Raw genomic sequence first — 72,089 nt, forward strand, 5'->3', positions numbered from 1 at the left:
TACAGCACACTGTCAGCACCTCAGGTAGGGCCCGGGAGCTGACAGATTTCCTTTAGGTATACACTTGAAAAAATTACCTGAACATAGTCACTAACTATGTTAGGGCCATTGAAATCAATGGGGCTTGTACCTGTCGGTATCTAATTTAGACAAGTTGCTGACATACAGTATAGAATATTGGATATGGGAGTATAAGTATAAACTCTGCCTTATATGCAGTAACATTACCAGGATATATGCAGCTTTGTGGTGTGGCACACGGGACCAGAGGCACAGTTATTGCAGATATCTTAAACAAACTAAGGTTATACTAATATTAAAATGCTGCGGCCAATTCAACTACAATTGAGTCTGTGCTTTATGTTTGGCATAGAACTTAATTCATTTTGGATCACATAAATTAACATAGGCAAATTACCAGAACTAGGCTGCCAAACTAAGAATCCATGTCCGCCCTGCCTTAACAGGGCAACTAACCCCCACAAGCTGAGTTTCAAAAGTGACTCCCCCCCCCCCCCCCAAAAAAAAAACAGTGCAGGCCATCCTCAATACAATTTTGCATATCGACATTAAAAATGTTGATACTGATGTCCAACAAATGAACAAATCAGACCAAGAGTCCGTACTTTCCCAATATCATTAACTCCCACATGTATTATTAGAATGTCGGAAGGGGAGGATCTTATAATAAAGTATAGCCATTCACCAAAGGCCACTGCAGCCACCCCAGTACATGTCTATAAGAGAAGTGTCAAAAGATATAGTCTCAGAGAAAGTATGATCTGAAGTCCGCTTCTGATCCCAGTAAACCAAAGAATGACCGCAAATCTAGGCATTCCTTCTGCTGAGACCTAAAAAGACAAAACAAAATAAACTAAATGCGGTCTTTTATATAACTGAAAACAGAAAGACTCCCATCTGCCTAATCTCTTAATGAACTCCTTGCTCAATCCTACCCTAGCAGCCTCCATGGCAGCCCCTATGCTAAAGGAGTGAGAGAAAAGGCAGAATCCGATGAACCCAAATAGGCGAGGCATTTCTTAAGGACACTATTAAACAGAAATTGTGAAAGACATGAACCATCCTGATGTACAAGGAAAGCAACACCAGTCTCCAGGCCTCAGCTGGCACGAATTCATGCCATCATAATGTATGGCCATTGAAGTAAGAAACGCATGCGCAAAAGGAAACTAGAGACCTTTAGCAGCTGCATACAAACGTCTAGAGAACACGTCCCATCGGAAATACTCTAGTAGCAAAATTCAACATCTTAGCAGGGATTGGAATTCCTTCAATGTGGCTTTGTCCTTAACTAAAAAATGTAACAATGAAGACTTCATTCTGACAATCTTCTCGAGGTAGATGGTATTCTCTTCTAACGGTATCAATTGTGATACCCAGGAACTCCAGAGAATCGCATGGGCAAAAGTTTTTTTCTGCAGCCAGCGAGATAGTAGAGTAATAACATCCATTAATAAAACAGTTAAGAGCCATTAAACAATTCTGGGAATCAGCAGCACAAATAAACAAAATATTGTCTAAATAATGGACGATACAAGCTTCAGGCTGCTCCCTGTTCACCACCCAATCAAAAAAGTAGAGGTGGTTTCAAAATAAAAACAAGATAACATAAAGCCCATTGGTAGACATTTGTCAAAATAAAAGTCATGAGCAAATTGAAAGCCAAGGGAGTTAAAGCCATCGGGGTGAACTGGGAGCAGCCTGAAGGCAGACTTGAGGTCAGCTTTGGCATATAGCGAACAGGAGCCAACAGAACTAGGGCATATTAACCATATGTGCCCTGGTCCCGTGTGTTCTCCAAGCTTAGGCAGCATGAGGGCCCCTTTGCAGTATGTCATCTTTCATGACATGATGGTAAGAAAGACAACACACTGTGGAACCAGGATGCAAGAAGTGGTTATTTGCAGACTGATTAGCAGCTTCTCCTTTAAGCCCTATAACAGTGCGATTACCAGCCAACCAGGCAGATATCGTTTGGTGTAATAGGGACAGTGAATAGTCAATGAATGAACAGATGCTCATCCTTCTGCTGACCAGGTTGTCCGCCAGTCATTTTGCCATGTTATAGGGGGATGTGCGGCAAAAGACTGATTGCAGCTAAAGGCATTATATGCAAACGGTGAGGCAAAAACTGGTGTTAAATACACCTTGTACCTCAGGCTTGTAGCTCTCTTTGATACTTGATCCTCAATTGAAGAACTCCACGAACTTTGAACTTCGTCAATGCAAGAAGGTTTATTCCACAGTACTTATACATAAATCTAGCTCACAGGCTGCTACATTCACCCAAGCGTCCAAACTGGTGTCCTGTGTAAACTTTCTTGCATTGACGAAGTTCAGAGTTCGTGGATTTCTTCATTTGAGGATCCAGTATCAAAGAGAGCTACAAGCCTGAGGTACGGAGGTACAAGGTGTATTTAACCAGTTTTTGTTTCACTGTTTGCATATAATGTTGAACTGAAAGGGATTTGGTGGAGATCCTATGGTAAGATGAACTGTTCTGATATATTTGGTGCGGTTGTTACCTTATGTATTGAAGTTGCAGCTAAGGGCCACATGAATGATGCTGCGTAGAGATGAGCCAACCTCAAGTATATTCGGGTTTGAACCTGAACGCTCTGCATTTGATTATTAAGTGGCTTATGGATGCATCCAACTTCTTTAGCCACAAGTTATCAAATGCAGAGTGTTGGGGTGTGCACAAACCAGAGCGTGCTTAAGGGTTGGTTCATCTCTAATGCAGAGAACTTAACAGCCCTCCCCACATGATTACTGAGCTAAGAAACCCATGTGACACCAGGCCCCCGATTTGTTAAACACTAGCCCCACAATGTCGCTAATATTATTATTATTATTATTATTAGCGGAGTGGTTTGCTTGCTTTTCCCTGGCATACAATACCAGGGGACCCGTGCCCTGCCAGCTACTAACCCGTTTGCAACCAAGTTACAGTACTTAGCATTGAAAGCAGCAGTGAGTTCACAGTACAGGGTTGAGCAGCAACATGGCCAAACTATAACAAATGTTGGCGTTTTCCTTTAAGTATATTTCAGTAATAGATTCCATAGCAGACACACATGGCAGTTGTTATATTACTTTATTTCTATCTAGTATACTCAGTCCTTCCATTTGTCTCTAAATATATAACTGTGTATGGAAATAGTTACATTTTATTTATTTTATTTTATTATTACAAAACGGTTCTAAATCACAGTACAAGATAAAGTAGAAAGAAGAACAGATATTTTACAGAGATTTTGCATTGTTGTGCTCATATACATTTCAAGTAAGAAAGTGCTAAAAACATTTAAAATAAATACAACAGACCCAGAGTAATGGAAGGCGTAGAGCTTGTTGAAGAGACCATAGCATGGAGACTGATATGTGTACATCATCCGCTGCCAAACAAGAGGAAGCAATAATTGCTGCTAATACAGGAAAGGTGCACCAGGAAATCTGCTACATTTTTGAAGGGGAAAAACGGAATAATGGACAGAATGGCTTGTGCCTTATTCACAATCTGGATAAACACAGCAGAGGATTATCATTGCTATTGTACAGAAGCTCCAGATAAAACATGGTCATGGCTAAAACCATAGTATTCTTATTTTCTGCAGTAAAGCACACATTCGCTGACACTGGCCACTCAGTTTAAAAAAGGTTATTGGGGGAGGATAAAAGTAACACTCTTCCTCTCTCCTCTCGCACCAATTCTGCCACATTCTTCCTAGGGTGGGCTGTGGGTTACACATCGCAATCATTGTCAGCATGCAAAACCAGGCCTGCATGCAGTAAGCAATGGGCGCACAATGTTGCTGATATTGCACAAGAGGATTGTGATGCAGTACCTGCCTTCTGTATCAGAGCCTATACTTCTGGAATGGGATTAGAGACTAGAATGGGACCCACATCATGTGCCTAGTGCTTTGAGAGGGAGTCTGTTATGTTCAATAGGCCCAATTGTCCCAGCCCTTGAATAAATGACAGGCTTATTACTGTCACTGTGCATAAGGGGACGCCTGTCAATCACTGATGGGCGGATACACACGATTCATCAGTTATAGTGCTGGGCCTTCACTTCAGGCTATACACACACTGATACTAGGGACAGACTACTGGACACAGTATGTCTGTCACTATATATTATTATATGCTGCTGTCAGTAGGGGGACATGGTATGGGGCGACTGGTTGCCTTTAAAGCAGCCTATACTAGCGTATCTTTGTATAAGAGCTGGAAGTCCCAACCCAACTGTGGCTCTAATAAAGCCTCAATATGTTTATTCAGATTTGTCCAAGTAACAGCCCAGGCCCACAGTAATGCAAAAGCAGCAAGGATATAAAGGCAATGCTAGTCTACGCAAATATACAAATTTTATGCAAACCTATAAATTTACAAATGAAACGGACGTGGACTCAGTGTCTATCGTATCTACATCCTTCACTTAAACTTAACAACTGTTTTTTATTACCAGCTATTTCAGGCTTCTTATAGACTGCCTACTGTATATACCATGGGTCATCCAGGTGCTTAAAGCCCACACAACTACATACATATTATATGTATGCCAACTGCCGGAGTGATCAAACATCCTAGTGTCTGGTGCCAGACCCTGCGGAGAAGACAGAAGTAGTTTTCACTGCTTCTGAGGGTACAATTTTCCTTCATTTTCAGAATTGGTGGGGGTCATGACAGTCGACCACGGACTTATCAGTTTGTTTTCCCTTATCCACAGGATAGGGTTACCTTTGGTGATAAGAATACCTCTTTAACATCAGTACACAGCTGCATACCATCTTGCCATTAAAATTTTCGTAAAAGCCAAAGGAAATCTCATATTTGAACATATTTTTGAGCTTAAAAGGAGGTAGGATATAAAATATTATATGCATATTAAGTGTGGACAAAAGCAGTTTAGTAAAAAAAAAAAAATTGCGCTCTAACGTTCTCATTCACTGTTGTCAGATGAACCCACAGTATTAGGTGTATGGGGCTCCAGAGTATCCTGAAATTATGTCAGTGGACAAAAATATTACATAAGCATTATTGTCAGTAATACGGACAAGTCCTGCTGTCCCAGCTGTCAGTTTAAGGGTACAAACACACACGGCATATACGCTGCGTATTTACTGCTGCGATACGCAGCAGATTAGATCTAAATAACTGAACACAGCATCAAATCTGCACCACCAAATCTGCTGCGTATCTGCTGAGTATACGCTGTGTGTGTTTGTACCCTGAATCATCAGACCTGTGGTCAGGCTGGGACGACACATGATAAATTCATGTGAAACTGGCCTAAAACATGTACAATGAAATTGCATCAGCTACAACACATGACATAAGGATCTGTTATCAATAATTTATACATATTTACATATGTACATATACATATATACATTACAAGGTCTCAGAGTATATAGATGAGCTGGACACCATAGTATGAGTGCAAATTACAAGCAAATGATAAAACTCTGTTCACACCTATATTCGGGCATTCTGTCTGGGTTTCTGACTAGCTTTTTGGTATTTTTTGACAGCAGTAATAGTGCAGTCTGAAATGATTTTCTTGCTATTAGAATTTACCAGACTTGCACCCGGAATAAGTCATTGAGGTCCATTAGCATCTGTTTATACATATTGGAAAAATAATTAAAAATGGAAGCAATGATGCTGGTGTGAACAGAGCCTAGGAAGAAAAACATTGTTCTAAGCAGACCTCCTTCAGCCTCATAGAAGACATATAGAACATCCAGCAGTACAGAAGTGATGTCACACAGGATCTAGTCAACTTCTGAACAAAACCTAATCCAACACTACAAGAAGAATGATATACTGTTCAAACCGATGGAGCAATTTATTTATTTTTATGAAAGTCCATCTCCTAAAGTGAGACTCCAGAAAGGATCACATGTTCAAATGGCTGTGCCAATCAAAAAGTTTGACTTGGCTCTATGACAGGTCAAGTTTTTTTTAAATGGCAGGGACACCTTATAATACATGGAAATATGAAGGCTGGAAATGTTAACAATGAAATTTCTCCGGGACCAGACTGGGTGATAATATTCACTAGCTGGAAATGATTATAGAAAACGTTGTCTGCAAGTTGTATGAAATGAAAGAGAAAATTCTAACTTTTGATAAGTTATATCCTATGACTATTCCTTCTTAAGAGCACCTGAGAGTTTACATAGGTCTAGACAGGAGGTATTACTGTAGTAGCTGCCATGGTCAAGGTAATAAAGCCAGAAGAGAAACTGTCGCCCACAAATATGTGAGGGAGCCATCTGGTACCATGCTAGTCACTTACTAAGGCTTGTTAAATACAGGTTTGGAGTCATTGCTTGCATTTTATATATGACACCTGGTTTATAGGAAAAAGTCAAAGTGGAGCTGTAACTAACAGCAGACATGTAATGACCAAATAGACGTGACAACTTCATATGAAAAGGGAAATCCAATTCAGGAGTTGAAGCAATGGGTCCCTTAAAAGCAATAATTTACACAGAGATATGGCGTCAGACAGACAGAAGATGCACGAGATACAATTATTACTGCTGAAAATTACTGGCAACTTCATGGATCCCCCAGGGGGTTGTTCTGCTTAGGAAATCCATTTCCATATTTCCTACTAGGAAACTGTATTAATAGAAGGAGTCCCCTGTTTAGCATCCTCATATCTTGCCCAGGATGGAGAACAGCTACAAAGCCTCGCTGATTTCTTCTATGGTGGCACTACAAGGAAGCTGAACCTTTTAAAAACACACTAGATGGATTTGCTTGCAGAAAAGTCCTGCAGCGGACAAATCTGAGCTAAGGCCGTGTTCACACTGCAAACATCCACGTAAAATACACAATTGTGAGTTTTACTGCAGGTCCATAGGTAATGTGCTGCAATAAAGTTGATTGTGGATTTTACAGTGAAAGTCATTAAAGTCAACAGTGGAGATCGGTAATAATTTCACAAACAATCCATAATATAAGCGGACATGCTGTAAACATGGCAAAAAAGGCAATACTAGTCTTCATCTCTTCCCCTTCGTGCCAAGCATGATCATGGTGGTGCTGCGATTAGGAGCAAGGCACTATGACAGTGGCGGCAGTGGGGGAGAGAGGAAGGCTAGTATAGCTTTTTTTGCCATGTTCCCCTCCTGTCTGAGCACATATCATTTATTTAATTTTCTAGACAACCTCTGTTAACCCCTAACTTGCATTGGGAGCCATCGGCACTGTTACAGGGATCACAATAAAAAAACAACAACATACCATTAAAAAAAAAATGCGGTTTATATTCCATTAAATTTTAAAGGAGGCATGGACTTGGGTCTGCAATACTCTAGGGCCTTAAAGCCTATGTGTGTTGAATCTCCACTCTCTTGCAATTTGATAGACAGACAGGACTTTGTTTAGAGCACCGGGCACTGCTCAAAGCATGCGCAGTCACTCTGCATTCTGGCACAGGCACAATGAAGCCGCAGCTTTATGACACTCTGTGCTGTTATGCCACCAGAGTGACAGAAACAGATGCCTCTAACCGCTGCCAATCTGGCAGGGTGGGGAGGCATTGCAGCCCTAGGGCACTGCAGGGTCTAGGTTACACCTGTCCCACTCTATACTAGGAAAAAAAGGCTTTTTTTAATTTTTGTAAAATAAAGACACACACTAATCGAGGTCTGATTTTCATTGTGATCTTTGAAAAAGTGGTGGTTCACAACACAAGCCAGGATGATAGAAACAATGCTTTAAGTGTTAACTAGACTCCTGAAACTGTAAAATGTCTATAGTTGGTGGTCAATCTGGTTTGCATTCCTGGTTTACTAGTAACAAGTATACATGGGTCTATGAAGTAATAACAGTTGTTTAAGTTGGTACATGACGTGCCATGTGGTAACCATTAAAAAAAAACACCAACAGGTTTTGTGCATAGCTGCTCATATAAAATAAACATGAAAGAAAGACAACAGTTTGAATGGACATATAAAAATGAATAGGATAGAAGAATGTCTCGTTTATACCATATACAGGTTGATATTTACTCAGATTCTTCTTCAGGACTTCCTTGGATCCAGTTTGATACTGTGATAACCTTGTTTTAATGCTTTTTAAGTCTGTACATAAATTGTGGAGTTGACTTTGAAGGGTGACAAGCCCATTCCGTGGATGTTACCATGTTATAAGTGTGCCCGAAGAGGACACTGGAATGCAGATGGCTTCTATACGTACATGTACATGCAATGACATTTCTGTATCAGCATGTAGCGTTCTTGGCAAAGAAGCAGTTAATAAATTAAAGCACAATTTATATATTTTTCAGCAACTGTATTAATAGTGGTGCAAACATCTTCAATTTGCCCCCTTTGTTGCCTCTTCTTCAGCGAGTGGGCAAAATAAATATCCAGTGCCAACACTTTGAGAAAAAGAAAAAAATTCCCAGAACAACATTGTTGCCTTGGTCATAGCAGCTCCTTTATCAGATATAATATACAGGACATCCCAACTGTGCAAAAACTTAGAGGTTTATGTCAGCCAGCTATCCATGACATCCCAGTTTTACAGGATCGGTCCCTGGATTCAGCACTGCTTTGTCATGTAGGTCAAAAAACAAAAACATGGGCCCCATGGGCTGGAGACAACAGTTCTGGTCATTTTGTTTATAATGCCGTATTTGACAGAACCTTCATATTTCCATTACTGTGCTTTGGAAGTGTCATTTCTTTTTTAATTCCTTTCTTATATCTGAATCTGGAAAGTGGAAAAACAGAAATACAGATTGGTATACTTGTGGACATATTCATGTAAGAGTGATTGTACTTAGCCCACAGATAATACTTTTTTTTTTTAACCTAAATATAGAAACATAGAAGTTTGTCGACAGAAAAAGACCACTGGGTCCATCTAGTCTGCCCTTTTAGTATTTTCCTTCTTATTATTTTAGGATAGATATATGTTTATCCCAGGCAAGTTTACATGCACTTATTGTACATTTACCAACCACATCTGCTAGTAGGTTGTTCCAAGCACCTACTACTATCTCAGTAAAGTAATATTTCCCAGCTAACTTGGGACTGTGCACCCTTGTTCTTGGGTTCAGTTTTTTCTAAAAACACTTCCATCATTTAGTCATTTAACATATTTCAGGTTTCGATCATATCCCCCCCTTTCCTCCAGAATTTACAAATTCAAATCCTTATTATATATATATATATATAATGTTTTATGCCTGACACCCTCCACCATTTTTGTAGCCAGTCTTTCGACCCGTTCTATTTTATCTGTATCCTTTTTTAAGGCAAGGTCTTCAGAACTGGACACAGTATTCCAAAGGTGGTCCCACAAGAGTTTCTTTTCCATATTGCAAACTGGTTTGTAATCTTCTGGATCAACTAGGATTGCCGAGTATAAAAGGTTGAACTTGATGAACAAATGTAAATTATAGAAGGGAAATGTGACCCCTTAAATCAAGAAAGTGCAAGTGGATGTCCAACTTAGCTGGTAAGTGTTATAGATGGTACAAATGTATGTTGTAAGGTCAAACACTGTTTCCTCTGCTACTCAATATATACTGTAGTGTATGCACAATACAGAAGAACAAACAGGTTCACCTCAAATTGAATTTATTCTGATTTCCAGTGATTCTGTGAGCCCCAAACCTTTGAGACTAGTTTCTTGCCCTATACAGTCCAATTTCTCCTGCATTGTCCATCATGTTCCATTCTGTACTGCAGATAAAGCTGTGTTTCATTTCATGGTATACCATCCCATAGGGAAAAAAAGATCTTATATGTAATCCTAAGGGCTTAGGTGTTGACAATATAATATGCATACACCTCACCCTAGTAAATATGAAAAATTGTGCACTTACCCTTTTACTCTAAGCATCTCTTCAATTGTGTCTGGTAAAGGCATACCATGGGTCTCTGGTAGAAACAAGGTAAAAATACCCACAAGAACTGTGAGACTGCCCATCAGGACAAAAGGCAAATGTTTGTCATAGGCACCTACAGAAAAGGACAAGAGTGTTACTAATCCAACCTGTATACATTTTATAGAAAAACTACTAAGGGTATGTTCACACGCACATAATCTGCGGACTGGACGAGTATAAATAAACAGCTGTGAAATCCACAGTAGATTATGTATATGTGAATGATGTTCCTTATAAAAAGTAAGTGGACTTACCAAGGTAAACAAAATAAGGAGATAAAATGCTGCCTAATCTGGAAGCCATAGAACTGGCTCCAACACCCATGTTTCTTACGACTGTAGGGTAGAGCTCAGCAGTGTATACATAAGCCATGGAGAACGCCGATGTGATGCCAAACTTGCCAAGCATGACCAGCAGGATAGACAGGATACTCAGAGCTGCAACCAAACACAAACCCCCGTTAGTTCAGCAAGATCAAGAACATATTGCCTTAGTATCAAATGACGTTCTACTATATAAGGAGGAAGCGCACAATGTTACACTAGATGTATGTTTCTATGGCCTAAGGGGCTGGAAAATACAGCTTATACTCCATTCATTAGAAACAAACAAAAAATCATCAAGGACAACACAAGGACATTGTTGGAATAGACACTGACGCTAGCTTTCGTAATGAAATAAAGAGAACAGATGAAGCCTGTGTTAACTTAATCCCAATGACATGTTCAACTCAACTTTCTTATTGACTATGTTACATCAGGCCACATCTGTATATAACACAGACTGGAAAATGTGATGGAATCGCTTTGTAATTTGAAATTCTAGAACAATAATTATCCCGTAATTTAGGGAAAACAACAGATAGATGTTTAATTCAAGGGGATTTCTAGGACTTACATGGCTGGCCTGTCCTCTGGGAGGATACAAAGTAATGGGAGTTGCAGTGTAGTGATCGAGCACCACCACTACTTTAGGTATAATGCTTTTTGCTGATCCTCTTCATTGTTCAATGCTGATTGACAAGGTTGCTGGGTGTCTGCACTCTGCCAATAAGATATTGTTTGCCTATCCTAATGAAAGGCCGTCCATGTACTGATTGATTTTGCTTTGGAAATCCTACAAGCGTGGTTCATGTGTTTTTAGTGGGTTTGGTTAATACCCATTGAGACTAAATGCATTTAATTTAGAAGTGACAATATGTAACAAAGACATTTTTACTAATCAACAAAATAGTTAGGGACCATGATGCTGAATAATGTAAAATTGACACAGGACGGCAAAACCAGGATTAGCTGTAGAACCTTACAAACTTAAAGCGTAATGGTCATATTTTTTTTTATTGCAGAAATCAGTAGTCTAAGCGATTTTAAGAAACTCTGTAATAGGTTTCATCAGCCAAAAAAGCCTCCTTCTGTACTCAAGAAGCAATCTCCCAGCCTCCCCCCCTGACTTCTTATCTGTGCATTATCAGGAAAACACGTCTTCATTACAGAGAAGCCAGTGAAGACGGGTTCTGCTCCCTCCATTGTAAGCCTATGAAGGGGGGAGGGGCTGGGGGAGATGAGGGAGCAGGAAGAGGTGACATGAAGGTCAGCTGTTTGTAGACTCTCTGGGCACCTAAAACGCAGGATTCTGGGGTCAGAAAGGTCAGTGCTTATCTATGAACTTACTGAGAGAAGATTTCAGGGTGTTGTGCTGTGCAGGACTGCTCCATGCTCAGTCACTCCTAACAGCCCCTCCCCTCTCCATAGCCACATAATGGACACAGAAATCCTGCTGCATCTGAAGTGAGGGGGGAGGCTGGGAGATTGCTTTTTCAGTCCAGAAGGAAACTCTTTTAGTACATAAAACCTATTACAGAGTTTCTTAAAATCGCTTGTACTGTTGATATTTAATGTTTTCAGAAAAATGACCCTGAAATGACAGTTACGCTTTAACCCCTTAGTGACCCATGACGTATCTGATACGTCATGGTGCCGCAGGGGGTGTTCAGAGCGGGACCCCGCTCTGAACGGCACCGATCCCGGCTGCAATTTGCAGCCGGGCAGTGCCTCTATTAGCCGGCGCGGGTCCCGTTGCCGCACCGGCTAATTAAGCCCTTCAATGCAGCTGTCAAACCTGACAGCTGCATTGAAGTGCTTTCCTCCGTGCATCCCTGGTGTCTAGTGGCACGGGGGGGGGGGGGGGGGGGGGAGATCCGTTCTTCTGCCCGTGCCGGGCCTCAGCGTCGAAATGACGCTGATCCCGGCTCGGCAATAGATTGCTGTGGCCTGCAGCAGGCCATAGCAATCTATGACCGATCTAATGGATCTTTGCTGTGTATATACACAGCATTGATCTCTATGAGAGATCAGTGCTATGTATATACAAGCCCCCCAGGGGGGCTTCTAGTGTATGTAAAAAAAAAAGTAAAAAAGTGTTTTTATTAATAAAAAATCCCCTCCCCTAATAAAAGTCCAAATCACCCCCCTTTTCCCATTTTATAAATATAAATTAATAAATAAATTAATAAACATATTTAGTATCACCGCACACGTAATCGCCCGAACTACTAATTAATCACATTCCTGATCTCGCACGGTAAACGGCGTCAGCGCAAAAAAATCCCAAAGTGCAAAATTGCGCATTTTTGGTCGCATCAAATCCAGAAAAAATGTAATAAAAAAGCGATCAAAAAGTCGTATATGCGCAATCAAGGTACCGGTAGAAAGAACGCATCATGGCGCAAAAACTGACACCTCACACAGCCCCATAGACCAAAGGATAAAAGCGCTATAAGCCTGGGAATGGAGCGATTTTAAGTGACATATATTTGTTAACAATGGTTTGAATTTTTTAGATACAATAAGATACATCAGATACAATATAAGTTTTTATTTTTTAGATACAATAAGATACATCAGATACAATATAAGTTATACATGTTATATATCGTTGTAATCGTAACGACTTGAGGAACATGCATAACAAGTCAGTTTTACCATAGGGCGAACGGCGTAAATGCAAAACTCCCCGAAATCAAAACAAATTCTTTTTTTTTTTCAATTTGACAGCGCAAATGATTTTTTTCCGGTTTCACAATTTATGGAAAAATTATGCCTGTAATTGCAAAGTACAATTGGTTTCGCAAAAAATAAGCACTCATATAAGTCTCTAGGTGAAAAAATGCAAGCTCTATGGACTTTTAAACATAAAATGGAAAAAGCAAAAGCGCAAAAACGAAAATTGGCTTTGACCTTAAGGGGTTAAACAACTTGTTGTTACAGAAACAATGTATGGTTTTTTATTTAGACAATTCATAAGAATAAAATACAATATATCACAATATCATGGAAAGGGGTGAGTGGGTGAGTGGGACTATATTGAATGCAGCCATCCTCCATTACTTATAAATTTTAGACATCAGTATTTCTTCTGTGAGGGAGACACTTATTTGTGTATCTCCCGTACTTTCCAGGGCTTCTGCCAGGTTATACACTATCAAGTGCTATATATAATTACATTCAGTGCGCCATATAGTGGAGGCTGCCTGCATTCCCTCAATTACATATATCCTGAATAGCATGTGCAATATATGATCCTATAAAGTATGTGTATGTCTCCCCTCACCACCTGTATGTTTTTCCATCTGTTTGGTCGTGTTTTATTCCTTTGTGTGTTTTTTCTTTCCATGATATTGTGATATATTGTATTTTATTCTTATGAATTGTCTAAATAAAAAATTTTGTTTGATATATTGATCTATGTTTGTCCCTGCATTTCTTTGATCCGTAATGGGATCTTTTTCTTGTTGTATTTGATGCTTTTGGTGCATTTTGGGACTAGTTATTTTTTTGGGCGTTTTCCTTTATTTTAGAAACAATGTATGGACAATAGTCATCTCAGAGAGAGCTTAGCATACAGCTCTGCAAGGATTACACTGACCATGGCCTGTAAGCAGTGAGGAAGAGTACACAAGCCTTGAGGATTACTTCCTAGAAATGTGCACTAGGGGCAATGGGGACCATCCTAAAAATACATAAAGCTAATCTCAGAAATGACTGTGCCTATAGATGAACTCCAGGGGAGGTTGTTCAGGATAAATGTGAATTTATACATGGAAGAATAATCGCAGGCAGGATCAAAGTTCTGATAAAACAAAAAGGTCACAAGAACAGAGAGAAAACCTATAAATAAGAACTTTTAGGGGGGGGGGTTAAAGAGTGGGAAGTCCAATTCATGCTGTGCCCAAGCATAATTTTCAGCTCCATATAAGACCAACCCTAATGCAATACCAGACCCTCCCTGTACTGGGTGGGAGGGGAGTGGAGGAGGGGCATGATCTGCACTGTGTGGTCTACAGTACTGTACTCTGACCCCGGAAGTCTCCCTCACCTTCCAAATCATAGCAGATCCACTTCAGGCTGGGGCTGCATCAGGGAACAGGACTGGAGGTAATCTCTCCATAGCTGTAACCCCTCTCTCCCTGGACAGAGTGCTGCATGTATGTGCCCACATCTGCCCCAGCTCATTCCTTCACACTGCTGTATAGAAAAGTTTCTGTCACTGTCCTTTTGCACAGCTCTGTGATTCTCACTTCCTGATTTGTCCATGCCGAACAAACACCCTTTCCCAATTGCTGTCATGTGACCACACAGACCTCTGACAGCAGCCCTGCTTCTCTAGTCTAGCCTATTGTACTACGCTACTGTATTATGGGGATCTGCACCTCCATTCTGTATTTACAAACTGCTGCTGTTTTTTAAGGTTTATGCAGTTACTAATTACTATACATTATACCACATGCTGATTACTATACAGTACAGTAACTTATAATATGACACATTTAGCTGTTTCTCATTGTTGTTTCATCTGTTCTACATGCTATTCAAAATAATAAATCATTATTTTGGGGGTGTGGAACCAATTGTCTGTATTTCTATCATTTCTTATGGGAAACTTTGCTTTGGTTTAACTGTGGATTTGGATTACAAGCACAGTCCCGGAAAGAATTACGCTCGTAATCAAAGGCACCACTAAATATATATTTCAACAGCAGTAGTGTATGACACGACAACCTAAAGTAGAAACGATACAGACAGGCCAGCACCCAAGGGTCCTTCATAAAATTCAGGATGCTTTATGGGTCTTCTTTATAACCGCTGAAAAAGATGAACGTGGCAAAAAGTGGTGGACAGTGGGTGGCCTGGAAACCGGCAGTTGCGATGTAGCAGGACAAGTAAGTATGCAGCAGTTATATCCTTTGCCTACCCTGCAGCATTACAGATTTTTTTTTTCTCTTTTACTTTTTTTAGAGAATTTTTCTTGATTTATTAGTATTTATTTTACCATGTAGATTATAACTGAGACTGATGTATGAAGTATGCTGAGCTGAGACAGGAGGGAACAAGAACATTGGCTGTTACTGAAAAGTGCATCTATTTTTGGTGCTTCGGGAAAATCCACCAGAAGTATCTTGCTGTACTTACTGAAATAAACATACAAACATCCTAAGGTCTATGTTTAAGGAGGAGTCACAGCTCACATGTGTGCACAGCTCAAGTCATTGACGCCAAGAGATCAGCAGTGTTGTCCTAGCAAAATATTAACGCTGCACTTTCATCGACAAATTTACATAAAGTGAATATGACAAGATATGGGTAATAATGCATATAGTGCAACTTACACTGAGGCACAAGTTGTATGAAAAGAAGAACCACTCCTCCAAGGAACAATGTGCTGGACGTAGAGTATCTTCTGGAGAAGTTTCTGAGCAGCAACCAGGCTATGATATAAGCAGGGACTTCAATGATCGCCGACAGGAAGCAGTTCACATATGGGTCACCATGCAAATTAGGAGTGTTAAGTGACAAGCCAAAGTATCCAACAGATACGATCATCCTAAAGAAAGAAAACACATCTCTAAGGCTGGGAATGCAAAATGTTGCAGGAAAAAGGAAGTGCTTACAAGCAGCGGCATAGTTATAGCCTGAGGGCCCATAAAGTCTCTTTTCCTCATATAAGGAGGCCGGTACTAGAGATAAAGCATTATAGTTGAGGGTTCCCGTGACTGATTTTGCACTGGGGTCCACCGGCTTCATGTTATGTCTCTACTACCGGTAGCAAGGGGAATGCAGTATGTCTATAGCATGTAGAATTAGAGGGTGACTGAACTACTATGTAACGTGTGGCCCACCAGAGTCCACAAGAGTGAGATAGGCTGCTTGTGGTTCGATGAGATGGGTCTACGGTGGATGTATATGGACAGGGGTTGCTCTTATGGGAGAACCCCTTTACGATGAACTCACACATGGCAGATTTGTTCTAGATATTTCTACAACTGTCCCATATATTGGAACAGGGTTTGGTTCTGTCCTTATGGACACTTTACTCATTACACAACTCAGTTCCATTGAAGTGAATGAAGCCTAACTACAAACCACACCTGAACTAGAGATATTATCTCCTACAAAGAAGGACACTAATTTTATATATATCTCAATATACGTAATCTTTATTAATGACTCAAAAAATACATGATTTACAGTAATAAAAGCCATTAGCCATGCACATAGGACAAATAGACACAAATGATTGGTAAGACAGTATTGCACAATAATAGATAAAACTATTACACAAGTCTGCAGAAAATCATAGTTCATTGCACAATCCCCATATATATTCTATTGCACAAAGCCACTTGGCCTAAATGTAAACAAAAGGAGGTAAGGTCGCATTTTGGTCATAATACCTGTGGTCTAAGGTGTGTGCACGCTCCCCTCCAATGCACGTTTCACGCAAAAGGCTTTTCCAGGAGGTAAAGAATCCCTGTCCTTCTGCCCCTCTTATACCTGTCTAATGGAGGACCCAGCATCTAGACGCCTTCCTCGCTTCCGGTCACGTGATCGCGACCCGGTGCTGCAGCATCATGTGACCCGTTAAGTGGACGTGTCAACGTGTGATGTCGCAGCGCCTTGCCATGGAGCAAACCACGCTACTGAGAGTGATTCCGGCGTCAGGCTGTCCCCAAGAGTTAACCCCTGCCACAGATGGAATAACCAAAGCTAGAAAAGAAAACGTAAACGTGTATATACCAAACTCCAATGAGAATCTCTAAGGTGCAACAGTCAAAAGTGCAAGTGCGTATCAAGCCATACCAGGTGAACTACTATTGTACCACAAGGGCAGCAACCCCATCTCTCGGGCCCGAGATTGGGTTGCTACCGTTGTGGTACTTGTGTGGCTTGTCCCAATGTTGTAAAAGCCAGTTATTTTATATCTAGCGATGGCAGTAAGGACTTTAAGATCACGCAGAGCATCACGTGTAATAATGAGAGTGTTACATATTATGCCACCTGCCCTTGTAATCTCATCTACATAGGACTCACAACAAGAAAACTGAAACGTACACAACATGTGAAAGGCCCTGGATATGGATGACCTACACCAGCTCCCAACCAATTCCGCGACACTTCAAAGTAGCACATGGAGGCAATGCCAATGTTTTGAAAATAAAAGGCATTGATAGGGTCCATTTTGGAAGAAGAGGTGGGGACTGGAGAAAGATTCTAGCGCAGCTGGAAACCCGTTGGATCATGAAAGTGGATTGTGTAAGTCCAAAAAGGTTAAATAAGTTTCTTAGTGTTGCCCCCTTTCTGTAGCTATGTACTCAGGTTAGATTAGTCACGCCGACCCTGGCTTGGGCTGCGCTGTCTGTTTGGGTTTCCCTGTGTGTATAGTGTGTTTTTATACTAATTGTTGGTGGTAGTATTGTGTGTGCTAATTCATTATGAACTGAGCACCCTATAGGAGCACTGATCACATTAACTAGGTACATATAATGTTAGATATGGATATAACACCCATTTTGTGGTATAATCACTTTCTTTTTTATTGTGTTTTTGTTATTACTTAGTATGGCTTTATACGCACTTTCACTTTTCACTGTTGCACCTTAAAGATTCTTATTGTAATTTTTAACTCATTTTTTATTAGGAGATGCAAAGAAAGATACTTACATCATGGATACACATGTACAATCATATCCAAACAAAAACATACATAGAATAGGAATTAGGTAACAGCAAGGAGAGCATTGCTCCATGCAAACAAGTATCAGTAATCGAAGGGACAAGTAACTCAGTCAGAAAAGGTAACACATTGTGAAATAATCCCATCTCTCAAAGAGGCACACAGTTAAGTACATGAAGAGGAGAGTGTTTCCACACACAACGCCAGACCTTACTCAGATCCATGAATTTCGGACTCAGAAATGAGAGTTAGAGGAGATCTACACCAGGCGTCCCATACTTTCCCAAATTTAGCTGGGCAACCCCTATGCTTATATACTATCCGTTCAAAGGACACTACTGAGTTAACCATAGTAATCCACATAGCCACCATAGGAGGCCGTTTATCTATCCACCTCATAGTATAGCCTTGCGGGCAAGAAATAGGGCTTCTCGAAGGAATATCACATTGTGATGTGTCCACACCTCCTCACTCAGTGAACCAAAAAGACACACTGTGAGGTCCAATGGGACCTGCATGGGACACATAGATGTGAGAGTATTCCCCACCTCCCTCCAGAAGGATTAAAGTCTAGGGTATGCCCATATCATGTGCCAAAAATCTGCCGGCTCCATTAGGCACTAAGTCGGTGCGGGAATCCTACCCATACGGTGCAACCTGACAGGAGTTAAGTAACTTTGATGGATAATATAAAGTTGCGTAAGCTTATTATTTACAGAGGGTGACACATGAAGGTGGGATTCTAAAAGAACTTCATATGTTTCATTGGATAGCGCAGGGATGTGATCTCGCCATCTATCCACCGTCTGGAGGGGTGTTGAAGTAGCTTTCAAGCGTATGAGGTGGCAGTATATGGACGACACCAGCCCGCCAGGGCCTTGTGATCTAATATCACCTATCAGCGGGTAACTAGAGATTGGGAGTTCAGTATGGCCGAACTGAGGAGTGACGCAGCTGCAAATATTTATAGAAATGATGATTAGGAAGGAAATACGTTGTTTTCAGAGTATCGAATGAAACAATAGTGCCATTATTGTAGACTTGTTCCACATATCGGACTCCCACCCTCTCCCAATAGGCTACATTATGAAACGTTAGTAGGTGGGCAAAGCTACCATTATGCCACAAGGGGGACTCAATTGGGGTATCTGTGTAAGTAGAGATGGCAGCCGCGGCTCGCCACACCTGACGGGCAGTACGATGAATAGGGAGAAGTCGTGCATTGGGAAATCTGTCTGCCACAAGTATTAACCACAATGAAGGGGAGTGGGAGTAATCAATAAGATGCGTTTCTGAGTTGGCACAAGGTTCTGCCTCCGTTTCTCATTGTAGTTTGACATATACACTTTTACATCGATCATGCATAGAAGATTTTACACCATGATATTTAATTAAATGTAGTTTACAATAATGGATCATGTGCATTTTGTATTCCCAGCATTGACTCATGACTCTTTCTTTTCTAGCTTTGGTCATTCTATCTGTGGCAGGAGTTAACTCCAGGGGACAGCCTGAAGCCAGAATCACTCTGGGTAGAGTGGTTTGCTCCATGGCAACGTGCCATGACGTCACACGTTAAACTGTCCATGTGAGGAAGGCGTCTAGATGCCGGATCCTCCATTAGACAGGTATAAAAAGGGCGGAAGGATAGGGATCCTTTACCTCCTGGAAAAAACTTTGCATGAAACGTACGTTGGAGGGGAGCGTGCACACACCTTAGACCACAGGTATTATGACCAATATGCGACCTTACCTCCTTTTGTTTACATTTAGGCCAAGTAGCTTTGTGCAACAGAATATATAAGGGGGATTGTGCAATGAACTGTGATTTTCTGCAGACTGCTAGTTTTACCTGTTCTTGTGCAATACGGTCTTACCTATCCTGTGTGTCAATTGGTCCCATGTGCATGGCTATTGGCTTTTATTACTGTGAATCAAGTATTTTATGGAATTCAATAATAAAGATTACGTATATTGATTAAATTAGTGTCCTTCTTTGTAGGAGATATATTGCGTAGGCCGAGGGACAGGCCTTTTTGTAATCAGTGTAGGAGTAACCTGAACTGAAGACAAGAGTGGTGCTGTCTCTGGGTGAAAGTGACCATATTTTTGTAGCGCTGGATAACCCCTTTAACATTTTTTTCTAAAAGATTTCATGGACATTTTTATCTCTGCACTTTCATTATAACTATAAATCCAGAAACAAATGCTTCCACTTACCAGAGTAAAATTGATAGAAATGTGACAATACGGATATTTCTAGTTTTCAGCAGGTCAAAAAATGTATATGCTTTGTGAGACTGGTCCTTAAGGTCTTGTAGCTACAAGCAATAGGAAACAATGAATAAAATGGTTTATTATACTAAGTAGCTATATACTTCTATACAAATGATCCATAGGAAACATCCCATTAAAGCAGAAGGTCTTTTTGCATCTATAATTTAAGTCAGTGCTACTTACAATATTTCCTTCATTGTTTAGTCTTATTATAGGAGACTCATGACTTTCTGGAAAGCTTAATGACTAAAGAATAAAAGGTTCTGTAACTTTCTAATGTACTCGAGTCAGTGGATAGAAATATATAAGCAGAGGCTAAAAGTGACCGCTAGACCTAAAAGCCCTCACAGCGCAGATATACTTTATATACTCATGTATCCAGTTTACACAATAAAGACAAGTAAATTGCAGCAAAAAGGTGGTATTTGCTATGATGTAGTTAGCTCACAGGACATTGCCTTTAGGAGACCTTCAGATTTTGGAAGTATTCGGTCTGGACATTTCTTCAACATCTGAATGTGCAACACATAAAAGGGAAATCTGAAGAATATCAAGTTGATCGGTCTATTTGTATGTATACAGTTCAGATCTACAACATATGAAAAAAATCCATGTGTAACACAAACACCTAAGTGCTGAAGTGGAACCACTGGATTCCACACAAATTCACCGCATGAGGGGGAGGGAAGGAGTCTGCACATACAGCAGCACTGTCAGCATTCCCAGACGTTATTCCTTCCCCTCCGGCCATGTTGCCTCCTGCATCATAAAATGGACTGAATCTGCGTGGAACCAAATGGTTGAGAGTTCAACCATAACTACACAGTGATTACATTTTCTGTACATAAACCAAAAATCTATTAGTGAGCCCCACTAGTGCTTTGGGACAACAGCCCAATAGCTTATGTGAAATTACTACAAAATATATGTGCATTCCATACACATACAAATTCAGGAAATAGTCCAGATCATGACTTGGGAAAAGAGAACCTGTCTAGTCCCGGATGCCTCACAAATGGGCCATAAGTCCTGGCAGGTGAGGAGAACAGTATTCTCTTTAAAAGGAAACCTATTATCACTTTCATGCTACATGAACCATGTATAACCCTCGCAATTCTGTTTTTGACCGAATTGAACCTTCACTTCAGGTAGGTGGGACACCCAGAATGGCTGCCTTTTACAGTTTTACAGGCACTCAGACAGATGCATAAGCAGCACCATACCAGACCAGCTGTTTCCGAGAGATCCGTACAAAGGAGGCATACCACTACAGTGCACACTGACCACCATTGTGTTATCGCATTTACCCTGAGATGTAAGCCCACGTGGCAACCTCCTGCATCCCCCTTCCCCATGAGCACTGGTAGGGACAACATTTTTATTAGGCGATGGGTTTACTGCAGCATAAGCTCCTGCAATGACTTTCACACAATCCCACTATTCCTGAGTAGGTTATCTGCACAACAAACTCAAAATCATGGCCCCATCTGTATAACACTTGTGCAAACTTTTTTTTTTATCTCTAGTGCACAAAACCTGGACACTGTACCATATTCAGTACAGGCTCGAGGAGCAAAATATAACAATGGCACCGCCCATGAACCGCCACTAGGTGGCACCAAAGTAATACAACAAATTCTCTGTAATACCAAGATACCAATGGATGACACTCATTTCTCCCCTATGCAATCGTTGTCATTAACAAATTCCTAAACCACACTTCGGAGAAGATGAATAAATCTTTGCGCACTTGTAGAAAGTCGAACCCCTCACACTTCATCTAAAACAGATACTAAAAAGGGACAAAACACAGCCGAAAAGTTCTCTTTTTACCAACCCAGATGAACATTTGGCCACAGCCCACCTGTTGAACTTTACATCCTTTATCACCCAATGGGGCATTTTTTGGATGGATGAACCCCACATGTTTCTAGTTGTGACTGGGAATCGAGAAAACAACTCCATCTCTCATCCCCATCACGTAACCTATTCATGGAGAAACTGCTATTATTGTTTTGCCTGGCTTGGATGGAAGCTGCAATCTTTAAATAACAGAAAGTTGAAAAGTTCTCCGCTACCTGAGAAAGCCTTTGTACCACACTACCGGCCACAATCCAAACTCAAGTGAAAAAAAACCTTCTGCTCAACCACCTGGCACCTAAACTGTGAAGTTGTGGGTCACAGCACACAATTTGTACAGCACAATGCTCCATACTTCCAGCCTCCAGTCCTGATCTCTTTCTCTCCTCCAGCTTTCTTTACTACTCTTAAGTGTCATGATGGGGAGCAGAGACTTTTGTGGAGAGTATTTACACTGTGTTTTACAGCTAGGTTATGAATGCACTCTTCCTCCAGCATCTGCTGAGCTGAGCCTGACTGTACCTGCATATATATAAGCCCTGCAGCAGCAGCAATCAGGTCCCGTACATGGCTCCTACCCTGCACAGAGTGAGAGGAGTGCCAAATCAGCACCTTTAGTGCTGCACTTCATGTCTGATCCTCCAGTCACATCTAAAACTGTAGTCACTATTCTGCTGTTACAACATATCTTATCCTCCAGTCAAATACAGAGCTCCCGTCACAATTCTGCACAGACTTACAGTATATCACGGACAAGGAGAGAAAGGAGCGCTGCACCTCACATCTATGACTGACACTAATGCCTCTCGGCTACATTTAAAAACCATATTGCCCCATGTACCACGTGCAGGTCCCCTGGTTCACATGAGTCCCTACACTAACTCACCACTGTGTCAGTCAGCGACCGCTAACCTCGCAAGGCGAGCACAAACAGGAAAGGGAGGCCATAGAACAGCCCTGCAACCCCAATGTCACAGGACCAATCCCCAAGGGCTCCCCAAAACCCAGCAGGCACCGCCGGCGGAGAAAGCTGCCACCAAGTAACACAAGTGTGAACATGGTCTTGTCACTCACCATTGCTCCTGCAGGTAGAATGGGAAACATAGGAGGTACTAGTCATGTGTGCACAGGTGCCTCCTGCTGATTGCAGTCATGTGGGTCTTCCAGGAAGAGTGCAAACATTCAGAAAAGAGAGAAACTTTCTCCGCCGATGGTGCCTGCTGGGTTTTGGGGGGGCCCATTCTATGGCCCCCCATCCCTGCTTGTGCACGCTTTGCGGGGTAGGCAGTCACTGACCGACACAGTGTGGAGACCATTGTTACTTGGTGGCAGCTTTCTCCGCCCTTGGTGCCTGCTGGGTTTCGGGGGGGGGGGGGGGGGGGGGGGGCTTGGGTTTGGTCCTGTGACACTGGGGTTGCAGAGCCATTCTATGGCCACCCTTCCCTGCTTGTGAATGCTTTGCGGGGTTGGCGGCTGTTGACCGACACGGTGTGAAGTTAGTGTAGGGACTCATGTGAACCAGGAGACCTGCACGCGGTACATGGGGCAATATTGTTTGATCAAATTATATACCAACATCCTGGCGTTGATTTTTAAATGTAGCCGAGAGGCATTAGTGTCAGCCATAGGTGTGATGTGCAACAGCTCCTTTCTCTCCATGTCGTATTTTACAGTATATCCCAGTTACCTCCAGAACTGCAGACACTGAACACTGACCATGGAGCAGTAATAAAACTAAACTGTGCACTGACTGGAGGCAGCATTTACAGTAGACTGCAGACCATTCATATCTCATTTTGGCTATGTCTCCTATCTTATTCCTGACAGTACAGGGAAAGTAAGAACTGATCCAATCCTGTCTGTGCAATTTGCCAAACACATCTATCCCCAGGCATACCCCATATCACAGGATGATTCCACCATCTAATTCTGTTCAATTACTCCAACTCCTGCAATTGGTTCCAGTGGAGGAGTACTCACCTCAGAGGGGTTGAATATGATCTCAGGTGGTGTGACACCATTTTTCTTGGCAGCTCTCCTGATGATATCTTCGGCCTCACTGATTCTGCCCTGGGAAAGCAGCCATCTAGGAGACTCTGGGATGATCCTGGAATGAAACACGGCTATTTATAATATTATAGAGATTATAAGTTATTGTGATTATCTTTCACATAGTAATATTAATGTCTACCTCTAATGAGATCCTGAACAGTCAGGGGTGATGGCATGGTGTATTAGGAGACTGGCTTCACATTAGATTACAAAGGAACGCATTTCTCTATTCATGTTATTATATTATATTTGTCCTGGTTCGACCGCAGGATGACCTGAACTGCTAGCGTTTTGTACTAAGTAAGTGGGAACCCAGTCTACCAGTTTCCCTTGTGTCATATTAACAGGGTTCAAGAAGGCTATAATATGATAATGCTAGGGCTACCTTTCACCCGTCTCCCAAGCTTTAGATACTAATAAATTAAGTACAATATAAATTAATAATGCTGCAAAAATGGAGATTTTTGCAAAAAGCAAAAGGACTGTGCAGATCAGTTACTTAGTGAAAACTAGCTCCTCAGCTGGGCCTCACTAACAACTAGAAGGCGCCTCATTGGTGAGGCCCGCTTCACAGTTTGAGAAGCACTGATCTATAGTATACATATTTTTATATATACACACTATACACTAGTTAAATCAATGTATTTACAAAATAATTAAAACTACAAGTTTAACTATATTAGTTAACAGTTTTTACATTCAGGAAACTATCAGGAGTGCCTTCAGGATTTCCTGATGCGCATCAGGAAAGCATCAAGATTTCCTGAGCTCCCATAGACTTCTATGGGGGCATTCATTCAGGAAATCCTAAAGAAAATAGGACAGGTTCTATAATTTCCTGACCTATTTTTCCAAACAAACACCCTTCAAGAAAAGTCCTGAAGGGAGTCAGTGTTCAATGCAACCCTATGGGTGAGGAAATCCTGTCAGGAATTCCTGATAACAAAAACAAACAGATTGTGTCTGTGTGAAGGGAGCCCAAGTCAAATGCAGATTTTTTTCAGTCATCTCCTTCTCCAAGCTGGCTCATGGCCATGTCATTGAACAAGAAGACTTCATTCAGCAGGCCAGCATTGTTACCTGCCAGGGCTTGCACAAGAAGTTTTATGAGCCTGGCAAAGGGCATGTGTAGTATTATAGACAAATGGCTATACAAATAATAAATGTCTGTTAGTAAACCAAACATTACTTGTCTTAACTTGTTAAGAATCACCCACTGTAATTGTACTGCATGTGGTTAGGCACCATTGTAATTATAAGGGGTGGATTTAACCCCTTAGCGACCCATGACGTATCTGATACGTCATGGTGCCGCTCGGGGTGTTCAGAGAGGGGTCCCGCTCTGAACGGCGCTGATCCCGGCTGACACGTGCAGCCGGGCAGTGCCTCTATTAGCCGGCGCGGGTCCCGTTGCCGCGCCAGCTAATTAAGCCTCTAAGTGCAGCTGTCAAACCTGACAGCTGCACTTAGATGCTGTGCTCTCCGTGTCCCTGGTGTCTAGTGGGACGGATCTCCCCCCCGCGATGCGATCGCGGGGGGGGAAGGGGGGGAGATCCGTTCTTCTGCCCGTGCCGGGCCTCAGCGTCGGAATGACGCTGATCTCGGCTCGGCAATAGATTGCTATGGCCTGCAGCAGGCCATAGCAATCTATGACCGATCTGATCGATCTTTGCTGTGTATATACACAGCATTGATCTCTATGAGAGATTAATGCTGTTTATATACAAGTCCCCCAGGGGGGCTTCTAGTTAAAGTAAAAAAAAAAGTAAAAAAGTGTTTTTATTAATAAAAAATCCCCTCCCCTAATAAAAGTCCAAATCACCCCCCTTTTCCCATTTTATAAATATAAATTAATAAATAAATAAACATATTTAGTATCGCAGCGCGCGTAATCGGCCGAACTATTAATTAGTCACATTCCTGATCTCGCACGGTAAACAGCGTAAGGGCCAAAAAATTCCAAAGTGCAAAATTGCGCATTTTTGGTCGCATCAAATCCAGAAAAAATGTAATAAAAAACGATCAAAAAGTCGTATATGCGCAATCAAGGTACCGATAGAAAGAACACATCATGGCGCAAAAACTGAAACCTCACACAGCCCCATAGACCAAAGGATAAAAGCGCTATAAGCCTGAGAATGGAGCGATTTTAAGGAACGTATATTTGTTAACAACGGTTAGAATTTTTTACAGGCCATCAGATACAATAAAAGTTATACATGTTATATATCATAGTAATCGTAACGACTTGAGGAACATGCATAACAAGTCAGTTTTACCATGGGACGAACGGCGTAAATGCAAAACTCCCCGAAATCAAAACAAATTAGTTTTTTTTTCAATTTGACAGCACAAATGATTTTTTTCCGGTTTCGCAGCATATGTTATGGAAAAATAATGCCTGTCATTACAAAGTACAATTGGTTTCGCAAAAAATAAGCGCTCATATACGTCTCTAGGTGAAAAAATGCAAGCGCTGTTGACTTTTAAACTTAAAATGGAATAAGCAAAAGCGCAAAAACCAAAATTGGCTTTGACCTTAAGGGGTTAAAGCTCGCGTGTGTGGAATCTAGTGGGTCAGGTGGCCAGCTGTCATAGGCAGATGAGACCCTAAGCAGAAGGAAGAAGTGGTACAGATCCACTTTAGTCTTCTCTATTGCAGCCTTCCTTGCGCTCAGGGGAGCACTATGTAGAGAATAGAGATGAGCGAACCTCAAGCATGCTCAAGTCCATCCTAACCCGATTGTTCGGTATTTGATTAGCTGGGGCTGCTGAAGTTGGATAAAGCTCTAAGGTTGTCTGGAAAACATGGATACAGCCAATGACTATATCCATGTTTTCCACATAGCCTTAGGGCTTTATCCAACTTCAGCAGCCACCGCTAATCAAATGCCAAAAGTTCGGGTTCGGATCGACTCGAGCATGCTCGAGGTTCGCTCATCTATAGCAGAGAAATAAAGTAGTGGCAATATCTAACAGACCCAGAATAGTTCTGTCAGTGACTTATGGCCTCACAAGGGGATGTTTATCCTGTAACCCAGGCTTCTATGGATGCACATATAAATTAAATAAATTAATGGATGAGTGAGTGAATGTCCAGGCACTCTCTTCCGGGCAAACATAAAACTTTTCTTAGTGCCTCGCTGTGCAGTCAAATTGTAAAAGGGTGCATACTTACTTTCCTGGCTCCTCCTGCTGCTTTCACTCAGATCTGGAGGCAGCAGGGAGGGAGGTAGGCAAGTATGTGCTCCATTATTGTTTTACTGCATCAGGAGGCAGTAAAGGCAGTTTTATGTAAGCCTAGAAAACACCATTAGGTCATCATATACAGAGATATATACAGAGATTATGACTATAAATTTCTATTAATTTGGATCCTAAAAAGATAATTGAAGAGAATTACTGGAACTAGTCTGAATAAAGTCTCTTTGTTTTTCCATAGGGCCTTTGGAGAAAGAAGTAAAGTCTGCTTGCTATAAACAACTTTACCATTTGTCATCTGCATCCATTATAATAAATTCCCCTTATTGAGAGAGAAGTAATCAGAAAACTTACCACCACAGAGGAATACAGAATAAGCCAGGAAGAGTGAGCACCATCAGCAGCCAGCGCCAGTCTCTGATAAAGTACGCAATCAGCGGCAGCAACATGTATCCAATAGCGTAGAAAATACACACACCCAGCGTGGAGAATATGATGCGCACTGACTTCCCCAGTATCTCTGCCCCTATTATAAAAGGTAAACAGTTATATTTACTGTGTGGGTGATGTCATTATATATAAAGAATAGTAAAATACTAAAAACTGTAGCTATGCTTTGGCTGGAATTATAACACCCTCCACCCTAGAACCATGTGCTTCACACTGTGTACAATAATAGGACTTTTATTCACTGTTGGTGTTATTACCAACTATATGTAGTATGGCACCTGCAGAAGGACTGCAACACTGAATAGATCAGGTAAGAAAATTCAGACTCCATAAGATCTTCAAGATTTCTCTACTTCTACACAGGGAACGAGGTTGACACATGACATCATGACATGTTCAAATGGTCGTACTCATCAAGGGAAGCTTGACACAACCACAATGGCAAATACCACCGAGCTACAGCATAGGAAGAGACTGCTAAAAAAAAGGCTGGGCAAATTCAAGAGATCTACAGATAAGTCCAGGCAAATCGATTTTTTTAAGTACTGGGGAAGGGTGAGGATAAAAGAAATTATATGCTCTAACCTCCCCCACTACAGCACTGGAGGCTACGCACTGCCGCTCTGGTCCCCCACCGCTTCCTGGTCTGAGTGGGGACCTGGGTGATGACATGTGCGGTCCGCTTAGCCAGTCAGCAGCCGAGACGGGACCCTGCTGCGCCCGCTGACTGGCTGAGCAGACCGCGCACATTACGACCCAGGTCCTCGCTCAGACCAGGAAGTGGTCAGGGACCAGAGCGGCAGTACGCGACCACCAGCGCTGAAGCGGGGGAGGTAAGAGCATATTATTCCTTATATCCTCCCTACAGTTGCCCAGACTTCTCCTTTAATAACAACTTTAATATTAGCTCCTGGAGGGGGTACAAAGGTTCTTCTAGACGGCTTGATATGGGCCCATCTATGGAAGGAATAGAGTGCTGATCAGCTAGATCACTGTATTGCTCGTGCGTCCATTTAAATATATTGATGTTGGCAGCACATCCCGTTTATACAGGGAGACGTGTGGCCGATAGCAATATATTTTAGCGTGGCACAAAAGATGCCATCAGCTGAGGATCAGGCATTTTCCCGCTCCTCAGCTGATTGCTGACACTTTTACACTGGCCGTTTATCGGCTGAAGGGGCAACAGCCTGTGTAAAAGGTCCTTTACTGTCAAGAGACACTGAAAAGTACTCCAAAGTACACCAAAGTATAGATAAGGAACCACTTATAGTAGCCGATAGTGAGCTCCCAGGAAACTAACCTCTGCACAGGTCACAGAGCATGTCTAAAATACACTCCCATGTAAGTCAATAAATAGGGTCTTTATTCTTACCAAGTATGAATGCTGCCACATAATTAGAGATCTGTCCCATCCCAACAATGAGGAACAGCACAGTAAACATTTCCCAGCTGACAGAGAAAACTTGTACTATACTGAACCCCGTCTGGACAGCCATAGTAGCAAAGAGGACCTTCTTCCTACCAAACCTGTGAACATGATGGACAAAAGGTTACTATATGCAAATCTCCAGTTAATACAGTGTATAAGTATCAAAGGTAAAGCAATAAACTGTACAGTTCTGAGCACAAAGTCCAAGACAAATGTAATATTTGATGAATTACTGCCTTGTATGATAGATCACAGCCCGAAAGGGAGAAAAATCAATATATGTAGTGTACAACAACACCAAGTCTCCAGCATTGTGAGCGATATTTTCATATGAGGTTTTATATCAGTAACTGGTACAGAATATTACTCTGAATGGGGTGAAAAATAAATGGATTCTCGAGTCCATAGAACACATCCTTTTTGCTAAAACATTGTTTAATACAGTTATATTTATCTGTATTACTTTAAGTTACCATTCAACTTCTGTTGAGTGGCAGCAGCAAGGGGCAACACCGACCCCTCTGCTGCCACCAACTGTTGTGCTGGGAACTGCAGGGCTACACAGAGCAGGGTCCCGTTCCCCTCATGTACTGACAATTCTAATATACAGTACCTGGGGGAGGCTGCCTGACACAATTACTGTGTGTGATAGCCTCTGGACAGCATAAGGTAATTGATATAGAACCACTAACAGAACAAGCAGGGACAGCAATCATCGCTTGCTGTGCAGAAGCTACCACACACAGTAATTGTGTCAGACAGCCTCCTCCAGGTACTGTAGCAGCAGCGCTAGATCAGAGCAGGAGGCTGGAAACGGCTTAGATAGCCCCGCAGTTCCGGACACAAATGTTGGTGGCGACAAAGGGAGCTGTGTAGTCCTTACTGCTGCCACTTAACGGAAGATGAATGGAAGCATAAATAAAACCCCCAAAAATTATACAATTATTTTAATGAAATTATATTACAAAGTAATAACATCATTAAAGCAATGTATTAGCAGCACCCATCCCCAGAGTACACGTTTAAAGGGGCATTTCCAGGAACTTATCACTTATACATAATAGAGGATAACAAGCTGATCAGCCATGTTCAGCGGGTCCAATAGACTAAAGCACTGTCAGTTTTGTCCTCATTCCCAGCAGTCGGACCCTTGCCAATCAACTTGTTATTTGCTATACTGTAACTTTAAATTATAGGGAGCCATTGCTACTATGGGTCTTTTGGAGGAGATGTTCATGTCACTTGGTTTAGTACACAGTATTTGGCTGGGTTCACACTATGTATATTTCAGTCAGTATTTTGCAACCTCAACCAGGAGTGGATTGAAAACACAGAAAGGCTCTGTTCACACAATGTTGAAATTGAGTGGATGGCCGCCATATAACAGTAAAGAACTTCCATTATTTCAATATAACAGCCGTTGTTTTTAAATAACAGCAAAAATGGCGGCCATCCACTCAATTTCAACATTGTGTGAACAGAGCCTTTCTGTGTTTTCAATCCACTCCTGGTTTGGTTGCAATATGAGGACCACAATACTGACTGAAATATACTGTGTGTGAACCCAGCCTTTAGGTTTTCACTAAAGACAGAATTAGGATTTCAGTGCGCTATATTATGTATTTGGATGTGGATTATTAATCTCTTTCTCCAAATCCACATGTAGAAAATGCTGTGTCATGTGAAAAGGAACATGGGAAGCAGGATGAATATTGGAACATATTCAGTTTCAAAATGTGATTGAAAATCCATTGTGTGAATTGATCCTCAAAAGGGATATTCAAAGATAAAATAACTTGTCCCTTATCCACAGTATAGGGGACAAGTAAGAGTTCTCTGTATCGGGCCATGGCTCCTTTGTTTAGAATAGAGCTGTGAGTACAGCACGTGACTCTATTCATTCCTATGGAGCCGTTGGAAAGAGAAAATTGCTGTACTAGGCTCTTTCCGGCACCTCCATAGAGAATAAATGGAGCTGCCACGGGAAGCCGAGCACAGCACATGCTGTGCCCACTGCTCTACTCAACACAAAGGAGCCACGGACCGATACGGACATCGTCGTGAGGGTAAGGAGGTCAGACCGCCCCCATGATCCTGTGGATAGGATGAGTTAGGGGCCTATTCCACGGAAGCGATAATCGGCTGAATTGGCCCCATTCGGCCCGATTTGGACGATTATCGCTCGGTGGAATAGAGAAAACGATCAACCAATGATCGTGTCATCAGCTGATCATTTATTTAGGGCCAGACCTAAAATCATCGGTCCCCCATCGCTTCGCTACGGTGGAATAGCGGTGCGCAGCGGGCAACTGACGATTTGAGAAGCGCAGCATATATTACCTGTCCGGTCTTCTCCTGCACTCCGGGTCCCGATCGCAGCATCAGCAACTTCGGAGCGGCCTGACTGAGCAGTCAGACCACTCAGCCAATCACAGGCCGGGACCGCCGCGGCCAGTGATTGGCTAAGCGGTCTGACAGCTCAGTCAGGCCGCACCGAAGCTGATGCTACGCCGTGGGACCCGGGGAGGAAGACGGAGCGCAGGAGAAGCCCGGACAGGTAATGTATTGCTGCAAGGACATCGGCAACGATGTCCCTGCAGCCCTCGATTAACGATCATCGGGGCTGTGGAATAGGCCCAGTAAACGAGTGCCGATCTAGCAGTTTACATCTCGTTTACATCATTGCTCGGCCCGTGGAATAGTGCCCTTATTTTAGCTTACAATACACCATTAGGGTGCGTTCACACGTACAGGATTTGCAGCAGATTTCATGGCCAAGATTTGATTTGCTTTCAATCTGCCACTTCAAATCTGCTACGGATCCTGTACGTGTGAACGCACCCTTAAGTTAAATCTTCAGAGATTATACCACATTGATAAAAAAAGCAACTTACCTGTCTGACATCTGTCCTGAAACAAATGAGCCAAGCAGCACCCCCAAGAAGAAAATCGATGAGGTCAATGGAACTTTCCAGTCATTGTCACAGATCAGGTCCCACTGGAGGAACAAAGAAAAAGCTACTTAGGTAAATGGGAGCAATATGAAAATTTTAAGGACTAGAGTGGCGCTGTTTCTGGAAGAAAGGAGCTATGTTTCCAATCACGGGCAGCATGAAACACTGAAAGGCTTCCCAACTGCAATGATCCACCCTGAAAGGCTGCAATGTGAATGAATGTCTGTATATGTGTAGCTACACTGATACAGCAGTCAGTGGGAGCCACCCCATGTGTCACCAGCAGCGGGTTCGGACAACTTTAGTATGAAGCGTATGGGCACCTTAAGACAAGTGGCTGTCAAACCTTTTTACAGTTCTTATCTCTTAAGGCCCTATTTTCTGATAGATAACTGAGAGGAGAAATCTCAGTCTTTGCTTTATGACCTGTTCTCTGTTTATAGTCTGTTCCTGGCTTTGGCTTCAATAATCTGTCAGATAAATCTGTGTAATAGGGCCTTAACATGTTATTACCTAAGAAAAGTTAGACAAATTCCTAATATACACTAATTTTGGGAAATGCACATATACTGAAATTTTCCTTAATTTAGTTGATCAGGCAGGCTTCAGATTCTGTAAAAAAAAACGACGTCCGAATCAGGTGTAATTCACATGAAGTGTCCAGCAGGGGGTGCAGTATATGTAGAAGTCTATGTAGTGTAGTGTCTATGTAATGTAGCTGAGCCTGCATGTATTCACCATAGGGAGAGGGGTGTAAGATGTACACAGGCTTGGACAGATCTCAAGGAAATTCCACTCTCCCACTCTTGTAGAACTACAACCCTCAGCAGGCGCTTCTGGCTGCTGCTCAGCCCACCACTGCACTGGGCAGCACAGGGAGAGAGATGCATCTAACTACCTTCACCCTCCCTCCCTGTGCCGTACGATGCTGTACGGGCTGGAGGGCATGCTGAGAGTTACCTCCCTCCTCCGGGAGGGATGCAATGGGAGGAGGGAACTCTCAGCATCCCCTCCAGCCCGTACAGCATCTGGGGTAGGAGGGAGGCATCCTATGTCTGGGGTCTGTAAGGGGCAGCGTTGGGAGATTGCTGCTCAGCCCCTACGGCATCTGGAGTATGTAGGGGGTAGGAGGGGGGCATCTTCTGTCTGGGATCTGTAGGGGGCAGTGTGGTGACATCTGATGCCGCTCTCCCAGTCTTGTACAACTCTCAGCAGGTGCTCCTGGCTGCTGCTCAGCCCGCACGGCACAGGGAGTGTGTTGCCTGGTTCAGTGCAGGTTAAGCAGCAGCCAGGAGCGCCTGCTGATGGTTGTAGTTCTAAAAGAGTGGGAGAGTGGCATTTCCTTGAGATCTGTCTGAGCCTGTGTACATCTTACACCCCTGTTCCTGTGGTGAATACATGCAGGCTCAGCTATGGGACTACACTACATAGATTTCTACATATGCGCCCCCTGCTGGACACTTCATGTGAATTACACCTGATTCGTGACATCACAGTTTTTTTTACAGAATCTGAAGCCTGCCTGATCTACTAAATTGAGGAAAATAGCACTATATGTGCTATGTGCAATGTGATAATACCATATTAAAAAAAAATACATTTTGGCAGGACTTCTCCTTTAAGCAACATGCCCCAAGTTGGTGTTGCCATACACATTACATTTTCGATAGGATTCACCAGCAAGTGCCTAAGCTAAATGGTCAGCTTTAAAGGTAGGCAGAGGTTTTTTTTTTTTATTTAGTCAATACCACTGTAAAAAAAATAAAAAAATTACATGTATCTATTTGTCAACTTGATCATGGCAAGAATTTTTCCATTTGCTGATCAGAATAGAGTTTACATTTATTTACCCTTAGTCCCATCAGCAGCAAAACACATGAAGATTCTCCACGCTGAAGGCTTAAAGGAAAGATGGAAATTTCTGTGAAACTTAAAATGCTATAAGGACCCCAAGGTTATTAAAGGGGTACTGCAGTGAAAATGTTTTTTTTCCTGGTGTTAAAAACTTACAGATTTGTAAGGGTCCATTTACACAGAAAGATTATCTGACAGAAGCCAAAGCCAGAAACAGACTATAAACAGAGATCAGGTCATAAAGGAAAGCCTGAGATTTCTCCTCTTCAAATCCATTCCTGGTTTTGGCTTCAGATCTTTGGCAGATAAAATCTGTCACATAATCTTTCTGTGTAAAAGGGCCCTAATGGTGCGTTTACACAGAGAGATTTATCTGACAGATCTTTGACGCCAAAGCCAGGAACAGACCATAAACAGGGAACGGGTCATAAAGGAAAGACTGGAATCTCTCCTCTTTTCAAATCCATTCCTGACTTTGGCTTCAAAAATCTGTCAGATAAATCTCTCTGTGTAAACGCACCATAATTTACTTCTATTAAAAAATCTCAAGTCTACTTATCAGTTGCTGATAATAAAACTGTTTCCGTAAAGTACCCCTTTAACATAATTTGGGGAAGGAGCCTTGTGCTGCTGATGGGGTCTGAATGTACAGAAAGTTTTAGTAGACGGTACTTCTTTGATCAAGCATGAAAAAGAAGCTATAGGGTAAATGCAGATTTGCTTTGGATAGTGTAACTGTGCACTGGATAGTGATAAAAATCAGAACAAATCTTCCACATATGCTGGAGAAATGTTTTGGTGTTGGAGCCCTGTCAACCTCCAGGCTGTTAGTGTAGGTTTCTGAAGGTCAGGACAGTGACGGCTGCCCTCAGACCCCAGATGTCCCAGAGGAGTACCATGAGCTAAGAAAACAGATCCTCCTGGCCCAATAAAGGTATGCTGCAATCACAAAAGCTGATGAAAACATTGAGCCGTGACTCTCTGTACTGGCTGAAATTCCCGTTTTTTTTTTCATTTTTTTTAACAAGCACAAGTCAGAAAATCTGCCTTCAGGAGACTGGACCTGGATTTTTTGTACGTACAGCTTTGTTTTACAACATAACAAAAAATTATGAATGTATATTGCAAACTTGCTTTATTTCACATCTACGGGTGATTCAGATTTTGAAAGGTATAACGACAGTGACACTTTAAAGGGAATGTGTCACTTAAATTTTCTTTTACTGATTCTAATCAGATACTAAAATTTGTACTTTTATTCTAATCTGTTTCTATTTTCTGACTTTAACTTATTTTTTTATTTAACTTTTCATACATTGTTATAGGGGCTGCCATCTTGCCTGAACTGTTCTTAACAGTATTTAGTGACATGCTTTACAGCAAGACTCATGGACATAGACAATAGACATAGTCTGTTCCCTTGAGATGAATGTAAAACATTACAGAGCATGCTCTGTGACCTTTGAAGAGGTCATTCCGCAGAGAGCTGTTATAATTTTCTCTATCTACCGGTTCACATGTCTCTGCAATGCTGTACAGCGCACTTTACAGCAGCCTTCTCTTATTACAGACATAACAGGAAGTCTCAGCTTAGTTTTAGCTCCAGTGGTGAGAATGAAAATTGCAAGATTTCAGGATTTTATAATATAGCTAGAAAAAAAATGGAAAATTTAAAAAGGAAAAAAAAAAGAAGTCAATAAAAATGCTAAAAAAAAAAATATGTTTAAAGGGGTAGTGCGGCGCTAAAAAATTATTCACAGAATAACACACATTACAAAGTTATACAACTTTGTAATGTATGTTATGTCTGTGAATCGCCCCCTTCCCGTGTCCCACCACCCCCGCCCGTGTACCCGGAAGTGTTGGTGCATTATACATTACCTGATCCGTGTCGCGCATGTCCTCCATCTTGTGCCAAACGTAATCTTCGGCCGGCCGAATCGCTGCCGCCGTCCCCCCTCTACCGTGTCATAACTGTGTTCAGCCGCGATTGGCTGAGCACAGTTATGCTCAGCCAATTGCGGCTGAGCAGCTGATGACGCGGAGAACATGCGCGACACGGATCAGGTAATGTATAATGCACAAACACTTCCGGGTACACAGGCGGGGGTGGTGGGACACGGGAAGGGAGCGATTCACAGACATAACATACATTACAAAGTTGTATAACTTTGTAATGTGTGTTATTCTGTGAATAATTTTTTAGCGCCGCACTACCCCTTTAACATAAAAACATTATTTAAACAAGAGGTCATTTTCTAATGACACTTTGCCTTTAAGGCTTTTAGATGGCTGAATGATGAGGGAAGATGTTGCTCTGCCAGCTACATTACTAAAATGGTGGACAAGGCACTGCCTTGACAACCAATGTATGACGTAGCTCTGGAACTATTTTTTTTCTTTATAAAACCTCCTATCAAATGAAGAGAATGTGATGTACAAGCATATGAATGGCTCTGATCTCCATCATTGGAAGGTGTTCTGCTCCCTACAGGAGACAAGGAGGCCAGCACCATCAAGGCAATCAGATCAGCTATACAGATGAGGTCCTGTCTGTAGGTATCTGTGGTCCTGATGTGCCATTGCATAGAGGTACTTATAAGAAGAAGACTTGAGAAGATTCCAGGAACATGTCTGCTTACAAAGACCTCTCCAGACCTGTCTAAGGAAATAAGATAGACCTCTGGTTAAGAATGAGGACTTTGTCAAGCGTCTTCCATACAGACATTAGAACTGTGAGGAATTACATTGAAGGAGTTACTAGGTCCCCAAAAGGTAGAGTCAGGTTAGTCTTCTGAATGGACTGCCCAAATAGAGTCTTTTCATAACACATACATGTAATCTTTTATCTCTGCTCCCCGAGAAGTGGAGGGGTGTGCTTCATCTATTCTTGTGAACTCTCCCTCAGATGAAAGTCTGTGAACCCACAGGAGAAGTCTTCATTTTATCTTTCATTACAGGTATGGAAGCTTATTCAAAGTCTTTCACCCAAATAACTATACCTCTGAGGGAGGGCTTGCATTCTATTGGGTACATAGAAAGGGCACTTTCCTCTAGAAGTAGTACAATACACTCTAAGCATTCTAGCTGGCATATTTTCCTTGCACTGTTGTAGTGGTCATCTAGCCAGTAACTGAAAACCAGTTTAATCAGGCAACCATAGATGAATCAAATAAAACTGAAAAACAACTTGCAGGGTAATACACAGATATGGCCACAAGATGGCACCAACACCACAGACTTTGTAACGGAGCTGAACATCAAGGAAGAGAAAAGATGAGCAAACCTTGAGCACACTTAGGTTTCTCCGAACCTGAACATTTGATTACTAGTGGCTTAGGGTGTTTAAGCAGGGTTTATATACATGTAATCCTGAACACCTTGTACACCAAGAAAAAACAATGAGAACTCTAACCACATGCCAAAAAGACTTAATGTGCATAATGTAATGTGTATGCAGAACTAAGTATAAGACCCTAAGAAAGTACATTTGGAATTAAACCCTAAATGTTAGATGGCAGAGGTTAAAATCTGTAGAAGAAGAAGAAAGAAAGAGACCATCTGTCCTACCAATGGTTAGGAGACACAAAACACAATGACGATGGAGTTGGCCATTTTATAGTAAAATTGCTCAGTGTACAGTGTTAGTAAGTGTACTCATATGCCTTAGTGACAGCAGCTTCCTGTGTACCTCAGAGCTAAAATCAGACTCCCCTCCTCCAGGCTGTGCTGTCCTGCTCTGTGGTGAGTCTCTCCATAAGATGGCTGACCTAGAGGATCATTTGACCATGCGCCGCCCCCAGTGTCCAGCTCTGAGCCTGTATTTGTCTATGGTGACAATGGGGGAAGGGGGGCATCTTATGGAGAGACTCACCACAGAGCAGGACAGCCTGGAGGAGGGGAGTCTGATATTAGCTCTATGAGGTACACAGGGAGCTGCTGTCAGTATATACAGTGAGTACACTAACTAAAACTGTACACTGACCTATTTTACTATAAAGTGGTCAACCCCTTTAACTTATGTCCGATTTAATTTAAAACTTCATTGGCATCATCAGCTCACAGAGCAGAAAAAATTACCATCAACTGTGCTGCAGGAAATAGCAAATATGGTTTAACCCCCTCCCGTCGCTGCACAATAAATTAACGTTGCTGCAGCCTATGCCCAAAGCTGCAGTAACGTTAATTTCTGATCCAGGATGACACAGGCATAGAAGCTGTCATCTGCGGTGAGTCCTGGCTGTCAGTGATAGCCGGGGACATGCCGAAACTGTCAGCACCGTAGCCATGCTCTGGTGATGAGGGTTAACCCTAAAGGTACTGCGGTCAGAAAACTATCAGCCGATGAAATGATCATCAGCTGATCATTGATTTAGCTTTGGACCTAAAATCGTTGCCGCATCGCTAGGTTTAATATCGATATGCGGCCAACGGCTGACCATTGTCCGAACACCAGATACCTTACCTCTCCCCAGCTGACTCGCCGCTCAGACGCTGCTGCTGCAGCCGGGACCGGGAAGCTGTGGAGGACAGGAGGGAAGACCGGGAGCGGGGAGAGGTAAGGTATCAAGTGTTTGGGCAAGGGCTGCATGGACATTGCTAACATTGTCCATGCAGCTCTAACTGACCAAATATCGGGCCGTCCAGGTCCAGTAAACAAGCACCGATCTAGCAGATCGGTGCTCGTTTACTAAAATAATCGTGCTGTAGTTGGCCCGTATAATAGGACCCTAGGTGTTCAGACAGCAATGGATTTAGAGAATGAGCAGAGAAAGAACACCCATTTAACTTTAGATGTGGCAATCCCATCTGACACGTGTACATTCAGCAGAGTTCTTACATAGGAAAGTTCATGATGACCACAAAAATCTCTTCAATTGTTAAGTAAAAAAAAAAAAAAAAAAAACACAACAAACTTTCATAGCTCAGTTAACCCTTTAAAGCCAGTGAGGTCCTGTAAGGCTGGTTTCCCTTAGGGATAAAATGGCCACATTTTCGCAACTGTATTAGAGCTGTATATATATATGTGTGTCAAGTGTGACAACAGCCTTGGAGCGTTTACAGAAGACTATGTGTATTCCCTTAAAAAACACACTGACACGTGTGTGCTGTAAATGTACAAACATCCCTGTGTTCACACTCGGTTTAATGCGTCACCTACACGAGCACAGTATTGTAACTTACAAATCCATTTGCTGGCACAGTTTCCAGTATATTATGGTTACCGTGCACTTTAGCCTCCAGAAAAGCCGATTAGATTATTCAGAAAATGTGAATGTAGGTGAGAGTGCACCCTGTCTGTATATAGCACCGACATCACCCAGAACAGAAGATGCTGACATCCTGTCACCAATACTGTACAATGCAGAAACCACATACATACAGTAATACAGAGCCAGCACACCATGAATACTCATTTACCTGATAAATTTAAAGGGCCCATATATCAGGATAAAAGTGCTATGGACATGTTCAGCAGATACACCATGTTTGAGTTCAGTATTATTGCTTGTGTGTAGGGTAACAAGGAGGTGACAGGATGAGAAGTACATACTATGCATCTACCTGTATAATATGGAAAATACAGGCTATATGTGGGCAATGTAATGTCGTGCATATGAGAAAGTGTCATCTGGATGCACAGTCTTATTATGTGGGTTAACTGGTTGAACTGGAAATGTTATTTATTTACCAGTAAAACCCTTAGCAATGCAGTCCTCTTTTCAGCGTATTTCTATTACAGCTGCTGCACTAACCAAACAGAAGAGGAAATGTACATGTGACTGGGTGAGACATAAGTCGTGAATAATAAGTGGAGATCTTCTTTCAGCCATCACGAGGCAGAACGTAGTCTTCTTGGAAAATTGCATGGACAAAATGAGAAGAGGGGAAAAAAAAAAAAAAAAAAAAAAAAAAGACTTCCCTGTCCCAAAAAGAACCTTTAACAAAAGTTTGACACTGACAATGCAAAGTGAATAGGCCAGAAGCAGTTAGTAACATTGCATAGTGGTAGTGTCTGGTTACTGCAGCTCAGCTCCCCGATTTCACAATACAGCCTGACAAGCCAAGTGAACTCTGTACCACTTCTGTATTATCACCACATTGTTATCAGTGATGTACACATAGCACAGCTGTCAGGAACCAGGCCTGAACACACACGGAGGCAGCAGCACTAGGGTATATTGCCATATCCATATGGGTAACACTGGGAGCTCTGTCCTTCTGCCCTGCAGCCCTAAACCGCAGGCATTAATTATGATTGAACACATAGCACTTTCCCATTAAAACCTTATACTGCTTTATGAGAATTTTATTGTCAGTACAGAAAGTATCAGGCCACTATTCTCTTCAGTGGGACGGTTTACATCCACTTGTTTCCATATGGATGTGAACTCTGCACACTGGTTTATGGGGAGTTTTCACTGGAATGAATGGGAATGTTATTTTAGTGTTGTAGTAAAAACACATCAGCCCATCGGTACTGCTGCAGGTTAACCATTGATTTAATTTATTTAATTAATTTAAAAAATTTTAATCTACAGAGATTAATAAATAATAATAATCATAATAATTCAGCAACATGTGATGGATGTTCAGATTTTGAATGTTGAGAATTTCCATAAAGATTTGCTGCAAAATTTTTGATTGCAAATCTATTGGGTGTGGAATAAAGCTTGTTATGTTTGGGCTCATGCACACTGAGCAAAAGGCGAGGAATTTCTGCTTGAAATTCCTCTTCTGAATTTGAGATGAATTCAAGCGGAATGCAAGCCTCATTGACTTCTATAGGATTCCTCTAGCAAATTCTGCCAAAAGAAGTGACATGTTAATTCTTTGGGCGCAAAGCAGATCTGCGGCAGAAAATTCTGCTTGTAAATTCTGCAGTGTGAACAACAGAGCGGAAATCCTATTGAACACAATGAGACATTGCCCTGCTCATTCTTTTACGGGAGGAATTTTAAGCAGAATTTAAGAGCGGATTCCTCTTCAATTCCTTGTCTTTTGCTCAGTGTGCATGGGCATGGGTCTCCAAACTGTGGCCCTCCAGCTGTTGCAAAACTACATTTCCCATCATGCCTGGACAGCTAAATCCAAAAGGTTTAGCTGTCCAGGCATGATGGGAGTTGTAGTTTCACAACAGCTGGAGGGCCGCAGTTTGGAGACCCATGCCTTAGGGGGCGTTTACACTGAGGAAGAGACGAGGAATTCACTCTTTTTTTTTTTTATTTTAATACTTTTATTTCTCCAAAATAACATAAAACATATCTAAAAGACATTAGAGCAACGTTCCAGACACTTTTGTGCCCCAGAGCATCAAGTACAAAAGACCAATTAAAAAGTTTTTAGTATCTTAACATATCCTAATCATGCCTATTTTTAACAGCCCAAAAAACCTACGAATCTCACTCTAACCATCCTTACAAAATATAAAGTACATTTTACCCCTCCCCACCCCCCACCCACCCACCCACCCACAGAGGATGCGGAAAATAAGAAAGAAAGAAGAGAAGAAAAAAAAAAAAAAAAAAAAAAAAAGGGGAAACTCATCAATTAAATCTTCTATTTTCCCATTTTACCCATATCCTACAAAACCGAGTCAGTGATTTACATGATTGTTTTTTAGCCAGGGATTTTTCATAATTGTACACTCTTTCCACTAATCGCTCCCATTCCCCAAGAGGAGGAGGAGAAGGGCCCATCCAATGACGGGAGATCAACACCTTCGCCAGAGTAGTAAGTTTATTTATACATCTACCATCTCCCACCTCAGAAGAAAAGGCACCCATCAATAATGAAAAGGTGTCCTCCTCGAACACCATGCCCATTGAATTCTTCATAAAACCTATTACCTCGCCCCAGAAGGTCTGAACTAGAGGACAATCCCACACCAGGTGAAAAAGATCTGCATGTTCTTGCTGGCATTTCGGACAGTTAGAGTCTGTCCTACAATGCATAATATGCAACCTTTCCGGGGAGAGGTAAACTCTATACAGGATCTTAGCCAGTATCAAACGATGAGAGGCACTGAGCGAATTTGTCCTAAAATTCTGCTTCATTACCTCCCATTGCGAGTCACTAACATCTCCTATTCTTAGTGCCCACTTTTCCCTCTTAATTTCCACTTGAAATTTCTCCCATAAAATATGAACAAAGCAGAGATTTACAAAAAAAAGAAATAAATTAAAAAAATATATAAAAAATAAATATGGGGGCTTGAATTCTGCCAGAGCAGAATAGGCAAGAAATTTCAAGCAGAAAACGTTCCTCTTGCATTCCTCAGTGTGAACATACCCTAAAATACAGCTGTCAGCCAAACACTCATTCAGTCAACAGTGATCTCTTCTACTTCTCCCATAATTCTCAAAAGTATTGAGAAGTTGAAATGCAACATATCAATTTTCCTCATCCTTGACATTTGCCATAAGGTAAGAGTCAAGGGGGTAATTGGCTGGTGTCATGGCAGGTTCAGTTGATACTTAAAGCTAATGTGCCGCTATGGAATCTGCAGAGACATTAAACGGATTCCGCTGGTCCCATAGAATTGACATGTCAATTCTTTGGGCAGATGGCGGAATCCGCTGGCGTATATAATTGAGTCTATTGGACTGGCGGAAGTGGAAGTGGCCTGGCGGAATCCGCTTGGCGTCTCGGTGCAGATTCTATAGTGTGAACATACCCTAAAACTGCATTCCCACGTTCCATATACACGTAGGCAGCCAGTATTCAATGGAATGAACTCCCTGCATCATAATTTATTACGATGCAGCAAGCTACAAAATAGTTAAAGCTCTGCGCTACTGTACTGACACAGCCAGAGACTCAACTGTTTCAGAGCGCACTGCATCATAATGAATTATGATGCAGGGAGCTCTGACAGTTCAGTCCATTGCATAAAGGTTGCCTACAGACTGTGTATACGGAACGTGGGAATTTAGCCTTAGAGGCAGATGCTGGAAAGGGGGAGGAAATAACAAAATGAGCGGATGAGGGGAGAGAGACCCTGGAGGACAGCTCCACTTTCAAAATCTAAAATCAACAGTAGATGTGAAATAAAGAAAGTTTGCAATTTACATTAATTTTTTTGTTGTTGTAAGCATGTGCTGGTAAAAAAAAAACAGACTAAAACACAGGAATTCCAGCTAGTACAGAGTCACAACTCAATGGGGGAGATTTATCAAACTGGTATAAAGTAGAATTGGCACCGTTGCCCCTAGCAACCAATCAGATTCCACCTTTCATTTCTCACAGACTCTTTGAAAAATAAAAGGTGGAATCTGATTGGTTGCTAGGGACAACTGAGCCAGTTTCACTTTACACCATGTTTGATAAATCTCCCCCAACCTGTCCATCAATCACATGACTGCCTTCTCTGTGAGCGCTCAGATGGCCTGGAAAACACTAAACTTCCTGTTTTGAGAAAACAGGAAGTGCCCTTTTTTTCCATGATTAAAATAATAATAATAATTAAAATGAATGTAAATTGCAAACTTGCTTTATATCATATCTACTGTTGATTTAGATTTTGAAAGTTATAACACTTTAAAGTGAATGTACCATGAGACCTCTAATATTGCGGTATACATACCAGTATGTAGGCGCTGACATGTAGACTACGGTGGTTTGGAGCATTTTCCTTTTCCCTGCCCGGTCGCTGTTAATTTCCCCGCCGAACAGATATGCAAATGAGCCAGGGTGAAGCACAGGAGGCGGGCTTGGTGCGTGCGATTACTCTTCATCTTCTCCCCCTGTCTGTGACGCGTGCCGCTGACTCTCATCATCTACCCCTCAGTACCGCCTCTTATGTTAATACTGCAGGTCCTACTTCCCAGCATGATTACAGGGCGGCCGTGACCTAAACAGGAGACGGGGCTGTGCAGCATACTGTAGGACCTGCCGTATTAACATAAGAGGCGGTACTGAGGTGTGGATGATGAGAGTCAGCGGCACCCGGCACGGACAGGGGGAGGAGGTGAAGAGGAATAGCACCCATCGGGCCCGCTTCCTGTGCTTCAGCCCGGCTCATTTGCATATCCATTCGGCGGGGAAATTAACAGCAACCGGGCAGGGAAAAGGAAAATGCTCCACACCACTACAGTCTACATGTCAGCGCCAACAGACTGGTATGTATACCACAATATTTGAGGTATGATGGTACATTCTCTTTAAGCTTGTTTGATCTGGTCAGAAATCAGCTTAGCAGCTAGGTTTTCAGAGAAAAGAATTAAGGCCCTTTAACATAGACCAATTATAAGGCAAATGTTGCCAGGAATTCCTGAGAATCTGCCAGAGTAAAGGACCAGCGATCTGCAAAAGCATGCGTGTCAGCTGACTGAATCTTTTGTGATTCCAATAAAATCACTGTTACCGGCTGCCCATCTCCCCATCTACACAGAGGATGTGCGGTTGAGAAGAATAAATGGAAATGGACTGCACAAACAATTCAGTGATTAACCATATGGCCTGGCCACACAATTGTTGAGCCTTGTAAAGCCTCTGCAAATAAGCGCCTATCTCACTGATACCACTGCTGCCTCCGGTCAGGCTGTTTAAAGGGATAAAAAGAAGCTGGAAACAGAAGTTGTAGAACAGAATTTTTTTTTAAATAAAGATGTATGGACAAAAATATATATTCTTTTCAAATAGTGTTTCTAACCCATATAAAACTCTTAAATTCTCAAGTCAGAGTATAAGTTTCAGATTGATTGTCTTTAGACTGGCACTTTACTTGGCTATCTTCAGAAGCTCCATAAACAATAAATGAATCAGCACCACTCTCTCAAAAGGGTGGACAGGGGGTCTCAGTGAATGGACCCTCTGCAATCTGTGGATAGGGGGTGTTATTTCAGCTCAGAATACCCTTATAAACCCTTTAACATTATCATCATATCCCTAGTTAGATCCAACAGCCAATGGTGATCACAGCTAAACATCAGGGGCTTCAGCCTCCCCTTACCCTCAAAAGCATGTAAGAATTGCTGCACAATATTCATACACTGTATCCAGGTGAGACGCTTATTTATACACCAGCACTGATAGAGGACGCTGGTTTTGGGGGGGCATTTTGGGTTTGTTCCTGTGACATTGGGGTTGCAGGGCTATTCCATGGCCTCCATTCCCTGCATGTGCACGCTTTGCGGGGTTGGCGGTCACTGACCGACGCAGTGTGGACTTAGCGTAGGGACCCATGTTAACCAGGAGACCAGCACGTGGTACATGGGGCAATATGGTTTGATCAAATTACATACCAACATCCTGGCGTTGGTTTTTAAACACAGCCTAGCGGCATTAGTATCAGCCATAGGTGTGATGTGCAGCAGCTCCTTTCTCTCCATGTCGCTAAACATCAGGGGCTTCAGCCTCCCCTTACCCTCAAAAGCATGTAAGAAATGCTGCACAATATTCATACATTGTATCCAGGCGAGACACTTATTTCTACACCAGCACTGATAGAGCACGCAGAGCACGCTGGTTCTAGCAGAACTAGTTCCTAAAAAGCAGAGCGGTCACTCTCCCCCCAGTCACATGCACACAACACATCTCTAGTTTCCAGTGTCCCAGCTTGTGGTGGATACTGAGAATGCTAGCCCTGTGTTTACTGCTGCTATGTTCCAGTAACATTAGCTCATTGTACTTTGCACTATTGTAGCCATTATGTGTCTGTAGGATCTGTATAGAAATATAGGCCCAGATTTATGTGTAAAACAGACCAGAGCTAAAAGCTGAGATGTGATTGGTTACTATGGGCAGTTTACACCAATGTCCGTTTTACACACTATTGGGGACATGTATCAAGTGGAAAAAGCGTATTTTTCGTCGGAAAGTGCCCATGTGCAAATAATTTTATTTGCAAATGGCCGTTTTGCGAATAAAATATTCGCAAATCTGCATTTTCCACCCGGTACGCTAGGGGGGCGGGGAAGGGGTGGCATAGGGGGGTGCGGACTCAGAGTCCGTGCTATTCAGCATTTTCTGGGTGAAAATATAGTCAGGAAACCTACTCCAGCTCTCAGCTGGCGTAGGTTTCCTGCCGTGCACGGGATTTATGTAGAGGCAGTCCGCCTCTACATCGTAGTGTTGGAGCTACGGGGACATTTTTAAGTCCGGCGCAGAAAACGCCACACTTAATAAATGTCCCCCTATATCTAAGCCATAGTTTGCCATAGAAACCTAGAATGCTAGCTATGTGTTACTGCTGTTATGTTCCAGCTATGTGGATAGGTAACCGTAGATTGCAAGCTCTACTATAGAAACCTAGTGGGGCCGACATCCAAAACATTAGTCCTGTCTGTAATTACAGGTCCGCAACTACAAAAAGCATTATGGATGTGTAAAGAATTAAGGTTCAGTTCACATTTTGTTTTGTCATGTAGGTGCCCTGGGAAGGCTTCCACTGCATATACCAAATGTATCCATAGGCCTCAGTGCACCCAGCTATCTGGGGCAACTCCATAGACAATGAATGGAGCAGTGGCACACACATATGACTTGCCACTACAACCCAATGTAAGACAGGTGCCCGTTCTTAGGATCTCAGTGGTCCCAGTGGGCAGACCACCACATTCAGACACTTATCCCCTATCCTGTAGGTATCGGATAGCGAAAGTAGAAATACCCCTTTAACCCTTTGAGGACCAGGCCCAAAATGACCCAGTGGACCGCGCAAATTTAGATCTTTGCGCTTTCGTTTTTCCCTCCTCCCCTTCTAAGAGCTCTAGGACTTTCAGTTTTCTATCTACAGGCCATGTAAGCGCTTGTTTTTTACAGTAATAGTTGTACTTTGTAATGGCGTCTTTCATTTTACCATAACATGTATGATGGAATCCCAAATATATTATTTATGAAGATATAAATTGGTGAAATTGTAAAAAAGAATGCAATATGGTCACGTTTGGGGGGTTCCTGTGTCTACCTAATGCACTATATGGTAAAAACGACATGATACCATTATTCTATAGGTCAGTCCGAACACAACCATATGCAGGTTACACAGATTCTCTAATGTTATATATTTTTTTTAAATGAAATCCTTTTTTTTGGCAATTAATTATAAATAAAATGGGCCTATTGTGACGCTTATAACAAGTTTTATTTTTTCACCTATGAGGCTGCCATGATCTCTAGTTTTTATTAATACCATATTAGTGAAGATCGGACATTTTGATCACTTTTTATTAATTTTTTTTATATATAATGTAACATTAAATCGGTAATCCGTGCAATTTTTCCCCTATTTTCGTGTGCGCCGTTCTCCGTTCGCAATGACGCTTGTAATATTTTAATAGATTGGACAATTACGCACGCTACGGTATATTATATGCTTATTTATTTTTATATGCTTTATTTATATAATGGGAAAGGGGGGTGATTTAAACTTTTATTGGGGGAGGGGTTTTGGGGTAGTGTGTTAGTGTTTTTAACTTTTTTACACATTTGAAGTCCCTTTGGGGGACTTTTACATACACTAGTGTGATTACACACACTGATCATTGCTATGCCATAGGCATAGCATTGATCAGTGTTATGGGCGATCTGCTCATTGGGCCTGCCTGTGCAGGCTTAGTGCAGTAGATCGCCGATCAGACCGCACGGAGGAAGGTGAGAGACCTCTGGCGGCCCATTTTACCGATCGGGACCCCCGCAGTGTGACTCCCCCTGTCACTTACACTTAAATGCTGCGGTCGTGCTACGATTACGTGTCATTACCGGTGAGGTCCCGGCTGCTGCATGCAGCCGGCCCCCACCTGCTATGAAGCGCGCTCCGCTCCAGAGCACGCTTCATAGCGGGAGAACAACCCAGGACGTACAGTTATGCCCTAGGTCGTCTGGGAACAGACTTCCATGGCGTAACTATACACCCTGGGTCGTCTAAGGGTTAAGACAGAGCCAATTTTCGTTTTTTCCTCCTCATGTTTAAGAGGCCATAGCACTTGTATTTTTTCCCCTACAGACCCATAAGATCCCTTATTTTTACGCCACTAATTTCATTATGCAATGGCAGACTTAATTTTTGCATACAGTATGCTGCGAAACCAGAAAAAAAATTATATGCGCCGCTTGTCCTATGGTAATATATATATCAGTGATGGCTAACCTTGACACTCCAGCTGTTGCAAAACTTCAATTCCCATCATGCCTGAACAACCAAAGATATCACTGTTATATATGTTCCTCATGTCGATTCGATTACAAAGATAGGCAACGATGGTTTTAAAAAAATAAAACCTTTTTAAAGAAAATAAATGTTTCTTAAAATCGCTTTATGCCCATGTTTATAGCGCTTTTATCCTTTGGTCTATGGGGCTGAGTGAGGTGCGATATGACCTGTACTTTCTATCGCTATATGGATTGCGTATACAATTTTTCTGGATTCGATGTGACCAGAAATGCGCAATTTTGCACTTTGGTATTTTTTTGCACTTATGTTGTTTACTGTTGGGATTGCGGCGGTTCAGAGCGGGGGGCGTGGTGTCTAGATCCCGGGAGCCCCAGAAGCAAGCCTGAGCGCAGACCGGTAATGTATGCACCGGGACGCAAAGGGTTAAGGGGGCTGCCTTTTACATACTCGCAGTGGGATGAAAATTCTACTACGAGTATGTAATCGTATTGAAAATGACAGTGAAGGGATCCGCAGTGGATTTTGCTACAAATTTTCAGCGTGAAATCCACTGCGGATCTGTCCTGTGTGAATCTAGCCTAAGGGTGCATTCACACATAAAGGATCCGCAGCGGATTTCTCGCTGCGAATTTGCTCCGCCATGCTTCGGGGGTCCCGGCGTCTTCACGTCCCACTCAGCCAATCAGTGCGCTGTGGCTTGGCAGAGCACTGATTGGCTGAGCGATACGGTGTATGTGAAGATACCCTTAGGGTCAGTTCACACGGAGTAAAACTGGTGGAATTCCAGCAGTTTTACTCTGTGTGAACAGGCCGTTAAAGTAGAAGTCCAGAGATTGCTAAAATCTTAAAGCCTGCAGGGGGAAACTGATTGCAAGTAGGCACTTACCTCTCCTCGTGCGTCTGGCTCCTAGGTCAGCAAGACACAACTCGGCTGATGTACCGTTCGCTCAGCCAGTCAGTGACTGGGACGGGACGCCCACTCCAGTCACTGATTGGCTGAGCAGTCAGTTAAGCAGACGGGACAGGCATTCTTTTAATATTCATAATTAAAATCTCAGTTTTAATATGTCTGCTCCCCTTTCTATAATCAGTGACGTCATACAGGATAGAAGGGAACCTATGCACTGTGCCACACTATTGATGGGAGGTCCGCACAGGCCTCTTCAGCCACTAATCACTGACAGCACGGAGCTCACCATAACACAGGTGTATATACTGTGTATAAGGACTGACCTGGGTGACCACGGTGGAGTGGTAGAGGTCCCGGGCATAGTGCCAGCCGTCCCGGCACTTCTCCTTCTGGATGTCGCTGACATTGACGTGCACCCCCGGGATCAGCCCCCGGGCGGAGTAGTTGCTCAGGATGTCCAGCCGGTACCGCCAGCACCTGCTCTGCAGCCGCTGCCCGTCCCTCTCCTCCAGCGGGATGCTGACATTCCTCCAAGCCTGGCTCAGGTTGGCGCTGTCGGGCACCAGGCACCGGTGCTCGGGGATGGCCACCAGGAAGACGGCGGAGAGGCCGGTGAAGCCATTGGGAATGATGCTGGCGCTGAGCAGGAAGAAGATGGTCAGCTGGAAGGGTCCCCAGTCCCCCAGGAAAGAGGTGGCCTCATCATAGTCGCGCATGGCTGGCGCTGCTGGGGGGAAGGCGGGCGCCCGGGCGGAAGAGGAGGAGGATGAGTCCGGTGCAGGGAGCAGAGGACGCGGGCGGCCAGTGATGTGACCCTGCTGTCACCGCCACATTAATACACCGGCCGGGCGGGCGGAGCGGCCTGACAGCGGTGACTCTGACCAGTCCCAGGGCCGCCATCCCCCAGAGTCCGCCCTCTCCGCCACGGGCCCCGCCGCTTATCAGCCACCTGTCACCTGCCCGCGGGAGCACGGCTGCATGTCACTGTGCACACCAAGCGTCTTCTCTGTCCCGTGACCATGACGGCATATGGCGGCTGGGATAGGGATCTGCAGTCATATACACTGCCCAGGATGGCACATAGTAACTGTAACACTGCCCAGTCTGTACCCTGTATACCCCTACACAAACACACTGCCCAGGATGGCACATAGTAACTAACACTGCCCAGCCTGTACCCTGTATACCCCTACACAAACATACCTCAGTCATATACACTGCCCAGGATGGCACATAGTAACTGTAACACTGCCCAGTCTGTACCCTGTATACCCCTACACAAACATACCTCAGTCATATACACTGCCCAGGATGGCACATAGTAACTGTAACACTACCCAGTCTGTACCCTGTATACCCCTACACAAACACACTGCCCAGGATGGCACATAGTAACTGTAACACTGCCCAGTCTGTACCCTGTATACCCCTACACAAACACACTGCCCAGGATGGCACATAGTAACTGTAACACTGCCCAGCCTGTACCCTGTATACCCCTACACAAACATACTGCACAGTCATATACACTGCCCAGGATGGCACATAGTAACTGTAACACTGCCCAGCCTGTACCCTGTATACCCCTACACAAACATACTGCACAGTCATATACACTGCCCAGGATGGCACATAGTAACTGTAACACTACCCAGTCTGTACCCTGTATACCACTACACAAAAATACTGCACAGTCATATACACTGCCCAGGATGGCACATAGTAACTGTAACACTGCCCAGTCTGTACCCTGTATACCCCTACACAAACATACCGCAGTCATATTCACTACCCAGGATGGCACATAGTAACTGTGACTGTGACTGCCCAGTCTGTAGACTCCCCCAAACATACCGCAGTTGTCTGCCATAGATACCCCATACTAGTATTTGTCTGCCATAGATACCCCATAACAGTATGTACAAGCCCCAGATACTCCACAACAATGTGTGCCAGCCTCAGATACCCCATACTAGTATGTGCCAGCCTCAGATACCCCATACTAGTTTGTGCCAACCTCAGATACCCCATACTAGTATTTGTCTGCCATAGATACCCCATAACAGTATGTACAAGCCCCAGATACTCCACAACAATGTGTGCCAGCGTCAGATACCCCATACTAGTATGTGCCAGCCTCAGATACCCCATACTAGTATGTACCAGCCTCATATACCCCATACTAGTATGTGCCAGCCTCAGATACCCCATGCTAGTATTTTCCTGCCATAGATACCCCATAGCATGTACAAGTCCCCAGGGCTGTGGAGTCGGAGTCAAAGCTAGTTTTGGCTGTGTACGCTATGGCTCCAGCAGGCTGTGTGTGCGCTATGGATGCAGCAGGCTGTGTGTGTGTGTGTGCTATGGCTGCAGCAGGCCGTGTGTATGTGTGCTATGGCTGCAACAGGCCATGTGTATGTGTGCTATGGCTGCAGCAGGCTGTTTGTGTGTGTTATGGCTGCAGCAGGCTGTGTGTGCGCGCTATGGCTGCAGCAGGCTGTGTGTGTGTGTGTAGTATAGCTGTAGCAGGCTGTGTGTGTGTGTGTGTGTGTGTGCTATAGCTGTAGCAGGCTGTGTGTGTGTGTGTGTGTGTGCTATGGCTGCAGTAGGCTGTGTGTGCATGTGCTATGGCTGCAGCAGGCTGTGTGTGCTATGGCTGCAGTAGGCTGTGTGTGTGCTATGGCTGCAGCAGGCTGTGTGTGTGCTATGGCTGCAGCAGGCTGTGTGTGCTATGGCTGCAGTAGGCTGTGTGTGTGCTATGGCTGCAGCAGGCTGTGTGTGTGCTATGGCTGCAGCAGGCTGTGTGTGTGCTATGGCTGCAGCAGGCTGTGTATGTGTGCTATGGTTGCAGCAGGCTGTGTGTGTGTGTGTGTGTGTGTGCTATACTGTAGCTGCAGTAGGCTGTGTGTGTGTGTGTGTGTGCTATGGCTGCAGCAGGCTGTGTGTGTGTATATGCTATGGCTGCAGCAGGCTGTGTGTGTGCTATGGCTGCTGTGTGTGTGCTATGGCTTCAGCAGGCTGTGTGTGTGTGTGCTATGGCTGCAGCAGGCTGTATGTGCGCTATGGCTGCAGCAGGCTGTGTGTGTGCTATGGCTGCAGCAGGCCGTGTGTATGTGTGCTATGGCTGCAGCAGGCTGTGTGTGTGTGCTATGGCTGCAGCAGGCTGTGTGTGTGTGTGTACTATAGCTGTAGCAGGCTGTGTGTGTGTGTGTGTGTGTGTGTGTGTGTGTGTGTGCTATAGCTGTAGCAGGCTGTGTGTGTGTGTGTGTGTGTGTGTGTGTACTATGGCTGCAGTAGGCTGTGTGTGCATGTGCTATGGCTGCAGCAGGCTGTGTGTGCTATGGCTGCAGTAGGCTGTGTGTGTGCTATGGCTGCAGCAGGCTGTGTGTGTGCTATGGCTGCAGCAGGCTGTGTGTGCTATGGCTGCAGTAGGCTGTGTGTGTGCTATGGCTGCAGCAGGCTGTGTGTGTGCTATGGCTGCAGCAGGCTGTGTGTGTGCTATGGCTGCAGCAGGCTGTGTGTGTGATATGGCTGCAGCAGGCTGTGTATGTGTGCTATGGTTGCAGCAGGCTGTGTGTGTGTGTGTGTGTGTGTGTGTGTGTGTGTGTGCTATACTGTAGCTGCAGTAGGCTGTGTGTGTGTATGTGTGCTATGGCTGCAGCAGGCTGTGTGTGTGTGCTATGGCTGCAGCAGGCTGTGTGTGTGTGTACTATAGCTGTAGCAGGCTGTGTGTGTGTGTGTGTGTGTGTGCTATAGCTGTAGCAGACTCTGTGTGTGTGTGTGTGTGTTATGGCTGCAGTAGGCTGTGTGTGCATGTGCTATGGCTGCAGCAGGCTGTGTGTGCTATGGCTGCAGTAGGCTGTGTGTGTGCTATGGCTGCAGCAGGCTGTGTGTGTGCTATGGCTGCAGCAGGCTGTGTGTGCTATGGCTGCAGTAGGCTGTGTGTGTGCTATGGCTGCAGCAGGCTGTGTGTGTGCTATGGCTGCAGCAGGCTGTGTGTGTGCTATGGCTGCAGCAGGCTGTGTGTGTGCTATGGCTGCAGCAGGCTGTGTGTGTGATATGGCTGCAGCAGGCTGTGTATGTGTGCTATGGTTGCAGCAGGCTGTGTGTGTGTGTGTGTGCTATACTGTAGCTGCAGTAGGCTGTGTGTGTGTGTGTGTGTGCTATGGCTGCAGCAGGCTGTGTGTGTGTGTATATGCTATGGCTGCAGCAGGCTGTGTGTGTGCTATGGCTGCTGTGTGTGTGCTATGGCTTTAGCAGGCTGTGTGTGTGTGTGCTATGGCTGCAGCAGGCTGTGTGTGCGCTATGGCTGCAGCAGGCTGTGTGTGTGCTATGGCTGCAGCAGGCCGTGTGTATGTGTGCTATGGCTGCAGCAGGCTGTGTGTGTGTGCTATGGCTGCAGTAGGCTGTGTGTGTGTGTGTGCTATGGCTGCAGTAGGCTGTGTGTGTGTGTGTGCTATGGCTGCAGCAGGCTGTGTGCAGGCCCGTATCTGCCATGAGGCGAGGTGAAGTGTTTGCCTCAGGCGGCAGATAACACAGCCCTTGAGGGGGGCGGCATCAGCGTCCTGTGTCCTTATCATTACAACTAGTTACGGCTCAGTGCCCAGCTGTGTTTCCTGTCAGTTGCCTCATGAGAAGCGCTGAGGAGGCTGGAAGCCTCGTATTCACAGGTATTCACATCACATAAGACATAGATATAGTGTCTCCTGCTGTTAACCCTTTCAATAATGCAGAGTTATTATACTCTGCATCACTTACACACTGTAGAAAAGAAAAAGTTAACAGCAGCGGGGACGCTATATTATGTCTTCTCTGCCCTGCCGAACTCCGAGCTGACCTCAGCATAGTGCAAAAGCAGGAGAAGAGGCATCAAAGTAATGTTCTGCTCTGCTGTTAACTCTTTCTGTATTGCAGAATGTAAGTGATGCACAGTAATACTCTACATTCTGCAGTACTGAAAGAGTTAACAGAGCAGCCTGTTTTATGGCTCTTCTCTGGCTCCTCAGGTCAGCAGTTGTAGATTGTTGTTTGTTTTGAAGCTCCCAGGGGGCCCATAGTGGCTCAAACAGTTAAAAAATCTGGTCACCGCACAGAGCACACTGTTATCTATAGTGCTGTCCCATACACACTGCGACGCTGCACTGTGCCTGTCCTGGATCTTCTCTCCCTGACTATTTCTCTGAGGGGGGGGGTGTGGGGGGGGGGGGCGCTTTGTCAGTTTTCGCCTCAGGCGGCAGAAAAGCTAGAATCGGCCCTGGCTGTGTGTGTGTGTGTGCTATGGCTGCAGCAGGCTGTGTGTGTTAGAGAGAGGCAGAAATTAAAGGGGCATTTTGGGCGACAGTGAAAAATCCAGGGGTGGTGGGATCATAATAATGAAGTCCTATTTACCCACCCCCATGCCCCCACAGTACAGTGGCTGACCTCTGTATCCTTATGTCTGACCCCTCTATTTTACTATGGCTGACCCGTCTATGTCACTATGTGTGACACCTCTATATCACTATGTGTGACCCCTCTATACTACAGGTATCTTGCATTGTTAGCAGTATTTATTTGTGTATGGTGAATATTATTTAGAAACATAGAAGACTGTCAGCAGGAAAAGACCACCTGTTCCATCTAGTCTAGTTGTGAGTAGTTCAGGACATGGAGGCTGGAGACTGGCTGCCTCCACTGCACACACAGGAGAAGCTGCTTTATATGTTTCCTTATTCCCTCAGATGTCGTCCCAGGATCATGTAGGACATTAGGGAGAAGCTGCTGAGCCAGTGTGATAAATAGCTTTCCTAATGTCTGACCGGCCATTTATGAAGGAGTTGGAGTTGGAGCAGGGGCTTACCAACTGCATAGCCCTGAAAGCCCCAGACACTCAACAACAGTGTGTACCAGTCTCAGCCATAACAGTTTGTGCCAGCCACAGATACCACATAACCTTGTTTGTCAACCAAACTCCATAAGTGTGCCAGCTGCAGGTGCTCCATAACAGTATATGCCAGCCTCATTTGCTCCTTAATACTTTTTACCAACTGCACGTTCAGAACACTGTGTGCCAAGTGTAGATATTCTTTACCCAGTGTGTCAATCACACATAGTACATAACATGACAGATGCATCTATTTATTACCGTCCTCAGTTGCCCCCATACACTACTACATATGCCCTCCAAAACAGACCCCAGCCCTAAGCTTACCTGTGGTGGGGGCATTGGCAGCAACTGCATTTTACTGCCATAGTGCTCATACCACCACAAGCTTTCATAACTTTACCCATTCACTCTAGGGCACACTTAACACATGGCATTGGTCCAATCACTGAACAGCTATGTTCCTATTGGCACAATGCAGCTGTGCCAGCAGCCTCAGTCCTCTGAGAGGTAATACTAAGCAATGTATAAAAAAATCAATTTGGAACCAAATCAAAATGCTTCCTAATATCTGGCACGGATCAGCACAGTGCTTTGTATTCTATATGGTGGATTACTGCTGAGACCTCGTTTTTCCAGGTTGTTATTGGCATATTTTATTATCCCCAGAGGAGCTGCACCTAGACCAGTGATGGACAACCTTTTGAGCTTGGTGTGTTAACATTCGGCAAAAAAACGAGTATAACTCGGATGGTGTGTCACTTCAAGAAAAAAACACCATAATTTCACGATATTTACTGTATTTTCCGGCATATAAGGCAACTGGGCGTATAAGAAGACCCCTGCGTTCAAGAAGATTGTCAGGGGATTGCCTTATACGCCGGAAAATGTTAACCCCTGCCTTACCACAGCAGGGTTTACTAACTGGAGCCGTGCGGCGGTAAGGCAGGGGTTAAAGGGGTAGTGCGGCGCTAAAAAAATTATTCACAGAATAACACACATTACAGAGTTATACAACTTTGAAATGTATGTTATGTCTGTGAATGGCCCCCTTCCCCGTGTCCCACCACCCCCACCCGTGTACCCGGAAGTGTGTGGCTGGGTCATCAGCTGCTCAGCCGCGATTGGCTGAGCATAACTGTGCTCAGCCAATCGCGGCTGAGCACAGTTGTGACGCGGCGGAGGAGGGGCTGCGGCAGCGATTCGGCCGTCCGTCCGAAGATGACGTTTGGCACAAGATGGTGGACGGCCTCGACACGGATCAGGTAATGTATAATGCACCACACACTTCCGGGTACACGTGCGGGGGTGGTGGGACACGGGGAAGGGGGCGATTCACAGACATAACATACATTACAAAGTTGTATAACTTTGTAATGTGTGTTATTCTGTGAATAATTTTTTAGCGCCGCACTACCCCTTTAACTGCAGTTAAAGGGGGAAAAAACAAACAGTTAACTCACCTGTGACCCGTTCCCGGCAGCCGCGCGACTCCTGTCCTGTTCCCGGCACAGGTAGTGTGACGTACACTTTCTGCATCGGAGGTCCACTCTGGACCACCGTGATGAGCGCTCAAGAGACCACCAACCATTGGGGATCCGTATAGCCAGCCACTAAACAAAACAGATATACCACCACACCTGTGTGCTGACTGGTGGCATCACAACTATAACACCACTGGCTGAGCTTTACGCCAACCACCAGCATAACATCATCCCGGCGGTTGGGCACAAACACAGGCGAGTGGAAACACCACCACAGATGGACCAATTTGTAATACCATAAGTTGTTGCCGTATAGTCAAGGTAGGTACGGAGGAAAAAATAGTGTTAGAGAGGGACACAGCAAGTCATCTCATCCCTGCGGAGGCAGAGAGCAAGACACCAGTGTGGCAAAACCTTGTTATTCATTTAATAAACTACTCATTGACTTAATCTTGATGCTAGGTGTTTGCTTAGCGGCAGACGTCAGGTGTCCTGACTGTGACATGCATGAAATCCCAATACTATCTGTTCCCTAATCCCACTAATCCATTTTCATATGTAAATGGTTGTAGAATTCAGTTACACATGCAGATAAAGCCAGTACTTGTCCTTTTACTTCTATGACAAGCTTTATGATAGCTGTAGTGAGAGCTGGAGCCACCCTGGGGCCACTAAATAACTCCCCCTCCATTATAGTAATGCATGTTTTTCACTGGTGTTGTTTCAGGCTTTGCATGATTGTTTTGCCATATTATCTCGGCCTATAAAAACATGTCCACTTTCTTCCAGAAACACCACCGCTCTTCTCCTAGGTGTGGGTTTTGGAGCTTCATTTCACTGATATGAATGGAGCAGTGTTGTAATATAACACACAACCTGAGGACAGGTGTGACAGTGTTATTCCAATATCTCTTAGTTGATGGGGTTGTCCAACAGCATGTACAAGCCCCAGATACCCAACAACAATGTGTGCCAGTCTCAGCCATACCAGTGTTTACCAGGTTCAGTCACAACAGTTTGTGCCATCCTCAGATACCACATAACCTTGTTTGTCAACCAACCTCCGCTAAAGTTTCCCAGCTGCAGATGCTCCATAACGGTAGATGCCAGCATATGCCAGCCTCATTTGCTCCTTAAAGAGACTCTGTACCCACAATCTGCCCACTTGGCTGAACACTGCACACGTGCTGGATTGTTAAAGTGACTGTACCACCAGGCCCAGGCTGAAGCACTGAAGGCGGGCCGGCCCACCCTTAGTGGGAGGAAACCCTAGCCCCTCTATGATAGGGTTCCATTGATTCTAATGGAGTCACGTCATGGAGGGGCTGGAGTTTCTCCCCACTGGGGGTGGGTCGGCCCGCCTCCAGTGCTTCAGCCTGGGCCTGGTGGTACAGTCACTTCAAGGCCTATGTGCAGTGTTCAGACAAGTGATTAGGAGTAATCCTGCCATGGGGCATTCCTAATGATGAGGAGGAACAGAGTGTAGACACTCTAGGCCAGTGGCGTAGCTACCGCGGTCAGGCCGCTACCAAGGGAGGGTTCCCGAGGCCCCGCCCTCTTGCCACCGCACTGCTTCCCTCCCACTCCCTCTTGTTACCGCAAGCAGTCTTTTGCTTGCAATCACAAGAGGCAGGCTGGGACTGGCTCTGTCCCATCCCCGGCAGCACACGCACCAGTGAGCTCAGAGTGCCGGAAGTAACAGCCCGGCGCACACAGAGCTTACTGGTGTGTGTGCTGCCGGGGAAAGGACAGAGCCAGGGAGCCGCAGATCATCCAGGGGCCAGACCAAGCCTGCAGGAGAAGACAGCAGAAAAAAAGCCACGATGGGGGAGCGAGTTGTCAGGTGAGTTTTTTTTTTTTTTTTTTTTTAAATCTGCTTTGCACAGACGGGGGGCATCTATGAGGGGGATATCATGGGGGGCATCTGTAAGGGGGAAAAAATGGGGGGGCATCTGTAAGGGGGATAACATGGGGGGCATCTATGAGAGGGATAACATGGGGGCCATCTATAAGGGAGATAACATGGGGGGGGCATCTATAATTGGATAACATGGGGAGCATCTATAAGGGGGCCATCTATAAGAGGGATACATGGGGTATCTATTAGAGGAACAACACAAGGGGGCCATCTATAAGGGGGACGACACGGGGGTGGCGTATACAATAGGGCACATAGAATCAGCCTACCCACCAAATGAGGGCACAAAGGGGCCAATACAGATGTGCAGTTTGTAGAGATGAGGATGGTGCTAGAGTGAGGAGCCTAATATGTTTGTCTGGCAGATTCTGTGGATTCGTGGCTCTGAGAAGTTCTTATAATGGCCCAGGACAGAAGGAGAAGATGAAAACAGAAAAACTTTTATCAGAGACGTCTCTTGTGAGTCACCTAATATAACTGCACTGCAATGTATATAGTGTACAGAGCCTGTGTAGAGCTGGGGCTAGGTCTATATGAATGGATGAGGTGATAGTGATCTGTGTACTGTGGATTTTATTTAGTAGCAGCAGTGGTGTTAGTCAGTATGTGGTGGTTATTAGTAGCAGCGGTGGTGTTAGTTAGAGATGAGCGGAACTTTCGATCTGAAAGCCGCTCACTCCAGTGCGATGCTTGCGATCCCGGGTGCATAGTTGCGCTCCTGGGAATCTGCGGCCGTGATCTTCCAGGAAATTCGAGATACATTCCCTAGAAATCCAGGGAATGTATCTTGAATTCCCTGGAAGATCCTGCCCGCAGATTCCCGGGATCGCAACTATGCACCCGGGATCGCAGGCATACTAATTGAGTGAAGATGCGGTTCGCTCATCCCTAGTGTTAGTCAGTATCTGGTGGTATTATTTGTTACTTGTAATCTCGTAATGTGTTTTATTGGTCTTAGTATACTGGATTTGGTCAGTAACAATATGGTGGTGATGATAGTGGTTGTGGTGTGCTGGTAATATTTGCCCCTTGTATACTGGTATTATTGATAATATTGGTCTCAGTATACAGGATTTGGTTAGTAACCGTATGGCAGTAATATTTATGGTCATAATATTTACTATATACTGGTATTATTGGTAATATCTGTCTTGAGATATATAGAAAAGTGGACACAGCACTCGAGGAAACTTGTGCAGTTGGTGCCAGCAGTGTATACCCCTGAGGACCGTGGGTATGAATGCATACAAATGAAGAAAATCACTGTGGCACTCTGGTACAGCTCGTGTTCAAATGGTGTAGTTTATTTCTCCCACAAAGTGCATTAGCGACGTTTCAGCTCAATCCTTATGAGCTTTTCTCAAGCTGTGCAATATACATGTGTAACATCAAACCTTAAATAGTTACAAAGTGATTACTCACACACATCACGTGATCAATCAATAAAGCAGTATAATAGTGAAAAAAATCATAAATCGCATCAAATAATTATATACGTGGAAAACATAATCAACGTGTAATGAGATAGGATTACCCTGTCATAAAATAGAAATCTCAAATGTATATTTAAGTTTCCATAAATTGTAAAAGTCCTTTTCACCTAAACAATTGAAGACAGGTGAGATGGTCGCTCACCGGATGACGTCAGGAGGCCACACTGGGATGTAAACATATACACGAGGCATATGGAGAAACTCGTAAGCTTGGCTTGTAAACAGAGCTGTTGCATTTTTCTGTGTTTTTGTGTGTTTGCAATTTCAGCCATGGCAACGTGCTCCTGCCTAGTGTGAACAGTGTTCTAGGAGAGCTGACCAATTTTTTCCTTTTTTTTCTGTTTTCCAGTTGGGGGTGTGGCTGCCTCTATTTGGTTGTGCACTCCACCTGTCTCACCCAGGTGATGCAATTATTTTTGCAGGTATTAGACGGATCTTGCATGCCCAGAGCATAGGCGTATTATACGCCATGGAGAGGCCATAGTGTACATACAGTGTAGGGTTTGCCTCGATATGAGTCCACCTTATCGTGGTGAGGCAGTTTACGCTGTTTGCAAATAGTAACCAAGAGACTCATTATTTTTGTGGGAATTTTTTGGGCAGTTGGGGGGGCTGCTTTTAATTATTTTCATGTCTATGGTGGGTCTGTATCTTGCTGTTGCATTTTTCTGTGTTTTTGTGTGTTGGCTTGTAAACAGAATTACGGCGCATGCGCCAATTGGAGCCGACCAGGGTGAATGACGTGGCAAGGTCGGATAGGCGCAGAGGCGTCATGTGTGGCGTGACGTAACCCGTATGGAAATCGGCAAGGCAGCTACGCAGGTAACCGTGGAGACCAGACGCTGTAACCGGACATCACGGGTTTAACCCTTTGTAGGTGAACGGCATCTCATCAGTCACCTAACAGGAATCATAATGGCCAAGGAAACATGGTCCAAAATGTGGGCGTGTTTCTGCATAGGGCTGCGCCCTCAGACCAATGTCACCCCCGGACAATCCAGGGTTGTCACGATTCCTGTATCGGCCTCATCCCAGGGACTGTAGTATAGCCAAGCACCTTGCACCGGCACGTCTGATCCAAATGCCAGGATACCGCATCAGTGCCGCAGTCACAACCGCACAGTGTGGATAAGGATGTAAGAAAGATAGTCCAGAGAATGAATTCAGGCCAAGACGTCAGTCAGGTGAGTGTCCCACTCTGCTTCACTGGAAAAACAGCTTGTTACTATAACGAGAAAATGAAATATATGGTAAATACAAAATAACATGGTATTAGTGATTATCATGAGATTACACATGTATATTTGGGACCAGTAATTCGAAAGGGGGGAGGTGACTGGAGTCAAAGTCACGGGGTGATCTAGTGCAAAATAATCATATTATAATTATCATAAAGTCTACAATAACTCGGTAGAATTTTAAAGTCTACGTTGAGACCATTCCGTTTCAATGTGTTCAACTTATCAATCCAAAATAATTCCCTTATTTTTAATGATACTTGTCTGTTGCCTCCTTTAGGTGGTACTGGTATTTGCTCAAACACAATGGCCTTCAGATCACTCTCACTGTGTCCCTTTTCTAGAAAGTGCTTTGAGACAGGTAGGTCAGTTCTCTGTTTGCGTATACTGTACAAGGCGAGTTTTGAAGTCTAGTGTCGTTTCACCAATATAAAGTAATTTGCAAGGGCATATCAAGATATAAATCACCCAATCACTCTCACAGGTCAGATGTTGTTTAATCTGTCCTGTTATGGGATGTGTGAACTTGTCACATTTAATAATGTGTCTTCAGTTCACACACCTCCGGCAAGGGTAACAACCATTTCTCAAGGGACCCAAAAGGGACTGTGTACATTTTTTATGGTGGGTGGCTGTCTTGACCAAGAAATCTTTGATGTTTTTCGGTCTCCTGTAAGACATGAGGGGGCGATTATTGAACTCGGGGATATCAGGGAAGCTATTGCCCAAAATTTTCCAGTGTTTACATAAGATTTTTTCTATGTGTTGGCTCATGCCACTGTATTGGCTCACAATACGTGATGTGTTTGTTTTTTTTATCTTTTTTTCTTAGGAGTTCTTCCCTATTCATCTCTAGAGTCTCCCTCTTGTACCTCGCGGTAAGTGTACGTGGATAACCCCTGTGGTGGAAATCCTCTGCATATTCGTCTATGGTATTCACTAATAGTGTCTGGTCCCCTACAATTTGTTTTACCCGCATGAACTGACTTTTAGGTAGAGATTTGATAGCACTCTTAGGATGATTGGATTTGTAATGTAGTAAGGTATTTTTATCGGTGTCCTCTTCTATCTACTCCCAAAGATACATAAATGTCTGCAGAATCCTCCTGGGCGCCCCATAGTGTCGGGTATGGGCTAATTTCTGAATAAAGCGTCTGAATTCCTGGATCAGGTATTGCAACCTCTGGTAATGCAAGTCCCCTCCTATTTACAGGACACAACACACTTTCTTACTAAGGTACACAATTTACGATCTGAAGAAGTTACATTTATAGCTTCAATGGGCATTGCCAGTCTTTATACTTCTATTTTACACACTAAGGGGATCCAAGCGGTGGCCATAGCATTACAGAAAAGAACATACTCTGACAGTTGCCAACAATTTTTGCTTTCTTTATTGGAGCTAATTCTCACAGGGAATTTCTTTGTTTGATAACAAAATCTTTTTACAATGCAAGGGTGCGGCAATGGGGTCTAATGTGGCGCCTGCTTTCGCCAACCTCTTTGTTGCCCACCTCGAAGGAGCTTACGTCGATGTGTCCCACCATGCCCACAATATTGTGGGCTGGTGGAGATACATCGATGATATTTTTCTTGCATGGAGGGGTTCAGCTGAGGAGCTTCTTGATTTTTTTCAGTATCTCAACTCCATCGACCCCGACATTAAACTTACTTTGAATCATTCAACAACACAAGTGCAGTTTTTAGACACAATGGTATACAGGGACGGGACACATTTCAACACCCGGTTATACAAAAAGGACACCAATAAAAATACCTTACTACATTACAAATCCAATCATCCTAAGAGTGCCATCAAATCTCTACCTAAAAGTCAGTTCATGCGGGTAAAACGTATTGTAGGGGACCAGACACTATTAGTGAATACCATAGACGAATATGCAGAGGATTTCCACCACAGGGGTTATCCACGTACACTTACCACGAGGTACAAGAGGGAGACTCTAGAGATGAATAGGTAAGAACTCCTAAGAAAAAAAGATAAAAAAACAAACACATCACGTATACCCTTTGTGAGCCAATACAGTGGCATGAGCCAACACATAGAAAAAATCTTATGTAAACACTGGAAAATTTTGGGCAATAGCTTCCCTGATATCCCCGAGTTCAATAATCGCCCCCTCATGTCTTACAGGAGACCGAAAACATCAAAGATTTCTTGGTCAAGACAGCCACCCACCATAGAAAATGTACACAGTCCCTTTTGGGTCCCTTGAGAAATGGTTGTAACCCTTGCCGGAGGTGTGTGAACTGTAGACACATTATTAAATGTGACAAGTTCACACATCCCATAACAGGACAGATTAAACAACATCTGACCTGTGAGAGTGATTGGGTGATTTATATCTTGATATGCCCTTGCAAATTACTTTATATTGGTGAAACGACACTAGACTTCAAAACTCGCCTTGTACAACATCGTTACAGTATACGCAGAGAACAGAGAACTGACCTACCTGTCTCAAAGCACTTTCTAGAAAAGGGACACAGTGAGAGTGATCTGAAGGCCATTGTGTTTGAGCAAATACCAGTACCACCTAAAGGAGGCAACAGACAAGTATCATTAAAAATAAGGGAATTATTTTGGATTGATAAGTTGAACACATTGAAACGGAATGGTCTCAACGTAGACTTTAAAATTCTACCGAGTTATTGTAGATAAACTTTATGATAATTATAATATGATTATTTTGCACTAGATCACCCCGTGACTTTGACTCCAGTCACCTCCCCCCTTTCGAATTACTGGTCCCAAATATACATGTGTAATCTCATGATAATCACTAATACCATGTTATTTTGTATTTACCATATATTTCATTTTCTCGTTATAGTAACAAGCTGTTTTTCCAGTGAAGCAGAGTGGGACACTCACCTGACTGACGTCTTGGCCTGAATTCATTCTCTGGACTATCTTTCTTACATCCTTATCCACACTGTGCGGTTGTGACTGCGGCAATGATGCGGTATCCTGGCATTTGGATCAGACGTGCCGGTGCAAGGTGCTTGGCTATACTACAGTCCCTGGGATGAGGCCGATACAGGAATCGTGACAACCCTGGATTGTCCGGGGGTGACATTGGTCTGAGGGCGCAGCCCTATGCAGGAACACGCCCACATTTTGGACCATGTTTCCTTGGCCATTATGATTCCTGTTAGGTGACTGATGAGATGCCGTTCACCTACAAAGGGTTAAACCCGTGATGTCCGGTTACAGCGTCTGGTCTCCACGGTTACCTGCGTAGTTGCCTTGCCGATTTCCATACGGATTACGTCACGCCACACATGTCGCCTCTGCGCCTATCCAACCTTGCCACGTCATTCACCCTGGTCGGCCCCAATTGGCGCATGCGCCGTAATTCTGTTTACAAGCCAAGCTTACGAGTTTCTCCATATGCCTCGTGTATATGTTTACATCCCAGTGTGGCCTCCTGACGTCATCCGGTGAGCGGTCTTCAATTGTTTAGGTGAAAAGGACTTTTACAATTTATGGACACTTAAATATACATTTGAGATTTCTATTTTATGACAGGGTAATCCTGTCTCATTACACGTTGATTATGTTTTCCACGTATATAATTATTTGATGCGATTTATGATTTTTTTCACTATTCACTGCTTTATTGATTGATCACGTGATGTGTGTGAGTAATCACTTTGTAACTATTTAAGGTTTGATGTTACACATGTATATTGCACAGCTTGAGAAAAGCTCATAAGGATTGAGCTGAAACATCGCTAATGCACTTTGTGGGAGAAATAAACTACACCATTTGAACACGAGCTGTACCAGAGTGCCGCAGTGATTTTCTTCATTGATAGATAGATAGATACACACACGTTATATATATATATACCTATAGCATCGAGAAAGGGGGGCCCAAATTGACCTCATGCACCAGGGCTAAAGAGACATTAGCTACTCCCCTGCTCTAGGCCACGCCAATTTTTTTTTTTTTAAACTGTGGTTTTTATTATTATTAAAGTTTTATACAACAGAGAAACATGAAATAACAGGTTATAAAGCCAAAAACAAATGACTCTTCGGTACAGCATATAATAAGCATTGAGTTCCCGAGGAAGGCCGCAAAGTTCGTGGCAGGCTGGGAGCACATAGTTCTTTCAGAAAACTGTCATATAAACACTGGAACATTGTGAGGAAGTAAATCGACATGGAGAACCTCCAGGCCTGTAAAAGTAGTGCAAAATCGGGTACCGACGTCACATCATAAGTATATAAGACCAGAAAAAGACACATACTTAGAGACCAAACGACAGAAGAGACATAGTAAGAGAGGAAAGACAGACAGACATGACTAAGAGCAACAGAGGGGGGGGGGGTGGAGGGGGGGGGGGGGAGGAAAGGGAAGGCAGCGATCCAGACCTTTCAGGCATATCCCTGTTGTGTACAATAGGCATCCCATGGGGACCACACTGCATCGAAGGCATCCAGGCGGTTTGCCAATGAGGCCGTGAGATGGTCCATGGTCCTCATATCTTTTATTCTAGCTATCAGGTCCGTCAATGCAGGGGGTAGGGTCTGCTTCCACTGTCGCGCTATCAAAGTTTTGGCCGCTGACAGTAGTTGCAGTGTAAGCTTGGTAGCTTTTTTAGCAATAGTCTTGGGGGTCAAATTAAGGAGACAGGCCAGAGGATCACACGGGAAGGGCTTCTGTATAACATTGGACACTATGCCGCACACAGTGGCCCAGTAAGGCTTAATGATCGGGCAGTCCCAAAAGATATGTTTAACCGTTCCGGTTCCCCCCAGGCAACGCCAACACAGGGGGGAAATGGAAGGATTCAGTCTGTTCAGTAATTCGGGGGTGTGATACCACAGCATAAGCAGTTTGTACTGGGTTTCCTTGTATGTAGTGCATATGGACGTTTTGGCTGCCCTTTCCCATATGATCCTCCAGCACTCCGGAGAGATAGTCTTGGCCAGAGCCGCCTCCCATTTCACCATGTATTTATGGGAGATCGGGGTGTCGTCCGGAGGCGAGCCCAATATCTTATAGATATCAGAAATCATTCCCTGCATATTAGGACCTAGTCTAGACAACTGCTCAAAAGCTGTGGGCCTTGATACCGTGGTGGAAGCCATTAGGGTAGTCATGAAGTGATGTAGTTGCAGGTAAGTGAAGTGCTCAGTCCGGGGGAGTCCATATTTCCCACAAAGGTCCGCAAAAGGCAACAGAGTACGGGTTAGTGGGTTGACAATGTCAGCGAATTGAAACAGATTATGTTCCCCCCATGTCCGGACTGTTGCAGTCCGCATGCCAGGGGGAAATGCAGGAGTAAGAAGGAATGAGACTAAGGGCGATGCTTCAGAGGCAAGTTTAAATTTGGCCGAGCATATCTGCCAGATGTGTCTCGTATGTTTGATAGGGCCAAGGAGTGGATCAGGGAAGGTGGCGGCTGGGCTAGAGAGCCAGAGGATAGAGTTAGGATGGGTGGGGGCCAGCCACCTTCGCTCTATGGCCATCCATTTACTGTAAGCGTGATAGGCAGTCCAGGAAGGGATATAACGGAGGTGGGCCGCCCAGTAATAATGTGTGATATTTGGGACCGCCAAGCCACCCTGTAGTTTACTAGCCATCATCACTGTTTTGGGGATCCTATGCCTCTTCCCATCCCATATAAATCTAAACATAGCCGCCTGTATGGCCTTGAGTTCCTGCATAGGGACCCTGACAGGTAGGGTTTCAAATAGGTAAAGCAGTTTGGGGAGTATAGTCATCTTTACCGCTGCTATTCGACCCAGGAGGGAGAAGTAGTGCTTGCTCCATTTTGTCATAAGGGCCTTAACATCCCTAAAGAGTGTGGGGAAGTTAGCCTGGTACAAGGATAGATAGGACGCGGTCAGACGAATCCCCAGATAGCGGATAGAGTCCGTAGACCAGCGAAACTTAAAGGTCACCCGCAAGTGCTGTAGCTCTCCAGCTCGCAAGTTGAGGGGAAGCGCCTCAGTTTTGGCTGTGTTGACCTTGTACCCTGATAAGACCCCAAACTCTCGCAGCAGTTCATTCAAATTAGGTAGGGATATGAGTGGGTTAGTGAGGGTCAACAGGACGTCATCTGCGAACAACATCAGCTTGTATTCCCTCCCCCTGATAGTGACTCCGCTGATATCTACATTACTCCTGATGGCCGCCGCCAGAGGCTCTATACAAAGGACAAACAATAATGGCGAAAGTGGACAGCCCTGGCGGGTGCCATTGGAGAGGGGGAATACTCCCGACCGTTGGTGCGAAGATACAATGGATGCTGTCGGGCGAGAATATAGGCCCTTAATCGCTGCCAAAAAGGGACCGGAGAACCCGTAAAACGAAAGGGCTTCCATTAAGAAGGGCCAGCCCAGGCGATCAAACGCCTTTTCAGCATCTAGGCTCAAGACCAGTGCCTTGTCGTTTTGGAGGTTGACCGCATCAATTATATCTATCGCCCGCCTGGTATTATCTGACCCATGCCTACCCATAACGAATCCCACTTGATCCTTATCCACTAATGACGGTAGATAGAGCCCAAGGCGTGTGGCCAAGATTTTTGTGAAAAGCTTTAAATCCGTATTTAGCAGGGCAATGGGTCGATAGCTAGAGCAGTCCAAAGGGTCTTTGTCCGGTTTGGGTATTAGAGTTATGTGGGAATGGAGCATGGAAGAGGGGATGGGGGAGCCCTGCATATAGGTATTAAAGAGCGAAACCAGTCGGGGGGAGAGGAGTTCAGAGAAAGTTTTGTAATACAGATAGGTGTAGCCATCCGGCCCCGGGGATTTTCCCGAGGGCAGATGTTTCAGCACCTCCTGCAGTTCCTCAAGAGTAACTGGGGAATTTAAGTGTTCCATTGCCTCCGGGGTTAGAGTGGGTAGATTGCAGGTGGTCAGAAAGTCTCTTATCCTCTGGGCTCGAGCGGCTGGGTCAGATGGTAGGGAGGATGGGAGGGAATAAAGAGCAGAGAAGTATGTCTCGAAAATTCGGGATATGTCTGCCGGGTGGTATTTGGCATTCCCCTGTTCGTCTCTGAGAGCCTGCGGGGATTGTGCGGCCGAGCGTTCAGAGAGCATACGAGCTAAAAGGGTGTGCGCCTTGTTCCCCTTCTCATAAAAGCGTTGTCTAGAAAATAGGAGTAAACGCTCTACCTTATGGATAGAGAGATCCTTAAGCTTAGCTCTGGCCGCCACCAACCCACGCAGGGTGCTCACCGAGGGACGGGAAGACATGGAGGCCTCTAGAGTGCTGATATTGCGCTTAGCCTCTAGGATACCAGCTTGGCGGTCCCTTTTGAGTCTAGAGCTGAGTGCTATACAGTGCCCTCTTGTGACGGCCTTATGGGCTTCCCACAGAACTGAGTGGGAGGAGACTGATCCTTCATTCTCTCTGAAATAGTTCTCGATACATAGCTTAATAGAGTCTCGGGAAACTTGGGTTTTAAGTAGGGATTCGTTGAGACGCCAGTGACACTGTCGGGTGGGTGAGAGCATAGGGGCCAGGGTGATGCGGACAGGGCCGTGGTCAGACCACGAGATGGGTTCTATGTCTGCTTTCCGGAGTAGGCGAACCGTCGGGATATTCCCAAAAAAATAGTCAATTCTAGTGTGTGTCTGATGGGGGTGGGAGTAAAAGGAATACGCTTTCTCCAGGGGGTGCACAATACGCCAGAGATCATAAAGATTATGTCGGCGAATCAGTTTACGGAATTCAACCGACAGCCTACGTAAATCATGAAGGCCACGCCAATTTGACACAGGGAGGGGGGGAGCAGTTTGTGGGTACAGAGTTGCTTTAATACTGTTTGCCAACTGCACGTTCTGCAGAACACTATGTGCCAAGTGTAGATATTGTTTACACAGTGTGTCAGTCACACATACTTCATAACATGACAGATGCATCTATTTATTACCGTCCTCAGTTGCCCTCATACACTACTACATATGCCCTCCAAAACAGACCCCAGACCTAAGCTTACCTGTGGCGGTGGCATTGGCAGAAAGGACTTTGCTGCCAGGATCAGGGCCGGACTGGAACTTAAAATCAGCCCTGGCACTCAAACCTCAGCAGCCCACATAACATATCTCAATGAAGTTTAACATGAAGATGAATGTGACACTATTAAAAATACACTTAAGGTCACCAGTATATGAAGTGTATGGATATGGCGGCTTACACAGCCTCTGCCTATACTGTAGTAGCTGCAGACTACTATCAACAGAATACTGATGACCAAGTGATATCTTAAAAGCTGCATAGCCCCTCAACTAGTTTCACTTTGCAAAGAGCGTCATCAGCAGGATATAATGTGCCCTTCTCCCGATGACACTCCTTGCGAAGGGGTTATCCAGAATTAGATAAACATGTCTGCTTTCTCCGAAAAACAGCACAGCAATACCACATACAACCTGAGCCCGCTTTTTGGAAGAAAATAACTATGTTTTTCTAATCCTGGATAATCCTTTTAATTTTATAGTATTGATTATAATTAGAGATGAGTGAACCTGGCCGAGGTTTGGGTTCGGGTGCATTTGAATCCCGCTGTCTTCTTGTTCCTTTGGAAAGGTAGAAATAGCACGAGTCCCGCTTGGAAAACAGGGATACAGCCTATGATCCAGGCTGTATTGCATTGCTGTTTTCCAGGTGTGACTCGTGCTATCTCCACCTCTGTGAAACAGGAATTCAAATGCCAATGGTTCAGGTTTGTATGAACCCGAACCTCGGCCAGGCTCACTCATCTCTAATTATGACCATAAAGTTACTACATGTGTGCACAAACAGCCATTTTAAGATCAAATTTAATTAATTGAACGCCATACACCATAAAGGATCATTTAGGACTTTTTGAGCAGCTACTGTATGACTCAAAAAAGTATGTGTGAACATAGCCTGACAGACAAAAGTCCAAGAGGTCAATCTGGTGTATTAAAATTCACAGCTCTATAACAGGTCCATAATGCACAACACCATTGTTACCAACAAATGCTCTATGTGATGGTATCGGCGTCTTGTATCAGGGACACATTTAAAGTGAACCAATCAGCCCAATCGGGCTGATATGGTTCCCTGAACTGCTGTATACAGCTCCTGCAGCAGCCGCAGCACATAGGCTTTAATCCACGGGCGCGTGACAGGTAGCCGTGGGAAAGTCATCTGGGCTGCTCCCTGCCTGTATCTAGGCACCGCTCTCTGTCTGTCAGTGCGCTCGTAGGGATGATTGACAGGCAGAGAGGCCAGTAAGGGACCTCTCTGCCTGTCATTCATCTCCTTGGAGCGCGCTGACAGGCAGTGGTGACTAGATCCGGGTGGGGAGCCGCCCAGATGACTACCTCCCCGTCGGTGCCTGTCACGCGCCCGTGGGATTAAAGTGCTTTTTCCGGGTATACAGCTCCTGCTGCAGCCGTGGCCGATATGTGCCACGGCTGCTGCAGGAGCTGTATACAGCAGTTCAGGGAACCATATCAGATTGTGCTGATTGGTTCCCTTTTAATACAGATTATTGCAGTGGTGTAAGTGCTGTAGGATGTGCTGCTCACCTGTATCCACACATCACGCATGCTATTTGTACATCATAAACACACACTGTGCATACATACATATATCATATATACACACACACTGTGCATACATACATACATACGTACACATGTAGCCGTTATTAAATAGATTGTGCAGACGCTACAATTCGTGTATGGTGACATGGCAGCAGGATTTTTCTAATACAGGCAGAATACACTTTGGTAGCGCTGTATACTGCAGATTCCCTGGGCTGGGTGCACTACAACCAACCCATGGCATCCCTGTCACATGATGTACACTGTACACTAGGACAGCATCTCCTTCATGCAAAAAATGTGTTTTCATATTCTACCACATTGCATATACAAAATATATATAATACTGTATGTGCAATATGTCAGAATAAAAAGACACAGTTTTTGCATGAAGTAGATAAACACATTCAGTACAAACATACATTATACTGCATGCCTACTGCACATATATGCATATATCATAAGTATACTACAGAGGCATGCATACACTATATACACACACACACTGTACATAACACATATATCATGTAAACACACATATATACTGTACATACATACATGCATATGTCATGAACATGCTAAAGAGGCATGCATACACTATATATACACACACTTACAGTACATACATATATCATATACAGTATATATATATATATATATATATATATATATATATATACACACACACACACTATACATACAGAAATCCCTACACACACAATACACATACTGTGCACATTGCATACTTGATATACATATAGATATACACTATATATAACATATGCACTCACACTCAAAGAAAAGAAACAGTCACTTACTCTCCAGAAATAAGCTCCTTACATGTCAGGTTGTGACAAGTCCTCCCTCACAGCCAGCTCCTGCTCCCCTGCCTCTTCCTCCCTGCACCGACAGCAGAGCTTAGCAGGAAGGAGATGATGAAGTCCCTGTGTGGGGGCAGGGAGAGTTGGTTGCCGTCCTTACACAGGGGGAGAGAGCAGGCTCCGGTTGTAGCTTGGTGGGAAGAACAGGTTTTCTCACCAAGCAGTGCTGTTTCTTATTAGCAGCAAAGGGGCCCCCTTTGAGTGACTCCTCAGTCACCCCTACTGTGCTGCAGCTTCTTCTCCTCTGTCCCCCTCCAGGAAGTTGATCCTCTGCAGCGCGTCCAGGAAATGAGGTCAGCTGCCAGGGAGAGGTTTGTAGGAGACAGACATGCCTGTGCGGCACCTCCGCAACACATGGGAACTACTAAAGGAGCAGAGCGACCCTTAAAGGGGTAGTGCGGCGGTAAAAAATTATTCACAGACTAACACACATTACAAAGTTATATGTCTGTGAATGGCCCCCTTCCCCGTGTCCCACCACCCCCACCCGTGTACCCGGAAGTGTGGTACGCTATACTCACCTGTCACATGCCGACACCCGTCTCCGATCTTCATTCAGTGACGTCTTCTTCGGACGGACGGCAAACA

The 72,089-nt window shown here is 43.9% G+C and overlaps 1 protein-coding gene across 1 annotated transcript; it reads right to left on the reverse strand.

The window, feature by feature from the left end:
• Positions 1–8,342: 8,342 nt before the first annotated feature.
• LOC138792893 (organic cation/carnitine transporter 2-like) lies at positions 8,343–50,003 on the reverse strand. The gene is made up of 10 exons (XM_069970967.1): positions 49,386–50,003; positions 32,123–32,226; positions 29,172–29,326; positions 27,701–27,872; positions 24,074–24,200; positions 20,177–20,277; positions 15,612–15,826; positions 10,201–10,383; positions 9,884–10,019; positions 8,343–8,763 (listed from the first exon to the last, which is right to left on the reverse strand). Exons 1-10 carry the CDS (start codon positions 49,776–49,778, stop codon positions 8,673–8,675), a joined length of 1,677 nt encoding a protein of 558 aa, XP_069827068.1. The 5' UTR covers positions 49,779–50,003; the 3' UTR covers positions 8,343–8,672.
• Positions 50,004–72,089: the final 22,086 nt, after the last annotated feature.

Source organism: Dendropsophus ebraccatus, chromosome 1 (genome assembly GCF_027789765.1).
Source record: "Dendropsophus ebraccatus isolate aDenEbr1 chromosome 1, aDenEbr1.pat, whole genome shotgun sequence".
Taxonomy (NCBI): domain Eukaryota; kingdom Metazoa; phylum Chordata; class Amphibia; order Anura; family Hylidae; genus Dendropsophus; species Dendropsophus ebraccatus.

What these genes read in the sequence shown, in the direction of transcription:
- LOC138792893 (XM_069970967.1), bottom strand. Translation starts at nt 49,778, where the DNA reads ATGCGCGACTATGATGAGGCCACCTCTTTCCTGGGGGACTGGGGACCC. An exon ending in ACTCCACCGTGGTCACCCAG is followed by an intron (nt 32,227 to 49,385) that starts GTCAGTCCTTAT and finishes TTGTTCCTCCAG; the next exon opens with TGGGACCTGATCTGTGACAA. An exon ending in CATACAACTTGTGCCTCAGT is followed by an intron (nt 10,384 to 15,611) that starts GTAAGTTGCACT and finishes GTTTGGTTGCAG; the next exon opens with CTCTGAGTATCCTGTCTATC.